Source organism: Prunus persica, chromosome G6, assembly GCF_000346465.2.
Source record: "Prunus persica cultivar Lovell chromosome G6, Prunus_persica_NCBIv2, whole genome shotgun sequence".
Taxonomy (NCBI): domain Eukaryota; kingdom Viridiplantae; phylum Streptophyta; class Magnoliopsida; order Rosales; family Rosaceae; genus Prunus; species Prunus persica.
In genome coordinates this window covers 206,599-275,385 of record NC_034014.1, presented here as the reverse complement: position 1 = coordinate 275,385, position 68,787 = coordinate 206,599, and the positions used below count along the sequence as shown (strand labels likewise).

At 37.4% G+C, this 68,787-nt stretch overlaps 9 protein-coding genes and 2 long non-coding RNA genes across 16 annotated transcripts in view; 5 read left to right on the top strand and 6 right to left on the bottom strand.

Annotated features, from left to right (window-relative positions):
- The window catches only part of LOC18771997 (2-oxoisovalerate dehydrogenase subunit beta 1, mitochondrial), a 4,058-nt gene extending 2,712 nt beyond the window's left edge, over nt 1-1,346 (top strand). The window contains exons 7-13 of the mRNA XM_007205343.2: nt 1-35; nt 139-207; nt 327-413; nt 571-666; nt 752-829; nt 930-1,016; nt 1,110-1,346. The exon at nt 1-35 is cut by the window's left edge and continues 55 nt beyond it. Coding sequence (XP_007205405.1) covers nt 1-35; nt 139-207; nt 327-413; nt 571-666; nt 752-829; nt 930-1,016; nt 1,110-1,145 — 488 coding nt within the window. The 3' untranslated portion in view covers nt 1,146-1,346. The remainder of the gene's footprint in view (nt 36-138; nt 208-326; nt 414-570; nt 667-751; nt 830-929; nt 1,017-1,109) is intronic.
- On the bottom strand, nt 1,796-5,430 carry LOC18772388 (TATA-box-binding protein). Its single transcript, XM_007205872.2, has 10 exons — nt 5,189-5,430; nt 4,621-4,741; nt 3,898-3,985; nt 3,615-3,686; nt 3,383-3,433; nt 3,080-3,124; nt 2,873-2,965; nt 2,466-2,567; nt 2,291-2,364; nt 1,796-2,093 (listed from the first exon to the last, which is right to left on the bottom strand). Coding segments are annotated over exons 2-10 (603 nt in total). The 5' UTR covers nt 4,698-4,741; nt 5,189-5,430; the 3' UTR covers nt 1,796-2,092.
- On the bottom strand, nt 6,450-7,666 carry LOC109949532. Its single transcript, XR_002271985.1, has 2 exons — nt 7,628-7,666; nt 6,450-6,720 (listed from the first exon to the last, which is right to left on the bottom strand). It is a non-coding gene; the product is annotated as an uncharacterized LOC109949532 (long non-coding RNA).
- Nucleotides 10,180-12,317, top strand: LOC109949531. The gene is made up of 3 exons (XR_002271984.1): nt 10,180-10,403; nt 10,551-10,778; nt 11,887-12,317. It is a non-coding gene; the product is annotated as an uncharacterized LOC109949531 (long non-coding RNA).
- On the bottom strand, nt 15,500-18,746 carry LOC18772871. Its single transcript, XM_007205564.2, has 7 exons — nt 18,346-18,746; nt 18,085-18,161; nt 17,814-17,948; nt 17,010-17,064; nt 16,754-16,841; nt 16,110-16,208; nt 15,500-15,972 (listed from the first exon to the last, which is right to left on the bottom strand). Exons 1-7 carry the CDS (start codon nt 18,663-18,665, stop codon nt 15,832-15,834), a joined length of 915 nt encoding a protein of 304 aa, XP_007205626.1. The 5' UTR covers nt 18,666-18,746; the 3' UTR covers nt 15,500-15,831.
- LOC18772582 (glucosidase 2 subunit beta) lies at nt 23,463-30,294 on the top strand. The gene is made up of 16 exons (XM_007204914.2): nt 23,463-23,928; nt 24,082-24,198; nt 24,626-24,721; nt 25,047-25,286; nt 25,683-25,915; nt 26,264-26,356; nt 26,470-26,550; nt 27,209-27,524; nt 27,627-27,725; nt 27,819-27,920; nt 28,031-28,088; nt 28,205-28,273; nt 28,976-29,063; nt 29,383-29,444; nt 29,554-29,605; nt 29,724-30,294. The coding sequence occupies exons 1-16, from the start codon at nt 23,808-23,810 to the stop codon at nt 29,784-29,786; spliced, it is 1,890 nt and encodes a 629-aa protein (XP_007204976.1). The 5' UTR covers nt 23,463-23,807; the 3' UTR covers nt 29,787-30,294.
- LOC18771977 (pyruvate kinase, cytosolic isozyme) lies at nt 31,282-34,168 on the top strand. The gene is made up of 3 exons (XM_007207355.2): nt 31,282-31,935; nt 32,346-32,807; nt 33,107-34,168. Exons 1-3 carry the CDS (start codon nt 31,723-31,725, stop codon nt 33,917-33,919), a joined length of 1,488 nt encoding a protein of 495 aa, XP_007207417.1. The 5' UTR covers nt 31,282-31,722; the 3' UTR covers nt 33,920-34,168.
- LOC18774312 (E3 ubiquitin-protein ligase RDUF2) lies at nt 34,701-37,120 on the bottom strand. 2 transcript variants are annotated; one of them, XM_007205321.2, is made up of 2 exons: nt 36,449-37,120; nt 34,701-36,136 (listed from the first exon to the last, which is right to left on the bottom strand). In XM_007205321.2, the coding sequence occupies exon 2, from the start codon at nt 36,113-36,115 to the stop codon at nt 34,997-34,999; it is 1,119 nt and encodes a 372-aa protein (XP_007205383.1). In that variant the 5' UTR covers nt 36,116-36,136; nt 36,449-37,120; the 3' UTR covers nt 34,701-34,996. The 2 variants fall into 2 exon arrangements, with proteins under 2 accessions (XP_007205383.1, XP_020420942.1); XM_020565353.1 differs by having other exon boundaries at nt 36,880-37,118.
- Nucleotides 39,374-44,671, bottom strand: LOC18772366. 3 transcript variants are annotated; one of them, XM_020567231.1, is made up of 5 exons: nt 44,067-44,671; nt 43,788-43,981; nt 43,311-43,614; nt 40,772-40,822; nt 39,374-40,000 (listed from the first exon to the last, which is right to left on the bottom strand). In XM_020567231.1, the coding sequence occupies exons 1-5, from the start codon at nt 44,157-44,159 to the stop codon at nt 39,965-39,967; spliced, it is 678 nt and encodes a 225-aa protein (XP_020422820.1). In that variant the 5' UTR covers nt 44,160-44,671; the 3' UTR covers nt 39,374-39,964. The 3 variants fall into 3 exon arrangements, with proteins under 3 accessions (XP_020422820.1, XP_007205812.1, XP_020422821.1); XM_007205750.2 differs by having other exon boundaries at nt 40,733-40,822; nt 44,067-44,669; XM_020567232.1 differs by lacking the exon at nt 40,772-40,822.
- Nucleotides 45,186-47,250, top strand: LOC18772759. The gene is made up of 7 exons (XM_007205673.2): nt 45,186-45,603; nt 45,826-45,903; nt 46,083-46,135; nt 46,238-46,374; nt 46,474-46,538; nt 46,741-46,799; nt 46,951-47,250. The coding sequence occupies exons 1-7, from the start codon at nt 45,294-45,296 to the stop codon at nt 47,038-47,040; spliced, it is 792 nt and encodes a 263-aa protein (XP_007205735.1). The 5' UTR covers nt 45,186-45,293; the 3' UTR covers nt 47,041-47,250.
- LOC18772688 (nuclear pore complex protein NUP214) lies at nt 47,469-61,781 on the bottom strand. 3 transcript variants are annotated; one of them, XM_020565535.1, is made up of 17 exons: nt 61,273-61,781; nt 60,965-61,173; nt 60,388-60,556; nt 59,012-59,158; nt 58,638-58,762; nt 57,909-58,021; nt 57,511-57,650; nt 57,067-57,229; nt 55,845-56,907; nt 54,968-55,120; nt 53,104-53,161; nt 52,859-52,992; nt 52,668-52,792; nt 51,032-51,380; nt 49,996-50,194; nt 48,013-49,908; nt 47,469-47,913 (listed from the first exon to the last, which is right to left on the bottom strand). In XM_020565535.1, the coding sequence occupies exons 1-17, from the start codon at nt 61,472-61,474 to the stop codon at nt 47,801-47,803; spliced, it is 5,358 nt and encodes a 1,785-aa protein (XP_020421124.1). In that variant the 5' UTR covers nt 61,475-61,781; the 3' UTR covers nt 47,469-47,800. The 3 variants fall into 3 exon arrangements, with proteins under 3 accessions (XP_020421124.1, XP_020421125.1, XP_020421127.1); XM_020565536.1 differs by having other exon boundaries at nt 48,013-49,905; nt 61,273-61,780; XM_020565538.1 differs by lacking the exon at nt 61,273-61,781 and having other exon boundaries at nt 60,388-60,515; nt 60,965-61,032.

Below are 68,787 nucleotides of genomic sequence, written 5' to 3'. Positions count from 1 at the left end.
GCGATCCAAACCCTGTTGTGTTTTTTGAACCAAAGGTAGTTTTATTTTAGTTTTTGAATAAATTAATTTATCCATTAGCAAAAATTGTATTTGACAAAAAAATTTGATTTGAGATTGTACAAAAACCCTGGTTTTCAGTGGCTATACAGATTATCAGTAGAAGAGGTTCCTGAGCATGATTACATGTTGCCTTTATCAGAGGCTGAGGTACACTAGCTTCATTGTAGTCCAAGTTTCGAATGTTTAATAAAAGAATGATGATTGCAGTCATGGTTTTAATATAATTAAAGGAATTCATACTTGAAAATTGGAACTGCGGTACTCAGATAATTCGAGAGGGCAACGATATAACACTTGTTGGTTGGGGAGCTCAGTTATCTATAATGGAACATGCCTGTAAGGATGCTGAAAAAGTAAGTTTTCCTTCCTACTGGAAAATAGTATTCCACTTCTGCTCTGTAAAATCACCGTATTTGATTTGGTATGGTCCATTTTATGTGGGAATGGTTCATAAAATGGTAAAAGAGTAGACGACAGTGTAAATGCCATTTGACTAGTGAGAATTTACAGGAAGGAATTTCTTGTGAACTGATAGACCTGCAAACTCTTTTACCTTGGGATAAGGACACAGTGGAGGCCTCTGTCAGAAAGACTGGAAGGCTTCTTGTAAGTATGATATATGTATACAGAACACCCTTCCTGAAAATCGGTTGGTGCACTCTTAGTGACGAATCCAATGTCCTTTTTGCAGATTAGTCATGAAGCTCCGGTTACTGGAGGATTCGGTGCTGAAATATCTGCCTCAATTGTCGAACGTTGCTTCCTAAGGGCAAGCACCAGTCTTCGCCGCTACTTTTTTCTATTTAGATATTTCAGTGGTTTTCTCTTAAGCTCTTGGAGGATAACTTGATCTTTGAACTTTTATGTAGTTGGAAGCACCTGTTGCGAGAGTGTGTGGTCTGGATACCCCATTTCCTCTTGTATTTGAGCCCTTCTATATGCCCAACAAGAACAAGGTTAGTTATCTACAATCTTTGCTACCATGATGTTTTCTTTCGATACCGGCCACCTCTGCTTATACTGGTTTTTGTTTTCTTCGTTGAATGCAGATATTGGATGCAATCAAATCAACTGTAAATTACTAGTGTAAAAGCAAGTCTGCTTCTTTCTTCTGTCTCTAGTTTGCTTTCCTACTGTAGGTGCCATCTCCCTCCATTATCACCTTGCACCCGTATGATGGGAGTATGGAAATAATGTAGCACGATGTCTTCACTCCTTCACTCAATCTATTTCGATATTTAAAAGAAACCAGCAATAATATATTTTTCATCGTTAAAAAGCTATAATGATTCCTCAATAACTTTGCTTTCCCAAACCCTTTAATTACCAGTCCTCATGATCAATCAGTAGTGAACACATTATTAATGTGAAAATTATATAGAAAATAAAAAAGTTCCTCTCAGGCTTGGCTCTGCTAATAGAGATGCTGTGACTCTGACAACGTTGATGGCAACAAAAAGCAGCCGGATATTTGAGCCTCCGAAAACAAGCAGCATCATCCTAGCAGAGGAAGCTGATGGTTGTTTTTCACCAAAGATTGTAGACTATTACACGGTCCACCAAAGATTGTATTAATCTCTATCGGCCTGCCTGGATTGTATTAATCTCTATTGGCCTGCCTGTATACAAATCTACAATCATAACTTTCAATCCTCACATTTATTAATGGTCTTGAAATTGTCAATATAGTCATTGGTTCTAATCAAGCTAATCCAATCCCTTGTGAACAATATAGTTTTTTCAAACAAAAACGATATAGACATTGTTTCATTGCTTCCAATTGTGTTAAAACGTACATTTTTACTTTGTATTTTGTTCAGGGCCATGTGTTACTCTGATATTAGTAAACAAAACAAAGAAAACAGAATTACACGTCTCTTATGTAACCCAAAAATAAAAGTCTTAAATATAATCATCCACCAGTCAAGCCATGCACAATCCCCTTATTTACAATTCAATCCAGGCCCAACTGTGTCCTAGTGCCAAGTATTCCGCCCCACGGATACAACTGCTGTGTGCTTCCCACAAATAATCTGAAAAGTCATTTTTAAGATAAATTGACATGAGTTGTAATAATCAGGCCAGAAAAGTTCAACATGAATCGCTAACCGTATAAAATGATGCCTATAAAACATGATTGGTGTTTATACCAGAACTTTAATTGGAAAAAAAATAACTTAACACAAGGCAATGAAATATCTTAACATAATTAAACAGTTAAGTGCCATACCATTGCTGATTTTTCCTGAACTCTGTAAGAACTGGGTAAATGTTCTCAAAGGCTTCATATGTCTCACCTCTTACCTGAAGCATTGAAATGGTAATGCGCTTCAGATAATGTTCCAAGATAATATCATATAACACCGAAAAAATGAAAATTCAAAAGAATCGTCGCTAATTATCACCTTCGCCCCTGTAAGAACTATTTTTCCAGACACAAAAATCAGAAGCACAATCTTCGGTTGTTTCATCCGATAAATCAAGCCGGGGAACAGTTCTGGTTCATACTGACCCCACAACAATTGAAAACAATCAGTATAACTGATTTTGTGGAATTCTTGATAAACAGCACATACACTTTTCCCAGACAAAATATGAATATTTAAGATGCATGTCTCTATACAATGAGAGAAATGCATAGACAGAAGTAAACTCTAAAGATGATGCTTCCGTAAATGGAGTTTTTAGCCTGTTGCCAGCACAAAACACTCCCTGCAACCTTGGACGATAAACAAGGAAAAACTTTGTCCAAAGGCATTCAGTTTTTACATGATTACAAAAACAGACACAGAGGTGCAGCCAGAAAACTCACACTTGAGAAGGCACCATGGGAATACGCCAGGCCTTCAAGTCTTATGGGAAATTTCACGTCACAAGAACCAACTATATTTTGGATTTTGAAATCCTGTTTGCACCACCAAATTGAAACTGGATTTAAGTAAATAAAGTGACAGCATGTAGCAGAGAGCATGCATGTGTGTGAGTGAGTGTAGGAGAGAGAGAGAGTGAGAGAGAGTACCTTGAACTGAGCTGGAAAACCGAGTTTCTGGATGATTCGAGCATACTGAAGAACAAAGAGGTTCATGTAAGATTGTATAAATATTATGTTTCCATGACATCGCCACTAACATGGTCATGATGCCAGCATATTTCAAATATATTAGAGGGCTATTTGCATGTGTTAGAGCTGTATAGCTTAAACAGAAACACCAATATGGCAATGTTCTGGACAAAATTTCAAACAGATGCCAGAAAAATGGATATGGGACAAACTGCCCCTACATAAAACGCACACAATGAATGTGGAAAGTAATAAAAATACCTTTCGTGCTGCCAATTTTGATTGTTGTTCACTCTTAGCTCCCGTACAAACCTATACGACACAGTGCCGGCATTCACATTAGCATGGATTACTGATTAGATAGAAAGAGTGAGACATACCATAACAAGACATTTAAAAAACCCCATCTATCCATCATGTGAAATGAAGCACATGGTGCAGAATCAATGAAAAGGGAAGGGAACAAGGTGTTTGGTTTTAAATTGAGACTTACCATCTTACCAGATGCAAATATCAATGCAGTCGTCTTCGGTTCTCTTATTCTCATAATCACAGCAGCAAAACGCTGCAAGGGTACACTACAATTAATTTGCAATCTAACAGGTAATTTAGAACAAGAAAATTCTCTTTAGTGTATATGGATATTATAGCAACTCTAGCATCTAAACTTATAAAATCCCAACTAGTGAAGCTCCATACTAACAGGCAAAGATGCTCTACCATGGAGCTACAAAAATACCCGAACTTTATTGTACTTGTCAAACAAAGGCACATGCCTTGGGGTTGTATTCAGCGTTACGAGCTTGCAGTGCAATGGCCTTGAGATCCAATTTGCAGTCTAAATTGACTGTGGAGACAATATTCCTGAGAGCACAGACAACACCTTTATTGTTTTACGGGTAATGCATAAAATAATTAAGCAAAAAACACACTCAACTTATTAAATGCATGAAGCAATTTGAGAAAACCGCTCACAGTTACACGAAATATATAATCAGAGAGAGCTTGACCCAAAAATTTGGCATACAGCACACATATTCATGTAATTTAAATTCAATGGTTCCATGGATGAACATTTATATTGGCACATAATCACAGCAAACAATCTAACGCGAGATGAACACACAACAAGTGTAGAGACAGAAAAAGGAGGAAACACAACAGACTGGTTTGTTGAAGAAACAAGGAAAAAGTGTAACCGTAGTAAAGACAACGTTACGAGGGATGCATTCACACGCAGCATAGATGCAAACTAGAGAGCACGTTCATTCCAAGTACAGAATTAGAGAAAATTACAATCACTTTTCGTGGGTAGCACAAAGTCATCAACTTTTCAGGGATAAACTCTATAAATCAAAAAACATTGGTAACTACAAGAAAGGGCAATAAAAGAAATACTAGTTTTGAATGGTTATGAAAATGGAATCATATCTTAACCAGGCATGACAACCCAGAACATGAATTAGAAAGCAGGTTGTGAACAAGGAATTGGGACTCACTGGAGAGTAGGGACAATTCCAGAAGGGTGCTTCTTGAGATCTACTGGTTGGCTTCCTTCTAACCCTTGTTCTGCCATTCCCTTGTTCTACTTTTTGTATTGAGTGAGACCTTGCGCTTCCACTTTATATACACCATAACACAATTACACACAATCACATCAACGAATTTGATATACCCTACATACTCATATCTCATGTCATTTTAAATAAGGGGTAACCTAAACATAATTTCTTTTTTCATATATAAATAATAATAATAATAATAATCTATCCATTTTTCCGTTTCAAGAAGACAAAGGAGAAGATCGAACAAAAATACGCACACAACAAATAAAAACACGCAAAAAAGAGGAGTTATGATTCTTGTGAAAGGGTAAATCTTTCATGTTTGAGAAAATCAGATCAACCTTATTTAGGGATGATTGTTTAATTATCATTAGTAATATAAAATGGGTTTAAATAGTTGCGATCTTCCAGATTTAGTTGAGGAGGAGATCAAGCATGAAAGATCAAATCAGGAACGAGGGTTGTGTTGTTTACAAGTTTCCAGTTTGAAAAGAAATCGGACCTTTTGGGGAGCACAGATCTGCGGTGATTTCAGGGGAAATCGATCGAGCGAGAAAGGGTGGTGTTGGGTTAAGAGGAGCGGGAAGATTTTAAATTGAGGCGTGTTTTTATATAAGAAATTTGTATTCTGAAGCTTAAAAGGATGAGGGGAGAATGAGGAGGAGGGGATTTTTAGAGAGGAAGAGAGATAGCTTGTGTCGGTGTGGGTAGGAAGGATCTGGGAGCTTATGAGGCCAGGTTGCGTTCGGATACCTTCTTACCCTCGTTCCCTATATATACTTCCCCGTAATAACCCTCGGCCCTCCGCTTAATTCCACCAGCCGAAAGGGTCATTATTGGAATCTTAGCTGGCGTTGCTTCGTTGACGCGCTACTTTCATCAAGGCCCTATAGTAGGCTGCCACGTTTCAGATCCCTTTTCAATCAAGCACCTCACTCTAATTCACATTCATTCATTCACATTGCGAATTTCACCAGTGAGGTTACCATGTATAGACTCCACATACAGAACTTTATATTAGTCATTGGATCATTTCATTCAACTTAAGTGAAGTTACTATTCAAAAGAATATGTGGTTAATATGAAAGTCCACATCTATATTCCATATATGACATCCTCACCATAAAATAACCTAAGCTCGATCTGTACCGATCCAGGCCCATGAATTATAACTCATCAATCCGGCCTAAGCACCTAGGCCTGTGATGAGTCTAGGCTTCAACCCATCACATGACCAACTTATGTTAGTCCTCAAACTCACGTCTTTGCTCAATAATGTCATATTTTATCCAATTAGAGTTTTACATTTAGGGTCCATCAATGACAGCACGCACATAGCCTCATTGAGAAAAATATAAAAGCTTTACTTTGTGTCATGAGTGGATATGTTGTAAGTATGAGTTGGTTAGGTGACCAGTTTTGAGAAAGATTTGACAAAATGCGAAGAGATAATTAAATTTAAGACCAATTTAACATTGATGTGCTGTGAAAATAATTACTGTTAGATTTGTTGAGAGAAATCAGTTGTGAAATAAAGCAGTTTGGTGTTTGGTAATAATCATTTTCTTAGTGTTTGGTAACTTTTTGTGTAAAAGTGATGTGAGTTATGTATAATGACTAAAAAATGTATTATGTTCAAATGACTTTTCTATTCAAGTGGTTGGTAAAAAGAAAAGTATTTTCATTTTCATTTTCACTTAAATATGTTTCTTAACCATCGCATTTAATAATTACTTTAATCATAAAATAAATTAAGTATCATGTTTAAATTGTTAAATCATTGCTATCAAGAATAAATAGTACATAAAATTTCATCTCTTATCAATAATGTTAGGCATATAGGGCTTTATAAACTCAATTCATATATAATATCTCATCTATCCTTACAAAATACTAATGCTTGGACCTAACCAAAGTCAACTAATTTGCTAGTTCTCCTCAAAAACCATTAATTAAAATTCATTAGCTGACCAACACAGTCTGAGATTCAAAGTTTGCCCTCTTGGTTTGAGCCTGACCAATTATAACCTTTATCTGCACACATGAACATATTGATTAGAAAGAAGACAACATATTGCAAACATTATTTTTGGTACTACTTTCAATGAAGAGTTGACAAATTTTGTGTATGATCCATCATGACATTGACAATAGTCTAGCCAACTCCTACAAACAAAAGCCTCGGAATTTCTAGTAAAGATGACAAATCCTCCTTTAACATGCCAATCATTCAAATTCAAATACACGGTTATCAGACACTCATGAAGATGCGCATTACAGTACTTGTATGCTTTTAACCGGAATCTTTACGTCACAAAATTAGAACTGAAAGATGTGGACAGAAATCTTGCAAGATCAACTAAATACTATACTTGGTAAAAGAATTTCTAATCAAGATCACAAATCATGCGATGTCATGCCAATCATCCATATTTGAATGCATTGCATTGTATTGAAAATTGAAACTGGACCAAAATCTAGCAAGCTCAACTATTGGAGTCAAAAAGGGAAGGTGAGATGAGAATACTAGCTCATACCTAAACTGTTATTACTATTGTTACAGCTTTGCTAAATAAAGAAGCAACTACTATGGCATATTATCTGACAGGACCCGATCCAAATTCCACTTTGGAATCCAAGCCAGACCCTGTGCGTGTCCGACACCTGGCGAATGTCGGGCACAAATGACCTAATTGCCCTTCTATACAAACATGCTAAAAATAACAAGGTTGACTTCTACCGAAAAACCGGCAGAGTTTCCCTTGTATCTGGCTCAATACCAAAATCTTACACCTGTCAAAACAAGTATATATGTACAACCAACTGCCAGCATACATATATATATATTCCAACAGTTCAAATCTCAGTCTAGGGCAAAACATCAGAGCGACTACTAAAAATTTACAAAAGAGTGAATCTTTGTACAAAATACAAATCCTACATCAAAGAAAGGCGCGGAAGATGGGAAGTGGCCCGGTGGTGGATTCCTGTGCACGTCTACTGCCTGGGGGCGCAAAACAACAAGAAGGGTGAGTGGACCCAAAACAAAGCGTAGAAAATAATATATGAACATACTAACCCCACTGTAAACTAACTTATTTTCTTTATTTCTGAAATCCATGCATGTATATAACTATACATTTGAAAACAGTTGAAAACTATCACCTAGGTGTACCCCTATTTCCGTCAAATCCTTGTATCCGTCAATTCCTTGCATCACCATGGGTGACACATACTCGCAGGTCTCAGTGACACGAAGTCAGTCCGAGCCGCAACTCGCAGGATTCAGGGGACCGTAGTCCACCTTTATCCGCATTACTCGCTCCACACGAGTTCGAGTACCAAGGAACTCGTGGGGCAACTGTCAAGCATGCTGACTAAACCGAAGGTAACAAATATAAACCGAAGGCAACATTTAATAACTGAGTACAAGGTGATTTAAGAAAATATAAAGTTTCTAAAGAAAAGTTGTTGAAGAATTAACTTTCTGTAACCTTTAAAATTCTGCTGCCATTTATCTGATAATTAACGAGAATATCTGTTCATACAAGCTTTAAAGGAAATTGCACTCGGCAGCATGCAACATAAAATAGTTAACAGCATAAAACAGCTTATAACTGAACTGCTTAAATTCATTTAGTAAAACAAAGAGTCCACTCACTGATAGTCTGAGCTCGCTGGACCTCTTGAAGGTCCCTCCTGCGGGTCAACTGGTGCCCGGGTGCCTGATTCAATGACCATAATATTCTATTAATACAATATAGTATTAAATTAAAAACCCTACCTCCGGCTCCTAAAAGTACGTGCGTCAATTTAAAGTGATCCCTATGCCCATAACAGCTCTCCTTCCACGTGGGATAGTTTAGCGATATCTTGGGACTCAAAAAGCGCTAAAGTCCAAAAAGTCAATCCGGAACCCCACGGGTATAATATGATCCGGATGCCGCTAAAAGGTCCAATATATTTAGGACACATGTCCCGAGGGTATTGGTGTCAATCGGACGGTCGGATTGATCACGATCGTGTAATCACATAATTTCTAAACCCTAGCCCTAGGGTTCGCGATTTCGGAGTATCCGGGACTCCGATTCGCAATCCGTCGAATCCTACACAATCCTGAAATCATGTAGACCGACATATCCAAAATTCAGTATGATCCACCGATTTGACGACACTGCACCCAAGGATCGCGCGATATGAAAAATCCGTTCGGGGCTCAAACGAACTCCGAATCGAGATCCGCGAAATCCTACGTGCTCGTGACGACACGAGGGTCACAAAACTGTACAACATGACTTCACCACCCTCGCCCATGCGCCCCAGCACGCGCGGGCAGATTCGGGTGTCTTAAGCGATTTCGGGTGGCCGAAAAATCTCGGAACCAGGACTCCAAACTCTTATCCTAGGTAAAACACCCCATTTGGAGTCACTTTTGTTCTTGGACCTACCCCAAAAAGTGACTGGAAGTGGCCGAAAACAGAGGCCGAAAATCGGCTGAAACTTCAATTTATAAACTGGGCAATCTACGGCTAAAATTGATAAAAACCTATCCAACCATCAGCTAGAGCACGAAAAATAGATGAGAATCCATACCTTACTCGAAAGATTTGGTTGAGAATTGAGGGAGAACGAGCGGTTGGAAGTTGTGACAAAACCGACTCGTTTTTGGACGGAATCCGGCGACTACAGCGGCGGCTGGCAGCAGGGAGCGGTCGGGGCTTGAAGACGGAACCGAGCTGGTTCTATTGGCGCCGACGGCAAGGGCATAGGTGGTCGGTGGCGGAAGTTATGGTGCTTGGAAGGTGACGGCTGAGGAAGGCAACGGGAGAGGGAGAGAGAGAGAGAGAGAGAGAGAAGCTGAGGTTTATAAAAAAAATCTGATTTTTCTAATTACCATTTTGCCCCTCGTGATATTTTAATCGTATTTTCTTCGTTACAACTCCGATTCGAGCTTACTTCGTGTCTATGAACTCGTGTCGTCGTGCTCTACGCAACGATGTATGTGGAATTGTCAAATTCCTTTTCGGTCAAAAAGTCAACATTGAGTTCATAAGTGAGTCAAAGGGCAAAATTGTCTTTCTGCATAATAAATTACTAATTACATGTGAATTTTAGGTTTGGGTCTTTACATTATCAGTAACCAAAAACTTAATTGTTTGCTTTCTCAATAAACAAACACCAAATTAATCGAAATCCAACCCCTTGTATAGGCTAAGTAAGAATAACTAGGGGTGGGCATTAGAACCGCAAAACCGCAAAACCGAACCAAACCAAACCGAAAAAATCCGGAAAAAACCGTGTTGACTAAAAAAGTCAAAAACCGAGTCAAATCCAAACCGAACCGGTTCAGACCGGTTCCGGTTCCGGTTTTCTACTACAAGGAACCGGTCCAATCCGAACCGGTCCAATATAATTAATTAATATATATTTTATATATTTTATATTTTTATATTTTATATTTTATATATAGTTAACATGTGGCTGTTTTGTATTGGGTATCTAAAATACTACCGTACGCACACACACACAGGATCATCACAACTAAAACACACGATTTAGGGGTTTCTTCTTCCTTCTTCGATTTTTTTCCTCTCCCTCTCTCTGATTTCAGAGCCGCCGAACCCGAAGAACCTTTCCTTTCCTCTGCGTGAAGCCATTGTTGCAGCCATCCTTGTTCTTCTTCAGCCGTCGCGCCGTCGTCCTCGTCACGCAAGCAGGTTCAATTCTTCTGGCTTTCTTTTTTCTTTGTTTTTTCGTTTTGTTTCTTTTCCCCCTTCGATTCTCTGTCTGACCATCTCTATGTCCATTATTGAGCTATGAGCTGTATGTGTTAAGTGAGCTTTTATGTAATTTGTGATTTTCAGGCAAGAAGGGCATTGCGGGCTTTGAGGGGGTTGGTGAGGTTGAAATCATTGATAGAGGGCCAATCTGTTAAACGGCAAGCAACTACCACACTAAGATGCATGCAGACTCTTGCTCGTGTGCAGTCTCAGATTCGTGCAAGGAGAATCAGAATGTCCGAGGAGAATCAGGCACTACAGCGACAGCTCCAACACAAACAAGAGAAAGAGCTTGAGAAATTCAAAGCTTCTGTAAGTTTATAAACTTTATATTATGTTTATTTAAGCTGTCTATGTGTGCTCCTGTACAATTGTGATGGTTGTGGTTTGTTCATCTATTTTCATCCTTTCATTCGCTTTGTTTCTCTTGTTGGTCAATTCCACAATTTGCTCGCATTTGCTCTGCCATCTGTGTGCATCTGTGTTGCAATGTTCTGGTGAAATTCGCCGGAAAACTTTTTATTAAAAAAAGAAGAGAAGATTATTAAAGTTTTCATCTGGATCCAATTTCACGTTAACTTTAAAAAAAGATTCTAAAAGAAGCAAAAATTCAACTCTCTTTTCTCCAAAATGTGAAAAAAATTGGTTTGAAGGGCCATAGTTTCACAACGAACTTCACTGGAATTTTTGCAAAGAGCCAAAAAGGTTTAATTAAGAACCCACTCATGCCTTTTGTATCGGTCAGTTGTTTGTTTTTACATTTAGCAGAAATTATATGGAGGAATATTTGGTTTTGCTTCCATGCACTGTTCTCTGAGCTTAATTTCCAATTTATTTTACCCTCTAGTTTTAGATTAGTAGAAATCTCTCTCTCATCACACACAAATGTGAAGACTTAGATATCTCTACATTTTGTAATCACCATACTATCCTAGTCGGGCTTTAATCTTTGTTTTTCAGTTTTTCAGTTTTGCAGTTTTTTAGTTTTGCAGATTTTCAGTTTTGCATATTTTTGTTTTGCTTTATTACTGCTGTTGCTGTTCAGTTTTTCAGTTTTTCATTTTGCAGTTTTTCAGTTTTGCAGATTTTCAGTTTTGCATATTTTTGTTTTGCTTTATTACTGCTGTCATAGGTTTGACAGTGTATAATTGGTTTCAGTTTTTCAGTTAATTGGTTTCTGTTTTTCAGTTGCTTTCTAGTTAAGTGTTGATATTATCATTTAGTTGGAAATGATAATTTGTAATTGGATTGTATATATGAGGGTTGTTTATGTTGTTAAGTTGTGTTTTTGTTAATATATATCATGTTAAGTTTTTTTCTTTGTTTTTTGTTTTTGTAATTTTATATGTGCTTTATTAATGTATTATATAATATGTATGTTGGACTAATGTTTTAATGGGTTTATGTTTTTTTTATGTAGATATTATGAGTTCATCCACACCTAGCACCATAGCTCCAACTACTTTTCAATGTTAGGAGGAATTTAATTTGGGTTGTAATGTATATTTGGATTGAATTTGGGTTGTATTTGGCTAGTAATTTATTTTGGAACTTATTTTGTTGAAGTTTGATTTAATTTGGGTTGTAATTTATATGAAGTTGGATTTAATTTGGATTGTATTTTTGTTGAAGTTGGATTCATTTTGATGATGTTGAAGTTGGATTGAATTTGGATTGAATTTTTGTTGAAGTTGGATTCATTTGAATTTGGATTGTATTTTTGTTGAAGTTGGATTCATTTTAATGTGTTGAAAGCTTGATGGAACCTCAAATTTGGGGTATGTTAGTATATAAAATACATTTTGGGCAGATTTGTTAAAATTTAAAAAAAAAAAAAAAAAAAAAAAAAAACCGGAACCGCAAGAACCGAACCGGAACCGGACAGGTCTGGGTTGGTTCGGATTTCTGTATGGATGTTGAGCAGAACCGGTCCAAACCGAACCGGTCTGCACTATCGGATCAGGTTCCATTTTTCCCCCGAAACCGGTCCAAACCGAACCGTGCCCACCCCTAAGAATAACACAATGTAAAGAAACAAATAGCTACACAGACCTCCACAACGCCAATGTTTGAATTCAAACATAAAAATACACAAATTTCAACACATACTAGTGGCTGTTGATAGCTAGCTAGTTGAAGGTCGTCGTTCCTGCTCAGCATGACTGTTCTTGATGAACCCAACCCCAAAAGTGTAGGCTTATTTTATTAATTATTATTGCTAAAATGCAAGAAAAGGAAAAAAATAAAGTAAAGCAAAACGAATTGAGTTTATAGATTGAGGTAAAAAACTTGGCAAGATTCAGGTTGTGCTTATTGCTATCATATGCAATGACATGTCCTATCACAAGATGCGAAACAAAAGAAGCCAAAACGAAATTTAATCAGTTACAAATAAGTTAGGGATCATTGATGCATGCTCATAGTTTCATTGTTTATCCGTTTCTTTTTTTTTGGACGAAAGTTTACCAGTTTGATTTGTACAATAAACCCATTACATATTGAGAAGCTTCTCTAACCCTAACCGAGGAGGAAAGAAATTGACAAGAAAAATAAACATAATATGTCTCTTACCTAAATCTTGCGGCTTGTAGAGAGTGCTTTAATCGATCAAACAACAAAAATTGAAGAACGAATGGAAGAGAAGAAGAGTGATAGCTCTAGAATGAGAAATCTGGAAGAGAGGGTGTAACGACGAACGATAGGAAGGAAAAGAGAGACGAGAGCGTTAAAAAAAAAAAAAAAAAGATGAGGTTATTTTTGAAATTTTGAAAGTCTCTTCAAAATTGATCCCGTATAATAAAAAAATGAAAACAACTTATTACTAGCTTCTCTTAATTGCTTTCTCTCATAGCAATTATTCACAATAATAGATTTTATTATCTCTTATGGCTAAAAATAAGCAATACCAAACAAGTACTTGTGAAAATTTCAAGGATCATTAGTGATAAAATCCTACGTGAAAGTAGGGGTTGAGCTTGAGACGTTGATCTTAAGAGTTTCTTTATAATTTTATTTTTCGGTTTAGTATGAATATATAACCCTCTCTTAATTCACCACACCGCTAACAAACACCAGAGCGCACATAATTATGGAGTTCAACGACCGACAGTCCATAGTACTAGTAATACACCAATGCTTCATTATCTTTCAGATTTACACAAACTTAATATTGGAGAAATTTGTAAAAGATTATTTTATGAAGGATATCTTTATTAGTTTCTGTTCTGCTAGGGACATTATTTTTCATGCTGAGCTTTTCATCATGCCCTCAGCATCCAGTCCATTTTTTCATCTTTCCGCTACCCTATATCAGTCACAGATACATGACCTGACGAGAGAATGAAAGTGAAAATGGAATTGAGAGGGAAAATAAGAGGATGGGGTCCTTCCTCCCATCATCTCTCATCTCTCTCAATCGTATCCTAACTCCCATTGTCACAAAAAAATAAAAACTAAAAATCAAAATTGACCATTGTCACAAAAAATAAAAATTAAAAACTAAAATTAAAATGGTTATCAAATGGGACTAAAAATTTATGAAAAGAGACGTTTGAGAATATTGAAAGTAAAAGAGAAGTAGGCCTCAGAGATCTTGGTGGATAAGAATCATCAGATGGGATCATTGAGGATCCCATCAAGAGTAGCAAATATTGATCTACATCAACGGCCCAAAACTATTCAATCTCCAAGATTTAGTCTTGAAGATATTCGGAACAAGTAATAATAATGACACGTTCTTAAAAGTTAAAACAAGAAAATTTTGGAGGACAAGAGAGGGAGGGAAGGATGTAGTCAGAAGTAGCTGGTTTAATATCATACAATAATGTTATCATTGGGAATCCGTCCGATTTTTTTCATCACCCAACATCACACCTCACTCGCTGCACCCAGAAAATAAATCTAAATTTGAAGAAAAACATAAAAATAAATGTATCAACCTTGTCACCGATAATATCCTATATGGAAGAAAGGAAAATCGGAGCTAAAGGTTGAATACATACATATAAATATATGATAAAATACGAATGTAGGGTATTCACTATAGCCTAAGGATAGATTCCTTGATCCACAAAGATCAAACAATTGCAATTTTAGGCCTCAGATCCATACATAGATGATAGATAGACAGAATCACTAGGGTTTGGGGAAGAAGAAGACTCTACCACCGAAACAACAAGAGCTTGATGAGGTTTGGTGAAGGAGACGAATCCGGCACCGAAGCAACAAAAAGCCTAATGTACGGTTTGCGAGTTGATTTGTATGAGGGAAAGAGCTTTCGTGCTCCTTTTATAGGGTCAATTACAACTGAAACCCTAGACGCCAGAGGCACTGGCTCGAACTCAAGTGAGAAGCCCAAGCCCATCCTAGCCCATATATGCAAATCTTTGGGCCTCCAATTGCTCCGAATTTTTTTCCTTATTCTTCAAGATTTAGTAATATAGCCGCTCGACTCGAGTTCTCTCAACATCCCTCGAGTAATGCTCCAATTCTTTGGAGGGTTTCTCACACACATTATCAAGATATCATATAGGTTCGAACCTGAGAACACTAATATACAAACTAAGGCTATTTTTCAAATGAGAGTGCCAAATGTTATTAACATTTCTATAATTTCGGCTGTTTTCAAAATTTCCGAATGCCACAGTCTTCAGGCCTGGATGAGACCATTTAAATTTCATTCGTCACTCGTATTGTTCTTCGTGCAATGTATGGAATATGAATTGTGAGCCTACCGCCTATCAGGAAGACTGGAAGATACATCAACTTCTTTCAAGAGCGTGAGTGAGCTTCAAATACTGATTTACTGGTTACCTTCATCAATTTCCTTCCTCCGTTAATAATTAATTTATTGCAAAGCCAACCTTTTATATAAAAGTTTCCAATCTGTAAGACTGACTAAATGATAATTTCAGTTCTCTTCTTCCGGAATACTGTAACTAAGTTGAAACAATAAACATAGCTACTTAACCATTACTTGAAGGTGTGCAAGATCGATTCAGCAACAAAGAAAAGGGAAAGAACACAAGATCAAAAGCTTTAAAAACATAGATACTGTTACTTGAGTAAACAATTTAACTTTAACTACTCATGACATTATCTGAATATCAACATTTATCATGTACATAATAATTCTTAAATTTTCAGCTATTACAACACTGGTTGGCTGCCTCCATGGCCTCCATTTCTCATTGTAGATTAGATTCCACTTCAATGGAAACAGAAAAGTAATTTCCTCCATTGTTTTCCAAAACCTACACAGTTACTAAAGAATTACTCCCAAATTGAGACTCTTCAGCCTACCAAACAACCATCAGAATTTCCAATTACAAAACAACAAAACTTCCAAACAAGATCACTTCATACATCATGTGACCACTTTCTGTTTATACCCCAAGGCCGTTGTTAAACCACCAGTTTCTTCAATACCTTTCACGAATGTTCTAAGACAACCATTGATAACACGGGGTGCAGATCCATCACAGAACCGTTTAGCAAGATCTACAGCCTTCACAATCAACCATGTTTAATTAAAATGAAGCACATTTGGCAAGGGAATAATACAGTTAGACTTTCCTTTTTTTTTTTTTTTTTAAAGAATAAAACAAATATACTTACAAGTTATGAAAGTATAGAAGATTGTACCTCGTTAATGACAATCGGGTGTCGTGTTTCTAGCACTGTTATTTCTGACATTGCCAAGTGAAGGATGCAAAGTTCCAAGATTCTGCCAGCTGGCTCATCCTGAACGTTAGGGATAGATGTGGTGTAAAAAATTTGTAAGCAGTGGTACAATGGGAAGTAAATATCATGAAATCTGTAACATTATATTTTTTGAATTAAACTGAACTAAATTTGTCCCAGGAAAAAAAAAATTGAACTCGATTTGATGCCTCATTTAGGAAATGAGCAATTTATGAACCAGCTGCAATTTTTCCAATGTTGTATTGTTATGCTAGCAACTTCTAAAGCAGCATATATGATAAGTAAATCCTAATGGAAGCTTTGAGCCAAACAGCCCTAACATGAGCGGAGAATACAACTCACTTGATTGAAACAAAATAGCTTCATAGAGCTATGCAAGGACAATGCAGAATGGTTAATATAGTAAATAAGCCAGCTATGCTGATATTTACCTTTAAGTTCAGAGTTAGTATGTTTTTCATACACACTTTGAGCCGATTAAGAACAAGTGTAAAGACCCATCAAGGTTAAAGCAAATAAAAAATTGGACAGTCAATGCACAACCATACCCAATGTACCACAACAAGCACAAATGTGTATCTGACCTTCCAATTTGGAGGGGCAACCTTGTCAATGACAAGCACATGACTGTCCCATTTATCCATGACTGCAACCAGAAGTTTCCTAGTAAATCTGTAACAAAAAGAAAGACATAGTTAGTTGCTCTCTAACCCGTCACCCTCAACACACACGTATATGCAATAATGGAAAAGAAAACTGAAAATGACATGCTCCACCACTTGCTACATATCAGTTACAGTTACACACTGAAATTTAGATCAAAACACTTAGAAGGTTTACCGCAAAATCAGTTTGCTGTATACCAATTTTGGAGGAGCTGCAAGAACTTCTGCTTCTGAGAAGAAAAAAGTAAACAGACTTTATTCCCATGGAAGTAATAGTGGCAAATAAAATGGAAAACTAAGCAGCAAAAAAAAAACCCATCAACTAAATTTTGGTAAAGCTACAAGCACAGGAGAAGTTCCTTAGAGCATGTAAGGAGCACAAGTCTAGGGAAGTTGGAGCTCATGAGACCTAACAACTTTGTGAAGTAAGTTATGGAACTATTCATCACAAGTTCTTGAAAATGCATATAGATTTCAGGTAAGTAACCCCCTCTATGCAAAAGGAAAGAAAGAGAAAAACTATTTGAACGAAAAAATTAGCATTATCACATATTGCCCCCCCATTATAAATCATCCCAAGTCCAGTTGTATAACATATAAGCTATTGTTCAAATTTTAGCCTGAGTTGCAAATTGCTGTTTTGATCAGATGAAAGGAAAAAGGTATATTTCATTGTACGAAAATGATGTGAGTGAACTGATCATCAAATCACATAAAGATTTTTTACAAGCTACCATGAGAAAAGAAACTCCAAAATGTATACTTTTGATAGGGTCTCTAAGTTTTTTGTAACAAGCTATATGGTTGAGAGTAAAGCATTTGCAATTAACTTCTCCCAAGTCGCCATCAACTTATTTCAAAATAGTTTCTAGCACAGAGATGAAGTATTAGCAAAGGACCATGTGATATTTGAAAAAATGAAAAAAGAGATAAAAATGTAATTAGAGAGCATGTGAAGTCTAAATTGTCAGATGTCTACCAATTGCAGATTCCTTTTCATCATTCCGCAGAAGCTCATCTGCTTCTTCGACAGTTTCAACTGTGACCGGGGGTCCTCCGAAGCTCATGGGATTATATTCAAGCAACGAAGCCCTGTCGAATTCATACCCGGGTTCTGGAAATATAAATTGTGTGATAAGTAATTCACAACATAAGCATATTCGAGTGATGGAAGGATTCATCCAGAATAGATTACAAGCAACAACAAGAGAGATGGACAAAGCAAAATTCCATAAGGCAGGGAGAGGTACCTCGACGGACATTCATTCGCTTTTCGAATAACCGTACTGGGTCAGAACCTTCTAAACAAGCAGCATAAACAATCGACCTGCGTTGAAGTAAACTGGGTTAATCATGGTTAAGGCTGGAAATGAAACAATAATTCTCATAATTACTATTTCTGTAAGCATTTTCCTCACCTTCGCCTTCACCATGTCTCCAAGAAACAAACACGGTCCCAGTTTACAGTAAATGATGAATATGAATAAGTAATAAAATAGGATAAGACTTACAGAGCGAGCTCTCTGGCGGCTCTGGGGCTGCAAAATCTGCCACTCTTATCAATCTTGGGCAACATCTCTCTTGAATCACTGTTGGGCTTTTCCAGAGCTTCGTCGAGAGTGAAGGTCGAAGTGCGGAGAGAGGTTCGAGGGGAGGATAGCGATACGGTGGCCAACAATGGTCTTTGGATTAAACCCAGAAGGTGGGATTTTCCGAAGAGCAAAGAAGAAGACGAAGAAGAGGAGAGAGTGAAACTTAATGAGAAAGATAGATGGGGTTTTAAAGTGGGAGAAGAGCAGCAGCTGTGACTGAGAAGCGAGCTTCCCTCCATTGTTCAGCCCTGGAGATTCAGATAATGCGTCTGTCTGTCACTGGCTATGTATGTAATTATGTATATTTCCAGTCAGCGATTTTTGTGGGGTTTTAGGGATATATGTGGCGCATGCCCCGGCCAAAAAAAAAAAGAAAAAGAAAAAGGGAAGAGGCCATGTGTAATATACTTCTTCTGTGGCCGTTTTAAAAATAATAAAATATTGTGTTTTAGATCAATATTGTGAATTTTTTTATATAGAATACTGCCGTGTTATAACAGGTACTATAATGTAAGTGGATATTTATTGATGCTACTCATTTAAAAGAGAAAAATAAAGAATGCTGCTAAACGAACTCTAAAATTAATTTAGTACACCCTACTACCAAATTATTTATTAAATTACTAATTTATCATAATATAAAATGATTAAAAATGATATATTGAATTGTGAAACAAATAAAATTTTAATAAGTACACTTTACTCACTATATTCAACCCTTATCAGATATAGAAAAGTCTTCTTATTGCTTGGTGCTCACGAATAACGCAGCGAGTACTAGTTTAGGATTGGTACTACAAAATTAAAGATTTTGATGAAACTCAAAATCTAAAAAGAGGGCATAGATTCATGTAAAAAGAGAAACTTAGTTTATGATTGGTATTAGAGTGTTGTACTAATGCTATTTTTGCTAGTTAAATAGGGTGTACTTGGTTAATTTTACATTTTGATTAAAATATTAGGGTTAACTTAGATTATAGGGTGTATTCCGTTAATTTTTGGGTTCGTTTAGCAGCACTTAAAATAAACAATGTTGTCCATCCATATTATAACACGTATATAAAATATACTACGTGACTATATTACCGTAGTATTTTATAATTTGTAACTTAAGCAGAGAAGAATTCTTGCAAAGTAGAGATGATAAATTTTCCCAACAAGTCATTCATTGGACTTCGTCAATAATGAGTCGGCCGGGTTTATAAGAGTTAGTGTATGCATTTATAAAAAATTGATAGTTCATGTATGAATTTGACTCTATATATTATTAAATTAATAATTAATTTATAAATTTAATCGCCACACGTATGACTTTGATTGGGCACAAAACATGTTGCCTAAGATAATTGCATTACTGTTGTAAATGCATGAGTTGGTGGATGACCACCATACCTCTTAATATTCCACCATTGGATTTTATGTAACCTATGCACTAAGTATTTGTAATTAGTACTTGTAACCTATAGGTATATTGTAAATGATGGTATTCAATCTTCTATCTTGTAAGCCTATAAATAGGTGGTTCTACCAAAGATTAAGGAAGGAATAAACATGGTGAAGCTTTATCTTTAGCATATCACTTCTCTCTACATTTTCTCCCTCTAGTTTTATAACACGTTATCAGCACGACATTGCTCTTGGTATGTTTTCTTTCTCTGAATTTTCTTTCTTCTTATATGAGCTAAAGTCATCACATGGTATAGAGTTTCTTTGTACTCACCATCAGACTTCATCATGCTTGTTTAAGAAAAAAATTCTTATTCTTATTACACATGAATATAATGCCATGTTTTTGTTTTTATTTGTTTGTTTATTTAATTTTAAGTATAATCTTAATTATTATGATGAGTTTGAATTATACAAAAGATCAGGGGCCCGAAGTTCTGTGATCCTCATCATATAACTAGATTAGGATATAGAGTCCTTTTGATTGAATCAGAACCTGAAGTTCTTTGATTCCAAATAATTGAGGGCGTGAAGTTCCGCGAATTTAAAGAGCACATAAGGACATAAAACTCCTCGATTTTGTATTAATCAAAATCAGAATTCCATGAGGCCTACATATGTCAAGAACTTGAACCAGAAGTTTCGAGTGCATATACATCGATTTGAGTATAAAGTTCAAAGCACAACTATTAATTCAATTTATTTAGATCTACGTATTTGTACCTGAAGTTTCGAATATATATTGATATGAACCTGAAGTTCATAGTTTTTCATGGATCTTAATACTATATATGACCTTGAAGTTCATTACTTATTTGAGCCTATATGAACCTGAATTGGTTGGAAATCCAATTCTTAAACTTGTAGTTTTATCTACATATTGAATCCACATTAATATTGGATTATCTTGGAATTTCATAATCTTTAATTGATTTATTTTATTCCTTGTTTATACCACTTTACTTATTTTATTATATTTTATTTTATTTATGTTAGGTTATTAATTAATTTCGTTTTACAATGGTAATGTTTTGTATTACCGCCCCAATATTGATAGCCAGAGGCGTCTATTGGAGAAACTTCCTACTTTCTTTTGTGGGTAGGAAGTTTATGATGTTATGAACCAAAAGTTCTTGAGGCCCCAATATTACACAACTATTATAGTTGAAGATTATGATGTCATGAACTAGAAGTTCATCGACCGAATAACTTTTATGTTGTGACATGACTATCTTGGCAATCCATGTCCCACAATGATGCATAAGATTTTTATAAATTTGTAAGGACATCGTTTAAAGACTCAAATTATTGTCTTGTCCAACAATATCATTACAAAGAACGCTCACAAATAAAAGCTGTCATAAGATCATCTCAGTCAAAAATTGACTTTGAGCCACCTTTCCTGAAATAATTCAAGGGGATATTTGTGAGCCTATACAACATCTAATTATGGATCACTTCACCAGTTTTACTGAATGTGCCTACTAAAATGGTCACATATTTGATAACGACTGTGAGTTTATTTTCCTACATTTTGAGACAATTTTTCCGCCGTTAGGGGGAGAAATGACAATTCCTAAAGAACGTCGTGAAATAGTGTTGAATCAATCCGCTTTTGTCTCATCAAGATAATGCATATATAAGTTGTACATATGCTAACATGGATTGATATTCTCGTATCACAATCCATTAACATGGTGACTATATATATAATGCATGCCTGAAGCATGTCAGGAATATAGGTTCTAAAGACTTAACTCCTCAGAAATGGAGATTATTTGAAAAATTCAAGCCCTATAAAAAATAACGCTCTATAGGAGGTTATGATCCACATATTCTAAATAATTCATTGTAAAAGAGATGTTTGTCCCATAAGTGACAACATAAGCCCCTGAAGAGGCATTGGTACCCCAAAGCAATGAGATGATTATAAATTATGCATGTGCATGCACATAAGAATTGTGGGATCACAAATTGATGATACATTTGGTTTATTAGTAGCTACTACAATCATCAAGGGCTATGATTATATTAAATCACGTTTCATGAATGTCGACAAGTTAAGTGATTGGCCAAAAATGGAAATAGGCAATTCCATTTATCACTAAATAAGAAGAGTTGGATATTGAACCTATAACTCAAACACCAAATTACAAATGTTCAGTATGAAGGTTACGAATTGGTGTTTGTGAAGTGAAATAAGATCACTAATATGACATAAGGTTTCCTGGGAGAGACATGTGGTTTTAGTCTCCAATCTCATCGTAAATGCATCCACATTTCTATAAGTGCGGTTGTTACTTTAACGCAAAACTTATAGTATGTGTTAAATGCATATTTATTAAGACTATATGGTACATGGAAATCCTCAAAGCTCATAAAATATTTGAGATATATCAGATGAAGCAACCTGTTGAAGGATATAAAGTACCACAATATTCTTAATTAAGAGTTAACACTAAGAGTTTGAGTATTTTGAATTCAAATTTGATATTGTTGTAACATATTCTAACTACTAAATTAGTTGTTGATACTCCTAAAGATTTCAATAATTTGAAAAGTGAAAAGCAGGTTGAATAGTGTGATAGATGATCATGTATGAAGACAATGTTGCTTGTATTCCTCAAATCAGAGAAGGAGAGATATTAATCAGGGGGAGCATCCCAATTCTACTACATTCAAGGCAGATGCTCGTTGTACTCTTTTTCCCTTCGACTAGGTTTTTGTCCCACTGGGTTTTTCCTAGCAAGGTTTTAACGAGGCAATATAAGCTCATCCAACACCATATCAATGATTCAGAAGAAAGTTTCACTCTTTTTCCCTTCGCTTTGGTTTTGTCCCACTGGGTTTTCCAAGCAAGGTTTTTAATGAGGAAACAATGTTATTGTATGGTGGACATCCAAGGGGGAGTGTTGTAAATGCATGAGTTGGTGGATGACCACCATACCTCTTAATATTCCACCGTTGGATTTTATGTAACCTATGCACTAAGTATTTGTAATTAGTACTTGTAACCTATAGGTATATTGTAAATGATGGTATTCAATCTTCTATCTTGTAAGCCTATAAATAGGTGGTTTTACCAAAGATTAAGGAAGGAATAAACATGGTGAAGCTTTATCTTTAGCATATCACTTCTCTCTACATTTTCTCCCTCTAGTTTTATAACAATTACGATGTTCCTATAGTTTTTGTTTTTATGGAAGATGTTCCTATGGTTTGCAAGTAAGAAACAATAGCATGCTAGTAGGAAACAATAGCAACCATTGGAGAAACTTCATGACCTTAGGTCCTGTTTGGTAGGGTTAGGTCGAATTGGACTAGTTAAGTAATTACAAGAGTATCTCATTCAACTATTAGGCATACATAAATGGGTTATATTGACCTAACATTTTTTTTCTTTCTAAATTATTTATTACAAAAAACTTATAATTCAAGTAATTAAGAATAGTTACGCACATACTTGCAGTTGTGTATTCGAATTTTTCTCTTCCAATATTATTAAAACCAACTAACTCTTATAATAATGGTACTTCTCTTGGCAACATCAAAATCGCCCTACCATACGAACCCCATTGATAAGATAAAGCATAGTCGCAGTTAAATTTTCGTGTTGTCACAGTAGCAGTTCATATAAACTCATGGTAAAACTCCCGTTAACTTCTGGTAAAAGAAAAGTAAAAGAAAGGGGAAAAAAACAAAAAAACAAAAAAGGTAACTCCCGTTAACTTGGTGCTGGCTTGATCTCATATTCGTGAAGCCGGCGTCGTTTTACAGCTCGAAACGCCATACTACGAGTACTCGTCGAAGTCCTCAGCCTGAGCCCATTTATTTCTCTCCCCTCTCTCTCTCTGGTCTTGTTTGTCTGAGGACTGAGAAAGAAACGCAATTACAGCTAATAGTCCGAATCATCGATTAATAACAACAAAGTGAAGATGAAGGTAAAGATGCGCTTCATTGCCGTGGTGCTGTGCGTTTTGTGTCTACTCTCAGAATCAATTGTTAGATCAGCATCTTCTTCTCCCAAGAACCAATTTCTCGGAATTTCTCCCGAAGGTCCACCAAGTCCTGCAATCTCTTTCTCATTATTATGATTTCACTTTTAAAAAAATACATATATACAGATATTTTAAGTCTCTAAAAATATAAAAAATAGTAGTAATCTGAGTGCGGTTGTTACTGACTATTGGGATTTGTTTGAATGCCCAGATGAGAAATACTACAAATCATCGGAGGTGATAAAATGCAAAGATGGATCCAAGAAATTCAGCAGAGCTCAGCTCAACGATGACTTCTGCGATTGCCCTGATGGCACCGACGAGCCTGGTCCTCATTCCTTCTTTCTCAATTTATTTATATTATTTTCTCTAATATCACATTTTTCTTGAGCTGCTTGCCCCTGTGTATTTGTAATAAATTAGTAACCACACCATAATTTCTACCGGTTGCCATTTGCAATTGCATATTGTAATAGCTATTGGTCTTTCGTTCACTTGTTTGCTTTTAGATTTGGTTGTTCCTTCATTACATTCTTTTAGCAAAATGGGCCTCTCTAATTGTATATATCATTTCATAGTAATGGATTTGCCTTTAGCTCTTGCTATATTTTGGCGTGATTTTTACGTGTCTGGTTCATTTGATATTTCCTGATATATGGTTTCGTTGATGGCTAAACTTGGATTTGATTTCCTTGTTGATATATAAAACATTTTCTTGTTGACGAAAATGCATATTGTCTTTTTATGGATTGTAGGTACATCTGCATGCCCAGGTGGAAAATTCTATTGTCGGAATGTGGGACACACACCTCTCCTGGTATTTTCATCTAGAGTGAATGATGGAATTTGTGGTAAGTGTTCTGACAGTACAAATAGCATTAGAAGTTATATGTTATGTGTACCATCACAGACTTGCTGCACTTTTGTGTTTTATTTCGATTTTTGTTTTTGCAAGGCGAATAGGCAACATTAAAAATATTTAATGGGAGGCTGTTAATTCTTGCAATGCTGTTTCCAAATTAATGGGAAAGAGATGTGTATAGAAAAAGCATCATTATCACGATTGAAACTTAAGAAAACCAGTTCTCAATTCCTTAATAACTGAACCATATAACTGTTTTTACCTGGCTGATTGATTTCATCTCTTACACATCTTTACCTATCTGCAATCTGGAGACTGCTGTGATGGGAGTGATGAGTATGACGGTAAAGTAAAGTGCCCAAATACATGTTGGGAGGCTGGGAAAGTGGCCAGAGATAAGCTGAAAAAGAAGATTGCTACTTACCACGAGGGGGTTTCTGTACGGAAGCATGAAGTTGAACAAGCCAGAGTAGCTATGGCCAAAGACGAGGCAGAACTATCAAAGTTGCAAAATGAAGAGAAAATACTGAAAAGGCTTGTTGAACAGCTGAAAGGTATAGTTCTGTCATGTCATGTCTTATTTTTACGACATCATCATCATCATCCCCAGGTTTTTAGGCTTGCAGGTTATTTATTTGTGGTTTTATTTAGTCAAAACTCGCTGTGTTGTACTTATAAAATCAATAGGTATATTTTGTATATTTTAAAGACTATATTTTCTATTAAGGGAATTTAAGAATTTGATAATTTACCAGAACAAAAGCGACACCACATCTTATGTAACAGTTTGTTTTTGTTTCACCCCTCTCACCCTCTCTATGCATTTTTTAGGTAGTTGACCGTCTGTCCATGCCGAATTGCTAAACATAGATAATTTAACATCTCTATGATTATCTGGTAATATAATGGTTAAATGTCATAACAGTTCTTTTGTCTCACCTATTGTGTAGAGCGTAAAGAACAAATAGAGAAGGCAGAAGAGAAGGAACGGTTACAGAAGGAAAAAGAAGAGCAGGAGAGAAAAGAAGCCGAAGAGAAAGCTAACCCAGAGAAAACCAAAGTTGAAGAGGAAATTAAGCACGGCAGAAGTGAGGTTGTGGAGAACTCTGACGGTGAACATAAACCTACAGAAAGTACATATGAAGATAAAATTGGGATTTTGGAGGATTCTCATTCATATCAGGTTAGGTTAATTACCCACATGGGCTGCTTTGTTCTATACTTTAAGTGCTATTTGGAGAACTTTGAAAATATATATGTAGACTGTAGGTATCTCACACTTAAGGTATATATTCTTCCTTCAGCCACATTGAAAATGTCTTTCTGCTGATTGAAGTTGCGACTTATCTGTCACGTACATGATATTTTTCACATAGGAGACTCTTCCTGCATGCAACTGAAATCAAGACTGATTATGACATTATAAAATAAGTTCTGTCACTTGAAATTAGTCTTTGACCATAATCACTATTTACTGGTAGTGTAGATAGTTTATTTTCTTCTAGTTCTCACATTGACAGTGTTATCATAGGATACAGCAGAGAAACATGATGACTTAGCTGCCAAAGATGATCATATTGATACTCCTGAACATAAAGGATCTTTGGTTGAGGGTGTAGAACAGGTAAACCAAGTCTTTGAACTAGTATCCTTTAACAAAAATCTGTTGAATTGGAGCCTTCAGTTCTTACATTACATGTTAGATTAAGGGTTTATTTCAAAATTATCTCAATGCAGCATGCAGTAAAGCAGAAGGAAGAGTCTGTTGCTATATCTGAAACTGACTCTGGTTCTGGGAGCAAGGTGCCTCCTGATGAGGTATTGAATTATGGTTGCACAATATTTGGTCGATTTATTAATTGATTGGCGGCTGAAAGGTATGCTTCGCCAAAATATTTTAATATGAACATCATTTCATATATTAAATTCAAAACTGAAAAAAAAAGGATCTACCATGGGGACATGTACGGTACTCCATCAAGGTTTAGATTGCTGATGGTATGGCACACATTGTTGAAATTCCATGGTGTGAAGAGTGTAGTATCAATGCCGAAATAAGTAGAATTTTCCTTCTTGCATCTGCCACCAAATAGCCTTCTCCTATTGCATTTTTCTATATGTAGGAGAAATGAAGTCAACTAGAAATAGTCGTATGACAGATTTCAGTTGTTGATAACTTTATATTCATGAAAAGAATAGAATAATGAACTTCAAGGCTTATATGTTTTGCTTATGAAGAGCTGTTGATAATATATACACTTTGTTAGGTGAGACCATGATTGAACTTTGATTATAGGCATCGAATACAGTAGTGTGTTAACATAAAAAGCATTAAATTTGTCTGATATTATTTTTTAGGGTTTTCACTTGGAATATTAAATCATGACTAGCCAAAATTTTCCAAGTGTTCTGACAGTTTCTAGCTGGTATCTTTTACTAGGAGCTAATGGGTTTTTGCTTTATCATGTATCTGCAGGGCAAGGATGCATCAGAAAAGACTGAGTCATTGTCAAGGGAAGAGTTAGGCCGCCTAGTTGCTTCTCGTTGGACTGGGGAAGATGCCTCAAAGGAAGGAGGGGACGTTGATAATGCAAAAGATAATGATCATGAAGATCATGAAGAGGCGCCAAAGGACACCCATGAGGGGGAGTATGATGGCTATGCTTCAGAAACTGATGATGACAACCAACGTTATGATGATGAAGATGTAGATGATGATTTTGGAGAGGTGGATCAGGGTGATTCTGATTCTTCATACAAATATGAGTCAGACACTGATTCAGACTTCTCAGGTATGCAGCGGCTCAGATGACTTGTGTGCATTAATTTGCAACTCAAGCTTTTTAGATGGACTATTATGCTCCTTATAATTTTATTGAATGACCGTACTTTAGATGTAACAACCTCAACATCTTTGTTGGAGAAGATACAAAAAACTGTGCTGAACCTCCTACAGGCTGTTAATGTATTTCAGACTCCAGTGAACCGATCAGGTAGTCGGTCAAAATTTTGGACGTTACTTAGGTGCTTGATCATGTATAAGAACATATGAATGTCTCATCCCATTGTACTTATCTGTTCTTCAGAAGCTGCTAGTGTACGGAAGGAGTATGATGAATCCAGTGCCAAGTTGTCTAAGATACATTCAAGAATATCAAGTTTGACACAAAAGCTAAAACATGATTTTGGTTAGTGTGTCTTGAGCTGCATCTATATATATGCTGGGTCAATAATTTTTAATGGCATAGTTGGTCAGTTTCTGGGCCTCCATAAGCTGAACTCAAATTTGATATTACAGGGCCAAATAAGGAGTTCTATTCATTCTATGATCGTTGTTTTGAAAGCAAGCAGAATAAGTTACGGACTTTTGTCTTATTTTAATAGCTTTAAAATGTCATAATAATACAGTTTTGATTTTTAAGGAAATTTCATGTTTGATCTGACCTTTGGGCACCCAAAATTCTTTGTTCAGGTATGTTTACAAAGTATGCCCATATAAACAAGCTTCCCAGGTGGAGGGCCACTCTACAACTCGTTTAGGGTACGTGTCTACTTCCCCCCTATATATTGATAGCTTCCCATATATCTTTTACAAGAAAAAGGAGAAAATATGGGAACAAATAGGTGTCATTTTGGGTGGACAAAAATGAAGATCAAGTTATGCATCTATCATGTTCTTAGCCTTAGGCATTTGCTCAAGTTGTCAAAAGTTTGGTTTGGGTTCAGAATTAGACTATGTCTTGTATTCATGTTTCACTAATCATAGAATTATGAAACAACCGGAGACCGTATATTTACTCTTTCTAGGTGTGGAGCAGCTATTTTATTCTTCCTCCACCTAAGAGATCCTTGTCAGAGGTCAAGCACTACATCTTAGCTGTTGTAAGCCAATTTGAAATTCGTTTCTAGTTTGTCGTCCTTGCATTCAATTCAAAAGAAGGCAAGTCATTTTGGAAGTGGTTGGATCATTAGATTTTGAATCCAATTACTTGAGCATGTCTGGCTGCGTGCATATGTACCCCCATATGTAGCTGCAGCAGCTTGCTGTCGATACTGGTGCAAACATTATAGATTCAGTTGTGTTCTGGCAATCTGTTAGGAAATATCAAGCATATGACATGAATGATGTCGCTATCTGAGTTACCTCTGTGTGCTTTTGTGTGTGTGCTGTTGCATATGTTTCTTTCATTTCGATTAGCTTACGTACTACATTTTTGTTTTTATGTAATCTTGGGGAAAATAGGAGCTGGGAAAAATTTGAGGACTCATATAAAGTCATGGTCTTTGCAAATGGTGATAAGTGCTGGAATGGGCCCGATAGAAGTTTGAAGGTAGTTATCATCATGCTTTTACATATTATTCTCCGATTGTTGTTATTTAATGAAACTCGTATCTCCTGAATTGTTTGTTTTCAGTCGAAGTTATTTTTTGGAGTGGGTTTTAACATTTAAATCTCAATGGAGAACTTAAAATGTGATTATTGAATGGGTATATTGTAAGACAATGGTGGGTCATGGGTTTGCTAGACACCACAAATGACTAGTATAAATATCCATTAAAATTGGGATTGAAGATTAGAAAAGCATAACAGAAGTTTTGGTTTGATTTTCATTTTGACATGCGTTCTTACACATCTTGTTTTATATGCAGGTCAGACTTAAGTGTGGATTGAAAAATGAGGTTGCTGATGTTGATGAACCAAGCCGTTGCGAGTAAGAATTGCTCTCTCTCTCTCTCTCTCTCGCAAAGGGGTTTTTGTTTATCATGGTAGATATGTAGTAGTGGTATTACCTGGATCTAACTTTCAGTTTCCTATGACAGGTATGTAGCATTGTTATCTACTCCAGCCCTTTGCTTGGAGGAAAAACTTCAGGTATTATTCCTTCAAGAATTATCTTTTTTTTTTTTTCAGTTGGGGGGGAGAGGGGGGGAGGAGAAGGTTTGCTGCTGTTCTCTTGCGTTGAATTATCTAATGGGATAAAATGTGACAGGAACTGCAACACAAATTAGAGTTGTTGAACAAAGAACAACCGCAAGGCCACGATGAACTTTAAATTGTGGTGATGGGTTTACACAGCAAGGTGCAGCTGGCTGGAGTGATCTTATGTTATGTTTATCTTAAATGATAAATGGATGCTACACGTTGCCTTTCAGAGAGGTGGTTTGAAGGATATCAAGCAAGTTTTCGAGTGGTGGCGTCATCCCATCCCCTGAAATTGAAGAGTCGTTTGTTTTCTGGATGGAGGCTGTGATGGGAGAGCCCTTAAAATGCAAAATGTGACTTGGCAAAAACTGATATTGAAATGAATGATATGATCCTCTCTCCCCTTCCGTCAGATACATTTTTTGAAATGAGCTTAGAGTAGTAATTCGAAATATGATAATATAAGATACAAAGTAGTTGTCTCTGAATTTCCCGCACTATCTGAATATTTTTACTGAGTCCCTCCCAGTGATTTTATTTACAGCTGGATATGATAAAACTGTGGATGATAATGTTGTAGTTGTTGTTGTTGACGATAAAAAAGGTATTGGGGTGGGGGGATTGTGTTGGTAATCTCTAACACATAGGGTCCCTGTTGTTTTGTGGTGTTTCCTCTTTCCTGAGCAAACAAGTGTTTAACTCTTTGTTTTACTATGTGCTGGTTAACTTAGGGGGGAGGGAGAGAGAGAGAGGCAATTGGTTTTGGTTGGTATTTGGTATTGAAAAGTGAGGTACCACGGCGCATCCAAAACAGAAAACTTTCTTGCCTTTCAGGTTTCTGCCCATCGAATGGACAGAAATGAGACGAACCAAACCAATGGACGATGAGAAATTGAGATAAAGGAAAAGGGTTGCAGGCAGTGACCCACCCACCGGTCAGTCAAAGTCAGAGATAGTTCAAAGGACGCGTGAGTAAACCGTTCCCCCTTGTATTGTATGTGCAGTGCAGGTACATACAGGCAGCACAAACAAATGGTCTTTCTCTCTCTCTCTCTTCTCAGCTTTGAACAAGACAAGGCCCCACCACGGAGCCCGCTGCTGTTGCTGCATGCCTGCCTACATACCTACCTACCTTTTGCCATGCCAAATTGCCAATGAACATGAAATTAAAAGAGTATAAAAACGTGGAGTTTTTTTGTTGTCTGAAAAAGAAGAGAACATGGAGTTGGTTGAGTTGCGTCCAATTATAAACCCTAAAAATAATATCAATGGCTGTGACGCCATTGTTGACTTGGCATGAGTAGGACTCGCTTTGGCGCCTAGTTTTCTCGTTTTACCTTAGTCGTCTCTCTCAGTCGGTCTTCATCCTTCCTCATTTTTTTTTTTTTTTTTCCAAAGGTCCTCTTCCTTCTTTAGAGGGAGGAATTGTTGCGTAATTTGAGCCCGCCTATTTGGAAAGAAGGAATTGTCTTGTTTTACCTAAGTATTTTTTTCACTCAATGCATAATTTGAGCCCGCCTACTTAGAAAGAAGGAAGGAAAGAAAGAACAAAAAAAAAGAAAAGAAGTTAATGAAATAGAATTTGATTCCAAATAAAAAAAACTTATTATTTTAATTTGTGAGGGGCTTGGCTGATAAAATAAGCTACCTTGTTGCCCAAGAAGCAAGGGAATATGCTTATGCTGCTCGCTTGCTTCTATTGTTTTGTTTTGTTTTGTTTATAAAAAGGAAACAAAATATTAAAAGAGAAGAAAGAAAAACAGAGTGGCATCAGCGAACACGCTTCTCGCTCTTCTATTTTACCATTCTCTCTCATACAATCTCACAGACCATAGATCACACACACAGACCACAGATCGCAAAACCTATTAGCCTATAGCCCACCTTTTTTATTTTATATTTCTTTCTTTTTTCATTGAGATTGAGATTGAGTTGGCTCTTTCATTGACAAAACACACAACTCTCAAACTCTCCCCCAACTCTCCTCCAACTCGTCAACTCTCAAACTCTCAAAAAAGAAGAGGAAGAAGAAGATTCCAAGGCGGAAATACAAGGAGAATAGGAAAATGGATCAGAGGCCCAAGACGAAGATCGTGTGCACGCTAGGACCTGCATCGCGTTCGGTGCCCATGGTCGAGAAGCTGCTCAGGGCCGGAATGAACGTTGCGCGCTTCAACTTCTCCCATGGCTCCCACGAATACCATCAGGAGACCCTCGACAATCTCAGGGCCGCCATGGAATCCACCGGTATTCTATGCGCCGTCATGCTCGACACCAAGGTCTATTCTCTCTCCACCCCTCCCCATTCATTTCTTCCTCCCGATCCCATCTGATCCGAATTTATCGGATTCACTCACAAATCATGCATTGCCTTCTTTAATTCTCTGTTTCTTTCTTTGTTTTCTTTTCTTGTGTTTGCTTGCTTGTTTGTTTCCTCATGTTTGGCTTTAGGGTTCCCACACAAGAGCGCTATTAAATTTGTGTTTGATTTTGTTTTTTCCATTTCTTTTTTTTGTTGTTGTAAATTTCCTAGTGGGTGGGCGATTTTGATTCGCTAAATGCTAATGACCTAATATTAATCCTACCCATTTCTAAATTGATGGAAAACATTGTGGACCAAACCTGATTGGTAGATTGATTGATTGTTTGTTTGTTTGTTTGTTTGTTTCCCACATTTACTGCCACACAGGGTCCAGAGATTCGAACTGGATTTCTCAAGGATGCCAAACCTGTCCAGCTCAAACAGGGCCAAGAAATCACCATATCCACTGACTATAGCATCAAGGGTGATGAAACTACCATTTGCATGAGCTACAAGAAGTTGGCTGAGGATGTCAAGCCAGGGAGCATGATACTCTGCGCTGATGGCACTATCTCATTTTTGGTTTTATCTTGTGACAAGCAAAAGGGTTTGGTTCAATGCCGCTGTGAGAACTCTGCTGTTCTCGGTGAGAGAAAGAACGTTAATCTTCCAGGGGTCGTAGTGGATCTCCCAACCTTAACAGACAAGGACAAAGAAGATATTCTTAAGTGGGGAGTTCCAAATAAGATTGACATGATTGCTCTGTCTTTTGTTCGGAAAGGTTCCGACCTTGTGGAGGTTAGGAAGCTCCTTGGAAAGCATTCTAAGAATATCCTTCTCATGTCAAAGGTATGCTCATTTTCATAAACCATAAATTGACTCATTTCGGATTCTGCTTCTTTTTTTCTGCTTTCGACTTCAGAGAGAATTGTTGGTGCCATTGGTTAGCAAAATATTATGCATCGATTCATTTGAGAGTAAAAGCATGAAAGAGGGTTACTGATCATGTGGCATTATTCGGATAGTTTTTGAGACATTCACTAAAACTATGTGACTCTTTGCAATGTATCTACTTTCTTATATAGATACCATTAACAGGTGAGTTTCGATTACTTCTTTGGTTCTTACTTCAAAATTTGATTTGGTAGGTTGAGAATCAGGAAGGGGTGGCGAACTTTGATGACATCCTTGCAAATTCAGATGCATTCATGGTGGCACGAGGTGATCTTGGAATGGAAATTCCAATTGAAAAGATCTTCCTTGCCCAGAAAGTGATGATCTATAAGTGCAACATCCAAGGAAAACCCGTCGTCACGGCAACACAGATGTTGGAGTCAATGATCAAATCTCCACGTCCAACTAGGGCTGAAGCTACTGATGTTGCCAATGCGGTTCTAGATGGCACAGATTGTGTGATGTTAAGTGGTGAGACTGCTGCAGGAGCTTATCCTGAACTTGCAGTTCGGACCATGGCAAAAATATGCGTAGAAGCAGAAAGTACCCTTCATTATGGAGATGTCTTCAAAAGGATTATGGATCATTCTCCTGTGCCCATGAGCCCATTAGAGAGCCTGGCTTCTTCTGCCGTTAAAACAGCCAACTCGTCCAAAGCAGCTCTTATTTTGGTCCTAACCAGAGGAGGAAGTACCGCAAAACTGGTGGCTAAGTACAGACCAGGCATGCCTATACTGTCTGTTGTTGTCCCTGAGATCAAGACCGATTGCTTTGACTGGTCATGCAGTGATGAAGCTCCAGCAAGGCATAGTCTAATTTTCCGTGGCTTGGTTCCAGTTTTAAGTGCAGGATCTTCCAGGGCCTCTCATGCAGAGACGACTGACGAAGCACTGGACTTTGCCATTCAACATGCTAAGACGAAGGGGCTCTGCAAGAATGGAGATGCTGTTGTGGCTCTGCACCGTGATGGAACAGCATCTGTGATCAAGATCTTGACTGTGAAGTGATGATCATCCCGATAACTTTTTTGCTGCCCTTTTTGGCGTTCTCAGAATTAGCCAATGACAATGCTTATGATTTTGCCTCATTTAATATGTTTTTGGATGCAAAAACATCTACCTACTGCCATCTATCTTTGTGATGAGCTGGCTTTGATAGCTACATAATTGCTGAATGCGATATGGAACTTTATGCAATACTAATAGGATTATTTGCAATATTATCTTTAAGGGAATACATTTTCCTACTTTGCTGAATTTCGTGTTCATTATTCTTGATTGATATGCTTTTTTATCGTAATATAATCCTGTATGGAATTGCAGCATATGCCAGAGCTTGATTCTGTTTCTGTAAACTGTAGGGAACCAAATGCGTGGAACTGGTAAATTCATTACCACATGAAAGTTGGAAAGTTCTTTAATTCACAGCATTCATGCCACTTGAACTTGTGCAACAAAATGGAGAGTTTGAATATGCTCCATCCCATGACCAACATAAAACAATTCAATCAAACAAAATATATTCATGAGCGCATACAATTCAGTTCACTCGGCGGGCTTTTTTTTTTGGCGCATAATTGTCGGGGATATAATAATAATCAAGGGTTATCTTCCTGAATCACTTCCCAAGTATGAAAGAGGATCCCAAGATAATTTTTTTCAAAATTTCAAAATTCGTCAAATTTCAAAATTGGCATGTTGCAGTTTGTTAGTAATTCATGCAATGAAAAATGAGTAATATGAGGACTAGCAGCTACACCTTCAATTGTCAATTCAAACAAGCCAAAAGTCCAAGGATGCTGAAACTTTCAAATTAAGCAGCTAGCGTGCTAGAGGAAAGCAATACATCATCTCAAGCAAGAGCAAGTAATATAGCAACAGTAGAAGTTCTTATAGGTGTGTGTAGGAGGCGCCAAAACATCTACAAAACAAAAGACCACCCCTCTTTTTAAACACATAAACGCACAATTTGAACTTCCAAGATTCACATTCAAGTAAGATACTATGTACACAAGCAGACCATTGAAGCAACATAATGGACAAGAACTTGATATAGCCACTCAACTCAACTAATGGAAAATATACTCAATTCTCATCTGTTCGAGAAGCGCTTCCACTTCCAGTTGCATTTGCTGCTGAGGAAGAATTACCCCCACTGCCACTAGATTGAGATCCTGAGTTAGAAAACAGACCATTGAAAGGCCATGGAATTGAAAACCTTCTTCCGCTTCCGTTTCTCCCATCCCCATCTCCCTCCACCCCACCACCATCACCACCTATGTTTTCACTCTCCCTTTGGTCACTGCTGTTCCTAGAATTATCAGAATCGCGTTTGGATTCATCAGCAGGCAACTGAAACCTGCATACTGGACAGGAACTATGAAGCTCCAGCCATGGCAGAATACACCCGCTATGGAATTTATGCTTACATGGCATCTCTTTTGCTTCTACACCAGCCTCAAAATCATCCAAGCACACTGAACACTGCAAATTCTCCTTGATTGTCACAGTGGGCAGAGCTTCCACTGCCTCCTTTTGCGCTGGCGGAGTCCCATATCTGTTAGGATCATTCTCTGCCAAATGTTGCAGCAATAAATCTAAACCAGGCCCAATAAAATAATCGCCTAATGAACCCATAGGAGTGTGATTGTTGTTTTGGCCCTGATTCGAATCATAAGAACCCTGAACAATGATGGTTTGACTGAAAGGATTGATCAGAATTACTCGTTCCCTTTCCCTTTCCCTTTCTCTCTCCCTATCCCTATCCCTATCCCTATCCCTATCACTCTCAGAATTCTCAGACTCAGATGCCGAGCCAGCTCGAATGCCTTGAAGCAGCTGTAGAATAGTAGCCGAGTTTCTCCTCCTCCTTCGGATGATTGATTCAAGTTCCCTGTCCAATTCAGTGTCTCCGCCATGGCGGGCCTCGCCATCATCATTATCATCATCCTCATCCTCATCAAAGTCTAGTCGTCTTAATCTTCGGCGTCGATGGGGATTGTTCATCATTCCCAGCAAGATTGGTGCCCAGAGGGAGAGGGCTCGATCTGATCCAAAATCAGAGTCAGCTTCATGACTGTCCCTCGTGTTGCTATTCATTTCCTCAATAAATCCGCTTTGGCAAAATGGGCATTTCATTTCTACTTCCATGATGGGATCCACCATTTGAGAACACACGTGACACCAATACCTTGCTTCCTCCATTTCTCTTTTTCTCTTCGGTCACTGTCACAAGACCATAGCAAAAAGATCAAGATTTTAGCATGACTTCCCAGATCTAAGCCATCCAACAATTTAAATATTGTTCTTCAAAACCCAAAGAAATTCCATGAGACCATTTAAAATATAAATACTCCAAACCAGAAAAGAAAAAAAAAAAAAAATCAAATTTTGACAAGAACTTGAAGAGCACCTCCGATCAACCAAAGAAACAAATAATTTTAAAAATAAAGATGGTGAAACTTCTTCTAATCCAGAACATGCAAAACAAGAACAACAAAAGAAAAGGGGAAGACCATGAATTATTTTGATTCTTACCACAACCCAACAAAATCGGAGAGAAGACGACCAGAGAGACACAAGAGCACCAGCAACTCAGAGCTTGGGATATCAAATCGCGTCAGGAAATGAGGATTTTTATGAAGAAAGAAGAGGTGTAGGTGAAAAGATTTAAAGCCAAATGTAAAATTGGTAAGTAAAGAAGAGAAGGATCTGGAAGCATCGCTCTCATTCTTATTCAAGTCTTGGTGTTATTTCGGGACCAGGCTCTAATAATTAATATTAGAGGTTCAGAATTCAGAATTCAAGAAGAAGAAGAAGTACATATTTGACACGCAAACCATACAAACCTAATTAATTAGTTATTTAACCCCATGATCTATGCATACATACAGATACAGCAAGTCAAAAGAAGAAGAGGAAGAAGAATATGAATTCAGAAAGAAATAGCGGAATTGTAAACTGTGTACCCAAGCAACAGCAAGCAGTCAGTTTTTTGTGAATTTCTTTCTTTTCTGGGTTCTGCTCCGACGCTGCAAAAGAGAAAACTGAGGGAAACAAGAAGATTCCACCCACCCTTCCCCCCCCCCCCCCTCTCTCTCTCTCTATCCCATTCCCTTTGCAAGTTGCTACTTTCTTTCCTTTTCTTTTATTTTCTTGTAATTACAATTACTGGTCCACCGTTTATTTTCTTCTTCTTTGGTGTTTTTGTTTGTTTTGTGCCTTTGAGTTGGATGTGTGTAATTTACTTACTTTTTTTCCTTACTAAACGCGTTATGTATTATGCGCTGCTGGCAGTCTCTCATTCATTCTTTTTCAAAACCAAAAGGTTGCTCTCAGGCCAATCATTCTATTCGGTTCTTATTTTCTTTTTCTTTTTCTATATTAAGAACCCTTCATATCCAATTTTAGTCGATTTCTAATTTCTTTTCTACAAAAGTTAAATACTAGTGATTTTTTGTTGGACAAAAACATTGTGATTATTTAACAACTTCCCCATTGTTTTTGGTTAAAATTGTCATTTTCACAACTATTGATACCCATCCCAAAAAAAAAGAAAAAGAAAAAAAAAAAAGACTACAGTAAATAAGAAGGAGGGTTCTCACACGAACTACAAAGATATCATGAAGGTTTAAACATGAGCTCACTAATAGACAAATCAATACCCTTTTTCACTTCATCTATATTACATTTAATAGGAGAGATAGATAAGTAAATATATGCATTAATTATAAAAAGTAATTTTGTTAATACGAGTATACTTTTTTTTTTTGGTAATACGGGTATACTTAGAAAACAAGTTGTGTTGTATGAAGTTTCTTTGACCAAAAAAACAAGTTGTATGAAGTTTCTAAGGTTTCACATGTAATTACATAATACCTAATTTTTAGGAGCAATAGCAACGACATTAATCTTTGAACACCAAGTGATGTGATAATATTCTATTTATGAACTTTTTTTTTTCCTTTTGAGTACAAGCAATAGTTTAAATTGGAATTTCTCACACACACACAACTATGATGCCTTACTCTTTGTTTGGATGAGAGAAAATAACTCGAAATTTAGTTAAAAGTCGTGAATTTAAAAGGAGAAATTGACAATTCTCTTGTTTGGCAACTTAAGCGCGGAATTTATTAAATGACGCATGAAAAAAGTTGTGAAAATTGAGGCATCAAATTCCTGAGTTTAATTTCCACCGAAATAGGCATCATTTTGCAATTTCCACACTTTCATTTACAAAATTCTACATATATAAATCCAAATACTAAAATCTTCAATTACTAAAAATTAAAATGATAGAAATTTAAATTCCGTTATTTTAAAATTCTATGTAATTTTCAATTCTTTCATCAAAATAGATGATTAGGAATTCAAACTTCCAACCTTTTAGTATGCAAATCAAATCCCTTTTCCACTTAATTGAGACCCATTAGCTATATTCATGAACTATGCATAACAAATATTGGTATCCAAAGATTAATGCTTTAAAAAATAGTGGGAAGGTTGACATTGACAATCATTCATATGGCCGACACGTCATTTCATAAACAATTAAAGCTTACGGCTCATGGCCCCATTGACGTTTCAATTGAACGCTTAGTTACACTTAACCAATTTTATTAACCCAAGGGTGTACTATTTTATTCTAATATTTCTGTACCACATGTTTATGTATTTCTGTTTACAATGTTAAAATACATAACAAATTTGAATCCGCATTCTCATCTCCTATGGTTCAGAAAAAAAAAACCCTCAAGTTGTTGATGGGTTTAATTAATATCAAAGATGATTTAATGTAGCATAGCAAATAGCGACGGGAATCTAAAGTGAAGGTCTCTTTCTCCGTTGATCAATATCCTGCTGGCTGCTGTCTGTGCTGCTGCACCTCGATTAATCCCTTGATGATTTGTTTTTTCCTTTTCATTCAGTCGCATCTCTTTCCTTACGTCGTTTTTGTACATATTCTCCTTTTCTTCCCAAAAAAAAAAGGGGACCAATCCTCTTCTTTGGTAGATCCCTCTTGTTCATGTTTAGTCTCTTTCGTTTTGGAAGCTGTTTCCATTTACATCTATATGTTGCTTCCTTACTTTCCTCTAGTCCAGTGAAAAATAGCTTTGACTTGCAGATCAGTGGCCTCAAATTCAAATCTACATGGAACCTTGGTAATGTGTGTGAGACATTGAACACCAGCTTTTTTCTTAGCAACAACTAACAAGTCCACCAAAAACTCATCCTATCATTCAATCCTATTCCTCTCCCTAGACTCACAACACACACTCAAATTACATGGCCGTTTAAAAAAAATTAAATAAAAAAACTGATCAGACGGCCTTTACCTACTCTTCAGTCTGCATGTTTCTTATTTACGCTGTCCATGGTTCTCATGGTGAACGTGAGAAGAATTATACGTTTAGGCATACGATTATCCAAAAATAAAGAGTCGTATATCTACCATACACCTGCTTAAGAAAACAAAATTTTGCAATTAAATAGTTAACAATGACATAGTAAGGGAGTGTCTTCATCTGCAAGGTATATTTGATCAGAAGATATCATAGTAAGGAGTGTCTAATCCCATAAAAAACAAAGCTCCATCGAAAGGGTCAAGCAATGCTATGCTATTAAGGGGGAACAAACGTGAGGCAATTGCCTCAGTTCCTTAACGACGATGCTACTGTCGACTTAACTAACACCCAGCCCGCACAATTCGAGTACAAGAGGCAATTGCATGTCTGACTGTGTGCTGCGCAGTGTAGCCAGCATGCTAATGCGAGTAGTTCATCCACAGGGACCACTGGTCTTGGATCTTGATCCAAGCTTTGGCTTACCAAGCTTTTGGCATACCAAACTACAGGGACCATCCATGTGGTTCTCCTTTTAATACTTTGATAGGCAGCTTCCATCCGGGCAAAAAAAATCCAATAATATGTGATCCGACTGTACAAGGCTCACTCCAAAAACACAATCTGCCCGCAGTGACTACATCATATGAAATATCCTCTAAACAACTAGGGGAGTGGTTCCCAAAAGAAAAGAGAGAGGGCACACCCAAAATTAAACGGAATTAGGCTGGTCTGCTGCCTTCTCCTCCTGCAAGGACTCATCTAGTTAGAAGCGGCAAAAATGACAATTCAAATGGATGAAATAATACTTATCAGAGATCTATATAAGAAAAACTCGTATAAAACTCTAGCAGGAAAAAGTCCCAATCTCTAAATGAACAGTCTAATATATTGTTCCGAAATGCATAGATCTATCTGATGACAATCTTCCCTGTCAATGACTAATACTTAAACGGCATAGGTAGCAAACTGTAGTGGCTGAAAAAAATGCACGAGTCAATAACATTTTGGATGTAATAAGAAAGCAGCACAAGAGAAAAACTACTGATAAGGGGGCCATTCCAAGATGGATGGCTAAAATCATTTTACACAACAATTCTAATGCTTGCACATAATCAGAATACAAATACGGTTAGATAACAACCGCAAATCATCATCCCATCAAATTATGGGAAGAGAAGTGCACAAATGTATTATCGAAAGTCCAACTGAGAACTCCATGTCAGTTCAAATCCAAGAAAATGGCCTCAAAGTGCCACCCAACCAAAAACTCGATGTAGATAAGCATGTGAATGAAATATTCGGTCAGTTGGCGTTGCTGGGAGATAACACAGAAGGGTGAGGAAGAAACAATGCTATCTACTGAATCCAATATATTAACCCCATGAAAGAATAGTGGGGATCACAACCCGCATCATCAGACACATTATGTTTCTAAATTTCATAAAAATGATCGAAAACATATTTCATGGATACTCACATCTACAAACTCAAAAGATCTGACTACAGATGGTTTCACCTTAGAAGCTTCAGCAGCAGAAGTAGATCCATTGCCACTGTAACATTTTCCCTAAAAACAAATAACAGTGGTTTCAATTTGGTAACAGTTGAGAAACAGCCAATGCTACCTTCTAATACACGAGCAATATTACGAAAATCTGAAGAAACAAAAGATATCAGATGTTTCCAAACTTCAAACACCAACGCATATCTCAGTGGTTCAAATCATAGCAAAATGTAAATCTGCAAATTAGATGTTGCACATAGTACACCATATATTCCAGTTCAATTTTTTCCCCTGGTGGAATACTGTTAAAACCATCATGCAGGGAACCAGAACACGATGCAATACGAACACATCACTTTTAATTTTTCTTTTTATTTGTTTTTATTATCACATGACTTCATAAACACTTCAACCTAAGGCCCTTAGCATACTCATCCCCTCGAGTGTTGACCCTCAATGAACTTTTTAGAAAATGAAATTCTTTACACTTTTCTAATGACCTTTCTATGTATCATTTTCCCAAAAGGAAAAAGCACAAGTAGAAACTGTGACAATGGGTGAAAAACAATTCTCACATCCCAAACAAGGGTCCCAATGAAAATTCCTTACATGTACTAACCAATATATCTCTACAACAAACACTTTTGTTGATCACACGGTTCATTCATTGGCCAGAAAAGGAAGGAAAAGTATTTGCAGAGCTCGTGCCTTTGATTCCTTAGAGACTTCAATATTCTCAAGTCTGCATCTAGGTGATTGCTCAACATCATCGATGAAGTCAGATCAAAGTGGATGAGTGTAACAAACTGCATAGATACCCTCTCCTTCAATCGCCACAAAACATATCCACAAAAGGCCCCATCTAATTGATGCCATAATGACTCAATGATCAAAACCAATTTTAGCAAGAACTTCGGGGCTAGAATGGCAAGAACATCAACGTTCTCTACTGTTGCCTGGCCTACTATCCAACGATGATCCAAGTCCAAGTAAATCCTACAGGATTCCTCTGATGTAAAGGGCCTTTTCAAGTCCAAAGAACAAGGTTGACCACACCCACTTAGAACAGTTGAAGTCAAACCTTTCAGCTCCCACTCCTAGAATGCAAATGTTACCAGAGCAGCAAACTTGCCCAGAGTGGACATCTGTCCAGAACAGACATATCACGTCCTTTTTCAAGGAAGCCTAATTAGAATTACTTTCCTTAACCAAGTTGGATACAAAGAATTGAGAATAGCGTCATTGTTCATGGTATCCAACCCTCCTGTCCTTTATAAAGATTCTTGCCTCAAAGTCAAAGAGGACTTTGATGGTCTCATAGGGAATGGTACATGCTGATGCAGGATGCATAGGACCTAAATTGTTTAGTTTCCTAATTTATTTGTTAGTTTCCTATATTCTTTAGTTTTCCAAATCCTAGTAGGATTTCTTAGTTTCCTATTTCATTAGGAATAGGATTTCTGTTTTAGCTGGAGATTTTAATCCTATTGTCTCTAGGTTTTAGTTTGCTATAAATACCCCTATGTAGTTCTTTAAAATGCAGATTTGAATATTGATTAAACCTTCTCTTAACTCTCTGATTTCTGCCTGCCTTCTATCTTTCTTTCCTTCAGCTTCTCTTATTCTTTTCTGTCCTATTGCTCTGAGTGTTAAAACTAACACACCCAGGGCTGTGCTACATCACATACATTGCATCACTAGAATTCTACGTGTTCCTGTTACCTTTCTCCTCAAACATTTTCGAATCTATATATTTTCTTGTTGTCTGTGGAAGGCATCATGCTGGTGAGACCCCTAATCTTCAATAGATACTTTCTTGTTGTCTTGTAGGGATATATTCACAGAATCTTGTCTGCGGTGAATTTTGACAACCACAAGTGGGGCACTGTCTACATTCCTTCATTATGCTCTTTCTCCCTCATGTCTCTCCTTTACTGATATTATGATAACCAAAATTTAGGGTTTTAAAATTGCAGACTCTATCTTCTTGTTTCTTGTATAAAAGACTAAAAGAATTGTGGACTCTTAACTTTTTCTATCTATAGACAGTTGCGTTTAGAATAGATTAAAAAAACCAATAAATATTGGTAGTGGAAAACTTCAGTTAGATTTGCAGCGGCATTGACTTCTAACCCAAGTTTCCAAGAATCCAAAGTAAATTAAAATGAAGTTTTAGAGCAACATGTAAACGGAAAGAGGTGATGACATATTTCATTGATGTCTTTCTTTGAACGAGTAAACTTTAAGGAATCATGGATTGTATGAGATTCTAAACAAATATACAGGGCGAAGGTATACAACTTTGTTGCTTTACGAAAAAAAAAAATTACAAAAGTCGAAAAACAAGATGCGGTGAGTTTGTTAACATATTATTGGATAAACTTGAGGGTAATAGGCGAACAAAGAAAATGAGGCGATGACATAGTCTAAGTGTATATACAAGAGAAATGCAAAGAGAAATGAAAGGTTGAGTAGGTATGTAATGTAAGAGGATGCAATGTGAGTGACAGATAAATGGGTAGAAAGATAGATAGAGAGAGAGAGGACAAACCTGACCATCTTCAAAGAGTGATGAGTAATAAGCTGGATCATAAATAGAGCCCCCTAAAGCATCACTAGAATCTGAAGTTTGTCGAGGTACAACAGGAGTAGTTGGACTCAAGAAACTATTTCTCAAATCAAAATCGGCTTCTCTAGGAAGTGCAATAGTGTCTACATAGGAAAGGCCCAACCTGTAAATCTGAATCCACAAGAAGGAGGAGGATAACCTCACAGAAAAGCCAACAATTTGCATGACGAGAGTGAGTTTCACTGAGAAGATGTACCAAATTGTATTACTCCCAGGAGAAAGGTTCCTGCACAACAAGTGCACAGACAAGAAGAATCAAACATACACATTACATACTGCACCAAAAAGGAAACATACTTGCTATGATATTACAGATAAAGACTCATATAGAGATGGGAAATGAATGTGATATATACATGGTTTGGTTTGAAAGATAAATTGGAAGGAAACAAGATTTACCATATTTCGTGGGAAAAGAGAATGAACCAAAAGACATCGAGGAAGACGGTGCAGACGAGAAGGACGGCATATGTACGGCCGAGGCTCTGACTGCTGCTCTCGATTGCTACCAGAGCGAACAATGCAATCGCCAGATTTATCAGCAACACCCCGTTGTACAGTGCTCCCAGCGATCCCACCAATGCACACCCAACCTATGCATATTGAACAATCAGTGATTGATATTGATTGAAACCCTTGTTTTTCTGGTTTCGATGAATTTGAAAGACAGAAACGTACCTGAATGTAGAGGAGGATGACGGCCAATGATTGAAGCCTGTCGTAATCACGAAGCCATGGCTGTATTCGATCACGCAATGATTCACAAAGCATTATAGACTCCTACCCCCTACCCCCTCCCCTGCCCCACCCTCCGACTCTCTCGCTAATCTTCTTCTTGTTATTTCACTGCTTCTTGTTGTTGCCTTTTCTCCAAACCCACCTATTATATGGCAATGAAAAATTCAAATGAGCATTACGTGAATTTAAGGTCTATTTTCCCTAATGCCTCTTGAGGCCAACTCATTCTTCCAAAGGTTCTTGATTCTTCCTCCTTTCTTTCTTCTTCTTCTTGTTAAACCAACTCTTCCTTTTCTCAGTTTCTTTTCCGTTTCTCCCCCTTTCTCTTTTTTCTTTTTCTCTTCCTTTTTTTCCCTCTTGGCAAATTGGCTGCTAGTACAACTCATGGTAATTACCAATTGACAAGTAATGTTGAGTCATTTGACCATTAGGTAGGTGCATCATCATCATCATGTGCATGACCAAATTAGCAGTGATGGGGGATGAGCTGAACCCTGGCTACTATGCAACTTAGCAACTAGGCTACTATTATATGCCATTTCAAAATTTGGAAAACTCTCGTTCTTTTTCCCTAGCACATTAAAGACTTTTTTATCGTTCTTTTAAGATCTATAAATGTAGTTACTTAGAAGACTCAGGTTAGATTAGTTGGAGAGGGCAGTGAGTCCGACTTTCGGTCTTCTTGTACCTATGTTTGAATCACAATTTCTGTAGATTATATTAATTTAGAGTAATTTAAATTATCACTTATATTAATATATATAGTTAATTTTATTAAATATGTTAAATTATTATCCAATTTAATAAGTTTAATTCCAAACACCAAACAAGGATCCAAATTCTCATTCATTTTAATTGAAATAATTAAAGCTCTCCGCTGAAACCCCTCATAAAATATTGGTGGAAGAATAAATTAAGGCTCCTAAGCTGAGAAGACAAAATTCATTATGCTAAAAAAAAACAGTTGGGCCTAAAAGTCCTTAGCATGTGCACAATTTTGCTACTTTTCGAAATGGGCTCCTTGATGAGTGAGAATGAAAGCCCAAACTGATACATATATTGTTGGCGAAAGGCCTTTCACTTACTAGAACTAAAAGGCCAAGAGGCGCAAAGCAAGCAAATAATTGATCTGAGAAAAAAAAATTAGAAAAGAAAGAAGGAAGGAAAATGGCGGAGACGACGCCGTCGCCGTCATCATCAACGTGGGAGCAAGGGGAACAGGTGAATGTGAATAGTAGTAATATGAGTTTAGGAAAGGGTGATGATGATGAAAAGAATGGGCAAGAGGCAGCAGCATCAGCTTCTTCAGTGGCAATGGCAGCATCGATGGCGGAGGATCTGCAGCGTACGGTCATGCAATCCACGGACTCTGCCATTCGTTCAGCTCGCTCTCTCCAACACCACTTGCCCCAATATGTCGAAAAAGCTGTCTCCGACTACAGGACCTACGAAAATGCTTTCTTCACCAAGATCAAAGGTAGGCTCAAAATTCTTTCATTCCTTCTTTCATTTCTTAATTAGTTAATGGTTCAGATTTATTTTTATATCATAGCGAAAATGGCTGGCTAATCACTAATTAGTAATCAGTAAACAATCATTAATTGAATTGAAAATACACAAATTGATCAATCATGAGCTTGTGTGTGTGAATTTTCTATTTTGTAATTGAACTGAATTGAACTGCATGCTGTGAATACAGAAGGGTTGATGAGTGCAAGAGAGCACCCGACCTCAACTCTTGGAATTGGTCTTACTGCTGCCTTCCTTCTTTTGCCAGGTCTTCCTTTTACTTTGCTTCAATACTCACTCTTTTATTTATTTGTTTGTTTGCTTCTTACACATGATTTCACCAACCTATGCATAGCCCATAACACAGAACACATGCATCGTTCACACTTTCATTTTTATGCCTGTACACACATATATATTCTAAAAATATTAGGCTCTTGGTTGCAGGACCAAGAAGGTTCTTCATCCGCCAGACATTTAGTCGACTTCAGAGTGAGGAGGTATGTATATGTACCCTCCCTCACACCTGAAACTCAAAACCTTTACCTCTAGTTTCTTTTTCTTCTGATATTAATTACAATTTACAACTAATGTATGTAAAGGCACAATTTGTTAGAGCTGAGAAGAATGTAAAGGAGCTAAATCTTTCAGTTGATTTGATGAAGAAGGAGAGCAAGAAACTTCTTGAAAGGGCACTTCTTGCTGAAAAGGATATGAAATATGGCCAGACTGATCTCATGTACCCACCCTCTCATCCAACTGCTCTTGTATTGATTACCTATATTTTCATTACCTGTCTGTCTGTCTGTGTCTTGATTCCGCCAAATAATTTATGCAGGGATGTGGGAAGTCAAATTCAATCTCTATCTAAATCTGTTCACAAGGTTGAATCCCAAGCTGCAGGTTTGAGCTCTTGAATGCTCTCCCCTTTTCTTTTTATTATAAAGTTAATTGGAGAGGCTTTAACTTGGTCTTTGGAGTTTTTATGTTTGACTTGGGTCTTGGTTCTCGATGTCATGCACTTTTGATGAACTTGGATTGAGAAAACGTTTATTGAATATCAGACTGGAATTATGTCCCCATTTGGTATTACATTTTTGTGTAGATTTAATGGATGGGCTGCGAGAAATTCCTAATAGGGAGGCCTTGAAGCTTAGAGCAGAGGCAAGTTCAAACAAAACACCACCTTCATTCACACTTTTTGTTTTAATTCCTTGTGCATTTGTTTGAATATGTTGTTTACATCATGGTAAAACTGTCTCTTTCTTTCTCTCTCTCTCTCTCTCTCTCACTCTGCCCCTCATGTTTATATTAGGTTGCTTCAATGGCATCAGTTTTGAAAAGGCAGAGGTCTGTGCTGGACAAACGGATAATGAAGATCTCGGAACTAGGACTTCCAGTGTAACAGCTAGGAGAGATTGAAGGGCGATTGAGCCAGGAATTTTGCTATCTGATATAGGGTGGTGCTTTACACACCCCCTTTTTCTTTTTGTTGATTCTCAATTGGCATGCAACCATTAGTTCTGCTTTGTAAGCATGCAACCAGTAGTTCTGTTTTGTAATAAAATAACTCCAGGAGTGGCAATCAATTTTCACTTCTATTCATTTGTGAATATCTTATCTGACTTCCCTTTGTTATCGTTAATGATTTTGTTTTAATTGCAGAGAAAGACAGAAGTTGGAGATGTAAGAGAAAAAAAATCGATATGGTAGAAATAAGAACTTGTTTTGCAATATAAAAGCTATGAAAGGTTTTAAGTGATTATTCAGTTTAACTAATCATCGTATGACAGTTGGAAATAATTAAAGATTTTACTCTATGTAGCGTAGATATGGAAGGCTATAATTCAATTGACGAACAGTATCAATCTCACAAAGGAAAATAATGTTGAGCATCGTACGGCCATGTAATGTTGAACATTAGAAATAACAGCAGTGGATGCATTCCACCCACTTAAATTGCCCAAGCATCCACTTATAATTGGTATCGTCGCAAGTATGACAAGGAAATACGAACTATACAACGGAAGTTGGCGTAACCCATAACCCAAAACAAGTTTCTCAATTAAAGTTCATATGATTTTCAACATGTAGCCCTTCATCAAGTTCAATTTTTATCAACAAAATACATCAGTCTCAGATTTTGTCCAGAAACTTTCTAATGGTTACTTCCTCATCTGTGTGAACAACTCCGGAGGCTTTCCAGTTCCTCCTGCATTACCAAAACCAGAGAAACCACCAGATCCTTGTTGACCGCCGAATGCAGCAAATCCACCACCTGAGCATATTTATCCATGACACAAGTCAGCTCAACAGCTTTCTAAAAGATAAGGATTTTACATCAGCATCAATGAAAAAAGAAAAGAAAAAAGATTACCAGCCGCAGGAAGTCCACCACTAGAAACAGCACCTGTAAAACCACTACCAGCTGAAGCTGCACCAACAAAACCCACTCCACCTGAACCTGCACCAGCAAACCCACCACCACCTGAACCTGCACCGGCAAACCCACCACCACCTGAACCAGCACCGCCAAACCCACCACCACCTGAAGCCAAACTGGCAAACCCGCCACCCGCAGAAGCAGCACCAGCAAACCCTCCAGTAGCAGCACTTGAGAAGCCACCAGTGGGATTAGTTCCAGCAATGCCACCACCAAAACCACCGGGTGATCCAAAACTGGTTCCTGGTAGACTAGTACCAAGCTGTCTCGACTGTCCAAAAGTACCAAGAACTGACCCTAATGCTTGCTGCCCTGGTCCAACCTGTACTGGCTGGCCAAACTTACTCGGACTGGGAGCTTGGGCAGTAGTACCAGTGCCAAAGCCACCAGCAAACCCACCGGAATTTGCTGGCTGAGATGATTGAGAAGGCTGTAGAGATTGGATGTTAAAAGATGCAGGCCGAAACAGCTCTCCACTAGGGACAGTCATGGAGAAAGGAGAAGTCACATTTGTTCCTGCATTGCCAAATGATCCACCAAATGGATTAGGTTTAGGAGCTGTTGGGTTAGGGGCAGAGCCAAGCCCAAACCCACCAAGGCTTCCCAAACTAAGTTCAGTTGTGCTGCTTGTGTCCGGAGCCTCCTCATCCATGTCATCCTCCTGTGCATTTTGTACATCCAACCCATCAGTCCTTCCACCAGTAACACTCCCTAAAGTTGGGAGTGTTGGGAATGGAGAATGTCCGGCAGACGGCTGTTCTTGCTGAGCATTCATTCTCACATTATTTGTAGGACCTGCAGTATTGTTCGAACTGGCCTGGCTCCCAGATGCCAGTCCTGTTGAAGTTTCAATTGTGTGGGGAGATGATACTGAAGGTTTAAGCTTCAAATTAGTTTCAACTGTGGAAGGTCCACATTCCTGAGGTGGCAATATAGTATTAGCATTCGTGTCTGTTTTAAAAGAATGTTGGATCTCTGTTTTAGAAGATTCTGATGTTGAATTTGTCACAGGTGATGGGGCAGATGAGGACACCAGTGGGTTTGAAGCATCAAAAGAGAAAAAACTACGAGGAGAAACAATTGGAGAGGGAAAAGACAATGACGATGTTGATACAGGCTTACTCACATCTGCAGTAGTGTTAGAACTATCCACAGATCTGTTTGAAGGCATCACGACTGATGGTGAAATTGATAACGGAGATAGAGGTGCTGATGATGAACTAATTACTGGAGATGAGGGTGTCAAAACTGACATTGAGAATGTGGGCGAAGGTAAAATTTTACCAGGCTGGCTTTTGCTTGTTGCAGCATCACGCTGGTCAACCTTTCCAGGCTGGCTAGTGGCCACAGGAACAGCAAACAAGGAAGACAATGGAAAATTCAGTTTTTTCCCAGCTTCAATAGATGGAACTGTTGCGGTCAAAGGCCTATCCTTCACACTCTCTTGTTTTGGAAGCTTACCTTTGGCAAATGAATTTAGCGTATCATTTGGTTTCTTCAGCAATGATGGTGTCTGTGTAGGAACCAAAGAAATAGATGGTTTCTGACTAGTGTCTGATTGCACGACAGACTTTTCTTTCACTGAATCTGACTCGGACTTCTCAATATATGGAATGCCATTGCCAAATTTTTCTGCTGTCATATTAGGTTCCCTTGCAAAACTTTGCCGACCTGCAGGCAACAATTGGGATGCTGATGACATTTTGTGTTCTTGCATTATAGGAGATGTCAGCCCAGTAGGTTGTAATGGTCCTTGAAGTTCATTAGCCCAAACAAATGGAGTTGCTGAGCTCTGAAAAGGCTGCTTCATATGCATACCCTGAATGCCTGCTAAAAATATGTTTGCATGCAAGAGCAACAATCAGTGGGTGTATTCTAATAACAAAAAAATCAGAGAACTTACTGGTTCTGGTTCACCTTTGTTTTCAGATGGATGCAAGAAGGTTGCAGGGCTTATGTGATCCCTTGGGCCAGTAATGGCTGATCCCTCCAGCAGGCGAGGGCTAAAGTGTTGCTTATCAACGGCAAAGGATGATCTACTTGTGCTTTCCTTGCCACTTTCTTGCAAAAGCAACCTTTTCACAGTTGCTTTTGTAGGCTCATAATCTTCCCAGCTCTTGATCATGACCAAAAAAAGAATGCACACATGAGTCTTGCAAATTTTGTTGATAAGACACAAACATTTATCCAAAAAAGAAAAGTAGGTTACAAGAACAATGGACATCAAGCCCATCCAAATGACCTACGAGCATCAAACAAAAACATCACATTCAAGTCAAATTCTTCCAAATCATTGTATATGCTAAAAATCTAGATCAACATTATTCAGCATCATTTGATCCGAGACAACAAATCTGAAACTCTAAGAGTTCTATGTCCCTCAAATTCCTTTAAAAAAACTTTTAATGAGGAACCCTAAGCCATAAACCACAAATTTCAACTGATTGGAGAAATAAGAATAACCCTGGGATATGTATTTCTAAGGAGATGGAAATGAACATTTCTCTCAAATCTGAGAATCTCACCCATCAAATCGAACCTCTCTATATGACCCTTGCAAAGTTTGTATTATCACCAGTCAGTAAAGCAATTACTTTTAAGAAACATTGAATCAAATAATTCACAAGCATATAACATATTATATTACAGGACCTGGGGGAGGTAGGAGGGGGGAAGAGTGAGAGAGCCTGGCAGGACTCTTACATGTGTGTGTGTGTATATATACATATACATCTATGTAAATATATGTACGTCTGTAAGACGACCCTGATATGTCCAATTACTGACTAAGCTAAGTCCATGGTAGATTCAGCATAAATTTGACAAACATTAGGCTAACCACACAAGGAGTTGGGCCCCTGCATCGAGCATTGATCACAATTGATACAAAATTACAAGCAGAAAGTTGCTTATTTCTATTCAGGAAACACGCAGAAGTCCACGGAATCATTACCCTGTCCAGTGAGTCTCTCCTCCTCCTTGCAGTTTCTGGTTCGTAATTCTTTATGGCATTCACATTTCTCCTGGGCTGATCTTTAGAAGCAGCAGAACCCAAAGAAAATGATAGTTTCTCATTCGGCATACCACCATCTTTTGTAGCTCCTGGGGAAGGGGAATTGAAAGAGGCATCATATGGAATCCCTATTGTTTCAAACAACTCTTTTTTTACGTTCTTTTTTTTTACGGAAGGTGACTCTATCTTCAGTGCTGCCATTTGTTTCGAGAGGCACTCAGAAAGATGATCAGCAGCAGCTAATTGAGACGTCATTGTGCTATATAAACTATGCAAGGATTGAATGTGTCTGCAGAGAGATATCTCAGTAAAGTTATAATTACGGAATAGGAAATTTTTAGAAAGCTAGAACAAAACCACCTTATCTCTATACTCAGGCTATTAGTATCTCAATTGCGAGTTGGGAACAGGTCTGGGTGCTCCATCCCAGTGAGAAATAATTATATAAGCATACAATGTACAAACATATTGTAAATAAAAGTCATTAATGCTGAATTGGCATGGAGATGTTGCATTAGATTAGGTGTGAAAACAAGCTCAGCCGCTTGCTTAAAGCTCAGAGCTTGCAGGGTTGATTGCTTATGTAAAGATATCTATATTTTTCGGTCACAATAATACATCCTTGAATATACGTTTTAAAGTGATGCTTTCATAATTTCCAGCTTGGGCAGAGGTCAAGTTTGGGTAGTTCAAGGTAAAGGAGCTGAGCTTTCAAGGTTAAGCTATGCTAGAGTTTTGGCAAGATTTCAATTAGAAACCAAGCAAGCCAAGCCTGCACACTCCAAAGTGCCCTCAATTTAGCCTGTTTGCACCCTTAGCATTGGTGGTACTTAAAAGCTACAAATGCGATAGACAACAGCTATTATTTGTATGGTCATGATTGGAAGTTAGAAACTGTGGCATCAAAACTACACGTGGCGTGTCTAGTGAAGGTAAGTAGAACAGTGGTGATGAGGTGGTTTCTTCGCAAAGAAGGAACATTGATGTCAATCTTATTAGATCCTCTGTGCGGTGGAAGGATTAGCTGCTTACAGAGTTGGCTGTATGTTTGGGAAGCAGTGTTGGATAGAATTCTTAAGGCATGGAAACATAAACATATATTACAGGTTGGTGCCTCGAATCTGACAATGGAGAGTCTCTAATTCACTGTTCAGTGGCAGGGAACTGTGCAAGCGCGAGTGGTTCTTTGTTTACTCTCTGACAGGACTGAATAAATACACATTGGAATAGCTCATTGTGGATTCTGATGCCTTTGTGAGTCAAGTGGTGTTTATGGGGGAAGAAAATGCTATTGGAGATGTGGAAAATTCCATGACTAAGCTGAAGTCTACCTTTAAACCTTCATGAGTTCTATAAACAGGTGAATGTAAAAGTTATTCAATTAAGGTCCTTCTAGTTTTCTTAGATTTTAGGTTTTTCTTTTGAGGTGTTCAGCTTGTAGCCTTCCTGTGAATTCAGATTGTGCCTTTAATTTAGTCAGTTCATCTTACTTACATTAAAAAGAAGGCATTAGAAAATAGCAGAACTCTTTCAATCTCTTATGTTTACATATGCCAACAAAGTAAATTCAATCTACCTTGAAGGCCCAAATCGACTCTGCAAAGCTCTTCGACCAGCATGACCTCCAGCATTTTCACCAAATTTATTAAGTTCAAGGGCATTAAAATGCCTTTCCAATTGAATTAATTGGTCAGTCAAATCCTGAAAGAGAAAGTAATACGTAAGAGTGAATAAACATTAGGCTGCAAAAATCAAATGATGAATTACCTGATTCATTTTTAAAATATGTCGCCGCTTCAGCTCAAGTTCTGAACTCAACTTCTGACAATTCCAGAAGTCCCAATATCGGCTATCAGAAGCTTGCTTCACAATGCCCTCCATGTATATTTTCCTTGCCAATACTGACCAATAGAACAATCAATTGCTCAATTCAAGAACGATCTATATTTTCCTACATGTATAAATTGGAAGCATTCGGCTCATGACATGAAAAATCCGTATATTAAAAATACCTTGTACAGTTATGTCAAGAAGATGTTCAATTTCTTGAAGTCGTTCATCCATAATGCTCTGCCAAGTACAAATAGAACTGAGATTCAAACAATAATAACATGACATAAGAAACTCGAGAATGGAAAAGTCAAGTGGTACTGCCAAATGACAAGCATCCAATTTAAGATCTCTGGTTGCAATGCAGGATTATATTTTACTACCAAATGCTGCAAAATTTTGGCAATGAACAGTAAATCATAAGCATATTTTTAATTCACTAAAGTTTAGGCCTGGACATATAGGGTAGAAGAAATATGGACGAAAAAACTTCAAACAACAGACAAGGTTTATTTGTTCTGGATGATGGTTTGCAAAGATCTACATTATTTAAAGCCAGGAACAACCTAGACTGAAATAGATGTTATAGAAGTGCTCTATTTTTTAGGGAAAAAATCAGAACAAAGAATTGAGAGATTTTTAATTAGTACAGAAGAAGTCAGCAATGCTAATTTCTCATAATTTGCACAAGTTGGACAGCTTTTTATTTCACAAATACAGAATATATAATAAGTACTTAGAGATCCTTTAATTGGTGAAGGATTGGCACGATTGCACAGTTGGCACTGCTTTATCATCTTTCTGATGTGACCCTAAGCCCTCTAATATGTCTAAGTGTTGTTTGCAGGGCCCGAAAATTGAAAAATCACAGACTAGTCTCTCATCCATTGCCAGTCTACGTTTTCCCTTTTAATTTTTTGTCCCTGAGGTTGTAAGTTTGGATTCTTATCTTCGGGTTCGTGAGCTTTAGTCTCTTGATGTATAAGAGTTCTTCAAAGATCGAACATAATCTAGGATAGTTCACCATTTGCTATGGTTTGGAATTGGTCAAGAAAATTCAAGCTTATAATGGAATTGCATCAGAGGCTTTACTAGTTGATAACAGAGTTAAGTTTTGGTTAAAATGGGCATGGTGAGTTACTACACAAAGTGCAAGTAGAAGAGCCTGTATAATAACTGGAAGGGCAGTTTTTTTAGTTCACTGTCACTTATAGAAGAAGCTTACAGAAGCATCACTTCAGTGATGGTTATTTTCTGGATTATTTGAAAGGAGATGAGCAGAAGATCTTTTGAGGGTGTGTTTTTGGCCACGTATGGGAAGGGGTTTGCTTTTCGGCATCATTATGGCCCTCAGTTTCTTCAGAATTTAAGGATAGTTCTTTTCATGCAATATATGCAGCTGTGATTTAGTTTTATACACGTGTAATTGCTGTATCCCTTGTTGTATCCAATTGGAATAATGCTGTTTCTGATGATATACCTGGTTTTAAGCCCAGAGGATATGTTGTCCACTGTGTTGTACACTTTTTTTCTTTTTTATTTTTTCATTCAATGACATTTTGTTTCCTATCAAAGAAAAAGAAAAAAAGAAGACAGAAACAGGCAGAGTTCTAGGACTTCAATTTGTTTGGGCCAGTATGCTTTGAATCTCATTGTTGCATTTGGATATCATTTCAATTTATTGTCTCTAATGAGGGGGAGCTTAATTTGTGGTCTAGCATGTCTTGAATTCGCTTCACCCTACAGAATTTAACTAGAAGGATTTTGATTGCCAAAATTGCAGCTTCTTTCTTAGACGGACTATAATTTAAATGGACGCAAATGTTCTACTTGGTCATTCTCACCTCTCTTTTAAGCTTTCCTAGCTGATTTCTCTTATGGTATCCTACCACAGAAGACTTGGCTTATATAGAGGTGGGAATGCTACACAATTAAATGCTACAGTCAGCACAGCCTCTCAAAATACTTTCTGAATACGAAATAACAAAGAAAACTTATGAAAGTGATTTGACAAAAATACTCCAGAAATTAAGTACAAAACATCACCTTCCACTTTCTGCATCTGTCAGATAGAGTCCCTATGCCTCTCTCCAATTCTTCAACGGACCTTTTCTGATTAACAGTGCAGGCATCCCTGAAACCACCTGGTTCTTCTATAGATTGTAGAAGCATATCCAACTCCTTGGTCATCTCTTTGATCTAGATGAAAAAAGAGAAAGACTAAGAGCTCTGAAAATGATCAAATTCAGCCTCCAGAACATTCCATAAGCAGCCAATAGAGAAGTAAAACAAACGATTGTGCATGTGTGTGTATAAATATAAAGTCTAATAACCAAAACAAAGATGCAGTAACCTACGCATATTACATTTATACAGGAAATGCATAAGTTAATAGAAAAAAAACAATGATACAAAAGGAAAAGAATTTACAAACACATAACAAGCAGAGTAACAATTAATAGAAAACACCTGCCAAATGATGATGAATACCAGTGAAGGGGCATTATTAGCTTAGACAAGGACGCCCAAAAGAACACATGAAATCTAATCCTGTACCAAGAAAAAGGAAACTCCCTATCATAAAAAAATCTATTTTCCTAACCGACCGCACATTATATGCAACACAAACCAAAGAAAAGGGAGCATTACAAACAATAGGGTAAAAAGTCTGAATGGTGCAAGCAGTTGAATTTGTTATTAAAATATGTTAGCATATAAGCAATAACAATGGATAAGACCACCTAGAGTTTAGCATAAAATTTCTATAGTAAAGTGTGCATAACAGAAAAATTTAAGTTCCAACATTGCTTTGTTTATTCTCCACCTTTAGATAATTTGATAAGTTTCAGAGACGTTAACGAATTGAAATAAATAAGAGAGCTGGGATGTGTTTGAAAAAGAGGGCCATAGACAAGTACATTACATTTCCAAATTGTTTTGATGAATTGGGTTCAGAGTTCAGCCTCCTTGACGGGGGTAGATCACTGTAACTTTCCTTGGATGGATAAATGTTGTAGTTGGGAGACTTTCTGATGGAAAAACTTTCCTGTGATGACATTAGGGAGCTAGAAATGGAAGGCAGTGATACTATATTTCCAGCCGCAGCTGATGGCCTTTGTCCCCAATTCTCCGTCAGCCTATCAGAAAAGTTGACTGAAGTTGATGAACCAGAAATATTCTTGAAATGAAGCGGTTTTCCAGAAGGTTTCCCATAAGCATCTATAGGAGCAACAATTTGACTAGCATTTCCAGATCTGCTACCTTCAATAAAATTTGAAGGCATAAGTAGAGATTTCACATCAGTGTCCTTTGATGATATGATATTTCCACTTGACCAGGACTGAGATGAAACACCCTCCAAACCCGTTGGCTCCATTTTTCCTGGAGATCCCGCCGCTGTCTCAAAACTTTTATGTGTATCCTTTAAAGTGGATTGTACAGCAGTTCCAAGTCCAGCAATTTTTTGAGTTTCTGTCTTGGTTAAGTCCCTGAACGCATGACCAGGCACCCCTTGGAGAGAAACATTAGTAGATGCTGACCCTATATTTCTGTTTTCCAGTCCCGGAAACTGTAATTGGTTCCCATTTTTGTCCGGGTAGCGCTTTGGGACAATAACTTCTTGTTGCCCATCAGCTTCAAATGATTGAGAATTTGTCGGTGGCTCCACTTTCTTGTTACTGTTGGTACTTTCTTTATTAATTGTTTGATTAGTAACAAACTCAGACGTCAAAGTCTCATTTACATCAAGAGACTTTATGTCATCTTTTATACGAAAATCAAGGCCTACATTTCTGTCAAGTTCTTTTCTGTTCTCAATACCCAATGGAGCATCCATAGAAACCTTTTCAAGTTGTTCCTTCCCCAGCCAGGAAGAAGGTCTAGATGACTTACTTTCTACTGGTACCAATGCAGTGGAATCCTCTTCCTCCTCTTCCTCGTCAGAAAGAACAGAAACAATAGTAGGTGAAACTGTAATTCCACTGACACTGCAGAAAAATTCAAATCAATTGTTATATAAATAGCTATATAGTAGGTTCTAGAAACTAAAATCCTTAGGCTGTGCAGCACCACTAAAGGCTAGTGAGCAAATAAAGAACCATGTGACACTTGTACATGATTGTAGAATTAGGAAAACAGGAAACTACCTGGCAACATGGAACATGATTAGTTTTCCCTCAAGCGTGAGACACATAAGAATGCAATATGGTGAGAGTTCTCTCTGTTCCTCTCCAAGTCGGACACTAATTTTCTCACTTCTTGAAATTTTATCTACGCAGAGCCCCAGTATCAAATTTTCATCATCATTTTCTGAAACAAGGGGCACAAGCAAGCACAAATTAACTTAACCATAACCAAAAAACTAAAACATGTGAAATAAAGTAAATGAATGAACTGGTGATGCATGTGACACCATTATAGGGTCAAAAATGGAGTGATATGAGCCATATTTATTTATTACCAGATCTAGATGAAAACTAATTATGATGTCACAAGGGTAATCACTAACATTTCTTCACAATCCATACAAGTTTCAGCTATTTAAACATTACTGTTAGCCTAAACATTAAGTGAATTATAATTTTGAGAACCTTGAAGCTCAATCCTTGGTAGCAAACTATCTCGGAAAATATCAACAACTACAACTTCATTCTTCTCATTTCCAAGCGACCAGCTAAGATACACAATATGTTGATCCACGTTCTTCCTGTTAGCAGTAATTGCAAGTTCACTGTAATAATTACCAAACAAATAAGTTAGCTATCAGCATTCTATGAAATATAAATTTTGTACACACAAGAAAGATGGAAAAGACAACGCATAAGAAGTTAAAGAACCACATTCATTAGAACATATGCAACACGAATATGAAATGCAAAGAAAAAGGGTGATATTAGCAAATTATTAACAGACCCATTAGCTGCAAAGAACTACTCAAAAAAATTAAACACACACACACAAACGGGGAATATCAAATAAAAATGCCTACCATTGCTCCAAATAGCTCAATAACAAATATGGGCCACTAGCAGAAGGCAGAATGTCGTCAATGAGTCCCGAAAACAAATCATAGAAAGGTATCAGAACTGGCTTGCAAGAACCCTACAAGATAGGTCTCACAAAATTAGGACATACTTTTTTATATAGAAGAAATTACAATATACTTTGAGGAAATTAATGTGAAGATCAAATTGCTTCTTATTTATTATGCATTCATATACTCCCCTCATAATTTAAGTTACTTATATGTGAATCTAACCTTCTGATTCTAATACACCCACATTTCAGAGCACTACTAAAATGAAAAGCCACTTATTAAATTTAACACTCAAGATTCAGATCATAATCTGTCAATTCCTACAGCTCATCCATGGACATACGCAACCTTCTGTAAGTCATTACACAAAAAAGTCATATGACGTTTGAAAATTATTAATAATTCTGCAGACCAAATTCAACTTGAAATCCAAACTTCAATAAGCGCATTTTCACTTTGTAAGAGTGAACCAGTAAAAGGGCCACCAGCCTCTCTATTAGACATAATTAAGTTATCATACTGTGATACAAACATACAGAGGTAACACATCTCATTTAGATGTGATGGCACTACTTAGAGTCAACAAAAAGGGAGGGGCAATATCCATTAAAAGTAATAAATAGGAATAGATAGAAAATCCTTTGAGTTAAAAGACAAAATTTTAAAAAAATTATTACTTACATCAGCAAACTTGCCATCTTTTATTTTTATCACTTGGACAAGGTAACTTTCTTCATTTCCATCTGCAGTAAGTTGAAAGCATCCTAGAATGATGCTATCATGACGAACCCACCTGATAGAGTCCACTGATGATTCAGGAAACACTTTAGTTTCAGAGGTTGATAATGGTTAATCTTTTTTGTATAATAATGGCCTTACTTCAATAAAAACGACATCAAAATCATGTCCAGGTATAAAACATTACAAAGAACTAGGACAATGCAGATCGGAACATTACAAAGAACTAGGACATCAAAGTCATTAATTCCTAATACAGATTGGAACATTACAAAGAAAAACAAAATATGGAAATGTAACCATACAACGTAACATACCTTTTATACTGCAGTTCGCATTGGAATCGTCAGTCCAAGACTTGAACGAAATTAACATTGACAACCTCTCCTTGAAGTTAGATGATAGAATGCTAAGAATATCCCTTCTTGCCACAGCAATTAGTTTTCCTTTTAAACTCCATCCAACTACGATAAAACACAAGTCAAAATAAGCATTAGTTGCACATATGTAAAATAATATAATTGATAATTTCTTACTCTTTGGAATTCCATTTTAATACTGTATTCATAACAAACTCTATGTAACTGAAATAAAGAGCAGTAGTACATGGCTTATCCTTCAAGTATATGCAGTCATGCTGAATTCAAATAACTAAAATGAGCAATTTTCAACATGCAACAAATTCACCTCTCTTATGCAAAAATATAAGATCCACCTACTTGATGCGCCCATGGTTACAATTTTGCTCTACCACTTGGGAAGTGCAAGCTTCAAGTTCAAATGAAGAGATTGGACAATTCATTTCAACCAAAGTTGATACTAAAGACAATTCTTTAAGAATGATTTCCTGATAGAGCGTGGACACAACTCCAACTACTGTATTTCTTCCTATATTTTCTTTTTTCCTTACATTTCAAAACTTTTTTCTACTCGATAATACTTCAATGCATGGGGGCATCCCATGTTGCTCAAGGCATGCAATCTCGTTTAGTTTTAGTTTTAAGCAAATCTAATTGATTAGTATGCTTACTTGAAATAACTAAACTATGCCTTCCCTGTGTGAAGACCAAGTCACCTCTTCTTTGGTGTGCACAAGAGTTGAAATTTTGTTTTCCTAATTTATAGGATTTGAATTCCAAAGACAATTGTGATGGTAAAATATCTCAGGTTGTCACAATTGCACAGATTCAATTCTTCGGAACAACCACTTTTTTCTTTCTTGATTTGGTCAAGATAACAGCCACTTAATGCAACAATAATGAAAGATTAGGAGCATTTTTTTATCTGCCTACTAAATTCAACTTTAGTGGTAGGAGATGGCCTTTTTAAATAAGAGAAACTGATAAAGTCTAATGCCTGTGCAGCTGCTTCTATCATTTCCATATGTCACAAATTTTCTGTTCCAGTCATATTGTAAGTTTTTGTGATAACTCAAATGGGAAAGATTATTGTTTGCGTGCACGTGCACATATTTGATAAAGCGCACAATGTGTGTGCAGCTGTGTGTGCAGCTAAACTGTAAAGTACGAGCTCTTGAACACAAATGCTGTAATGCTCCTTAATGCAGTAAATTTACAATGAACTCCGGAGTAAGTAGGCATGATGAACCTGCTCATCACATGCATATGGACACAAGTGCCATAAAAAAGATGTGCCTCAAAGGTTGCCTAAGAGAAGTGGGGAAAAAAATTACCAGCATCAACATTGTCCATCACATCTTTCATAGGGCCACCAACTGTTCCATGATATAGCTTCCCAAGATTCGAAAGAACCACATAAAAGTTTTCAGGTTTCCTCGTCCACTGCATATCCTTGATAGAGCTGGATTCATTGAGCGAAAAAGAGAAAGATGGTTTTAGACCCTGCATAATGACAGAAGAAAACAAACAAGGAATAAACAAAAACTGTGTTTTGCAGTAAAGCAAATGTTCTAGAAATGGTAAAAGTCCTCATGGGTGAGGTGAAACAAACAGAAGATGCAACATTGAGGGGTTCATTAGAAATACACTTGCAGGTGGAAAACTCTAAGGGAGTTCATCTCTATAACAAGGACGATCAGAGGCATGAAGTGTTAAACAGCCATGCACTCTTTGCTACAATTCAAATTACGCATGCCCAAGTTGAAGTAAATGGTGATGCTAAATGATGGAGAAAAGGCAATAGAGTTTATAGAGTTGAGATGAGCGTCAAAATGCCACAATCCACCGAGACAAACCAATAACACAATAGAGGTAAAAAGAGAATGATGAAGTGAAACCAAGCAAACGCACCTTATCGAGAAGGGAATCAACCGAGAAGAAGTGAATGTTCGCATCAGCAGTAGCGGCAAGAGTAGAACTATCGGTAGAGAGTTCGAGAATGTTGAGGTTGGGAAGGGGAACATCCACAACACTTAGCTCCTGTATAGAAGAAGAGCTTCCCCTTTCCTTAATCTCAGCAGCTGAAGCCATAACATCTTTGGTCCTCGCAACGCAAAATCCTAAGAAACAACAACAACAACAACAACATCAAAATTTGTTTGTTTGTTTGGTGCAAATCAGAAAGCAATCAATTCGATGTTAGAAACCGAGAAGCTGACCAGAGGAATGAGCAACAAACACGAGGCCGTGTTTCTCGGAGACGGCGAGGGGCCGGGAGGGACTGCCATGGGGATCGAAACAGGATTCATCACGCTGAATTGGGACGGGTTCGCCGATCCTTTCGAAAATGTAGTCGTTCGACTCCACACGCTCTCCTTCAATTTCTTCTTCTACTTTAATCATTTTCGCATCATCAGACATTTTTTTTCCCTTCTTCTTGGTCGAAACCCTAACACCAACAGTAACTCTGATGAGTTTGGGCGGGAACACCGACTGACCGACCGACTCACGTCTGCCCTAGACGGCTACACCACTCGCCACGGCACCAATATCGCTTTTCTTTTTGTCCTTATGGTAGTGTATAATTAATGAGTAACGCAATAATAACCTTGTACTGATCATCAACCCCTTCTACTTAATTTTTCGCAGGGCTCTTCTATTCATTTAAATTCAAACCCCAAAATGCTGACTACACCCGCTCTCATTTCTTTTCACAAATTTCCCACAGCGTTGCTACAGTTACCAAATTTATCAGTGAAAGCAATGGATTTGTTGCTTAAAAGTGGTTAAAAACAATTACTTATGCAATCGAAATTCTGTATTCAATTCTCTTTTTCTATCATCATCTTGTATTCAAAACATTTACTTAAATATGTGCCCAATTTTGAACATCGTTTATTTTTACAAGCAAGAATTTTACAGGTGTACAAACATTTTTATTTATTTATACCAAACTTATGTTTTTGGTGAATATTTATATCAAACTTAAGATGGGGAAGTGAGATTTTTTCATGGGCAATGAAGTTGTGAAATGAAGTTGTGTTGGTTCTAAAATAATAATTAATGTCAATATATCCATGTGTTAGGATTGTTTTTTAGAAAACTCTTCTCAAATTGTGATTTTTCTCTGAGTCCTTATGCTAGAAGAACCTCAAATCTTTTAATAAAATCGAAGTACTTCGTGCAGAAACATATGTTAGGAGCTTCGCATATAGCTTATTCTGCAATTGTAAGTTTTTCAAACCAAATACTTTTAGAAGAGTTTTTAGTTATCAGAAAGTAACTTTCTAAAAACAATCCTAAACAAACCTTTAATTTGTAAATATTGAATCGCTTTTATTAGATAATATCATTAAATCTAGGAAGAAAGAAAAAACTTACAATATAAATATATAAATGTAACATGTGTTATAAATCTAGAAGAATTGTAGAGAGAATTGAGATGGAGAGAATGAATAGAAGAGAATGTTTGGTCTCCATTCTGATTTCTGTGTGTGTTTACAAAGGAAGGGTTCACACCCTTTTGTAGGCAAAGCCTAAAGAACATGTGGGCTCCACACCTAATTATTTACAACACTCCCCCTTGGAGACCACAAATGGTATGGAATATGTCTCGTTAAAAACCTTGCCAGTAAAAACCCAGTGGGACAAAAACTGGTCAAAGGGAAAAAGAGTACATAATCATGTGTAACATAAAATTCTATGCATATTGACGCGCGTGCGACACTGCCTCGTTAAAATCTTGCCAGGAAAAACCCAGTGGGATAAAAACCTGGACGAAGAAAAAAGAGTACAGTGTTTGAAGATCTTTATTGATAGCACGCTCCCCCTGATGCTCGGCAAAATATCTTTAAGTCATACTGTTGATCACCTTTCTGAATATCGTAGTTGACACTGCTTCTGTGAGTCAATCTTAAGCGACACTGCATCGTTAAAACCTTACTAGGAAAAACCCAGTGGGATAAAACCCTGGATGAAGGAAAAAGAGTACAGTGTATGAAGGTCTTTATTAAAACCACGCTCCCCCTGATGAATATCTCCCCCTGAAAAATTTATGACTAGCCATCCCAAAGTGGTGGTGATGGAGCTGAGCTCTATCTGGTCTAGTATACTTCCGGAAAAACATTTAAGGACCAACGGATAAGACTCTCTTAGTATAAGCAAGAATCTCGTTGGCATAATGCTCGATCGAGACAAATATTTCATGAATTCTGCAGAAGCTTTAATGTGTTGCAATCACATTATAATCAATGTACTCACTGAGGTAATTTATGCATATTAATATTGAGTACAAATTTTGTGCTTCAAGCACATGTCCTTTAAGGACTTGCTTTATGCAATGTCAATCCTCTCAACGGATTTTGTCTAAAAAAGGATTAAACTTTATGACACATTATATAGCTTTTACCCAGCTATTTATACATCTTTAGGAAATCGCTTCTGGCGATATGCTCCGTGCATTTAATAACCCTTAAAGATAATATGTTGGTCTCCGTAATTGTGTAATAAGGGGGGGGGGGCACAATTGAATCTGTAAATATGGAGAAAACCCAACATTCCTTGTTTCTACCAGAAACAGTGTGTCATACAAAGTAAGTATATTCCCTTTTATTCCGAACACCCAAGTATAAATTTCAGTATTAACATCTTTTGGGGTTCGTACTGTGGGTTTGTTCTTTCACGTTCATTCTCATCTATAATGGAATTACCTCATTCCATTTTGGCCAATGATATTGTCGACATTTAATAATTGAACATGGTTCCAATCAACACAACCCATTGATGATTTGAGTAGCTACTCCAAAACCAAAAATTGTCATTCATCAATTCATGATCTCACAATTCTCATGTGCATGCGCATGCATCAATTATAAGCATTTCTTTACTTTTGGGTACCCAAGCCACTTCATGGGGCTTTTATTATGTGAGAATGTGGATTATAACCTTCAATTGAGCGTTATTTTACAGTAGGGCGTGGATAATCTCTATTTAGAGAGTTGAAACATTTAGAACCCATATATCTGTCATGCTGCAGGCATGCCACAGATTAATACATTCATGTCAATTAATTGCTGGGACCTTAACCCATATAATTTGCTACGCATTAGGCGTGCACAATATCAATATTGACATGTCAAAGGATTGTCCTTTCGGGACTTCAATCCACATCAATTGCTACGCAACAGGCGTGCATCATATTGATCACTGCTATACCCATATTCTGTTCTTATGGGACTTTAATCTGTGCAGTGTATTATCAATGTATCCAACTTACAATCTGTAAAATTTGCATTAATAATTCATGGATACATACAAGCCATTCTTTTGGAACTGACTTATCTTCCCATTTGATTACCTTTCAAAATAAAATATCAAATAAGTATATAAGCATAAAATAACACAAGTATTGCTTACATCCTTAGGTGGGAGAAACTTTTCTCAAGTATCATTCAAGCTCGTATCGGTCCAGTAACGCTTGATGATCTAGTTATATCCTGCAAGAGCAAAAAGTCACAATTCTTCTCTCTGTCAAAAATAAATAACCCTCAGAGTTAGAATCACTCCATGGATTCTTTCTTCAGATGTTCATTCTAAAGAAATAAAATCTCTTATGAACAGAGAGTTATAAAAAGAGAAAAAATGCAAAAATAATGTGATATTGATTGCAAGAGAAGGTAAGTAATCAAGGAAGGAAGCTGGTGGGAGCAGACAACAAGCTCAGCAATCAAGGAAGGAAGCTGGTGGGAGCAAACAACAAGCTCTCATTTCTTCTAGTCTAGAAGAACTTCCGGAGATTAGAGTATAAGGTTGCCTTCACAGTTCCCTAATGTGGCGGAAACGTGATCAGGGATAGTCTCGCTTCCTAAATGGATGATCAGAGATAGTCTTGCTTCTCGGGCATATTGAGTGCTCACTGATAAGAAAAATAAGTAGATATCGCATCACTAGGTATGGAGTAAACTGGATGTCTTCTGCAAAGAAAATTTCGTTAGTAACACATTTATACACAAATACAATGAATAGGTAGAACCGATGAATTTCAAATTAAAAATAGGAAAATTGCGAGATTCTCGGGGCACTTTTGAAAAAGTAGCTCCGTGAAATCCGTAAAGCAAGATCAGCTTTGACGAAAAATAATACTTGAAAACGCCGAAAGTGCCGACAAGCATTATCAGAGGCCACGTGAAGTTTTGGACTCTGGGAAAGAAAAAGATAATATGGGGATCCGAAAAGATATTGGGATCCTGAAAAAACTGTAGCCATATTTCCTCTTATAGATATTGCCTTTGCAAAACTTGATTGGAGCAACTGCTTTTCAACTTAACTTCCTTCATTTTCTGAAACTTTAGTTTTCTTAAGGCTTTCTTCGAAACCTTCTTTAAAATGGCTTCCTCTTCTTCCTGCCCAAATTATTTCAATTTAAATGATACTCCCACAACAACCAGTGACGCCCAAGTTTGGCGTCCATCCTTTGTATCCCAAAATCGTCATCTCACAGTTAATGATTCTGTGATGATGAATGATGCTACTGCTGTCATAGTAGCTAGGAATTTCATTACTCCAATGGATGAAATGCTGTTAACAGGGAGATCAGAGGAAGAGGCTATTGATGACTCAATGGCTTTTAGCATTCAGAGTGTTGTTTCTGTTTCTAACATGGCTGATCGTTTGCGTGCCAGAGCAAACGAGGTTGAGAGGTTAACAACTGAAAATTCATCTCTCCAAAGAATGCTTCATGAGTCTCAACAGGAGGTTGAGAAACTTAAAGGAGAGAATAATGCCTTGTTGAAACTGGCGAGTTCGTACTCTGTTGATACACTGAGAAGGCTAGACATGCTGCAGGTCTCCAATGAAAGAATTTTGGGAGACCATGAGAGGCTCATGGCTAAGCTTAAGAGGCGTCGTCCTCTTCCTTCAGAGGCTTCCAGAACATAATGTATTTTTATAGATTTTACAGGGCAAGCACCTTCATTGCAGGAAAAAATCTATCTATTGTATGTTCCTGTAATAATAATTGCGCACATTCTTAAACTTGCACCTGTGGTTTTTACGTCTTTTCAAAATGACGGTTTGGAACCTTGTGCCTTATAGGTTCAAATAACCATATCGACTCTTCCAAATTTCATATTTCAACGTATGGAACTTTTGGCATGTGCTAAACACAAACTCATAATTTATTTGCCCTTTTCAAATGAACATGAAATATGGATTGAGTAAAAGCCACGCTAATATCTCATATATTTGGGTTCATGAGCTTCCGGCCCAGATATAACAAAATATGTGGGGAGCCTCAATTCATCATTCTCTTATCCCAAAGAAATATGTGGCGTACCACAATTTGCAATAATACCTCAAGGGTTGTCCATTTAATTGTTGGAACTTCAGGTTCTCAACACTGTTAGATTTTGAACCTTAAGCCAAAATCACATGTTCTCATGGTATGGACATTTTTACAATTTTCTGTACATATTTCTGGACTTCAAGCCCTTACATAATTGTCCATATCTTGAGGAACTTTTGGCATCTCATTTAATTGCTCATTCATGAGTTTAAGGAATTGCAGGTTCCTTTTTGAATATAGTGACGGTTTACCCAAAATGGTTAATATTTATGTATACATCACTATTCATATATCCGGTACTATTCATCAAGTCATGAATACGTATCTATTCATGTGGACAGTACATTTGCCAGTACAGTTATCATCCATGTGTACGGCATTATGAAACAATACGGTACTGTTACATCATTAAGGACCCCAGGTCCTTATTTACATGTCAGGGATCAATGACCCTCAAGTCCGATCACATGTTTACAAATATAGTACCGGAGAGACTGCCAGCTCTCATATTAACATCATCATCAAGGATCTTCAAGTCCTGATGTAATTGTATGATAAGGATCAAGAAACTTCTGGTCCTGATCTGCATACTGTAAAAACTCATCATACAGCACAATTAATCCATAAAATAAATTGCTGGTAAATAAATTACTGGTATGGACGATAAACTCGCACCATACATTTAAATAAAAGTAAAGGCGTGGACGATAAACCCGCACCACCCTTTTAAATAAATGTAAATGTGCGGTAAATTAATTTCATAAATTAAATTGCTTGTTGTATGGACGTTAATCCCGCATCATACCTTAAATAAAATTAAATGTGCGGTAACGTAAATTCATAAATTAAATTGCTTGCTGTATGGACGTTAATCCCGCACCATACCTTAAATAAAATTAAATGTGCGGTAAATTAAACGTGCTTGTATGGGCACTAATTCTGCTCCATACATTTAAATAAAAGTAAAGGTGTGGACGATAAACCTGCGCCACCCTTTTAAATAAATACTGTCGTATGGGTAATAATCCTACACCATACAGTAAATAAATGTGGGGTTAAAACCACCACCGAATAAAATAAGAAAAATGTTAGTATTAATAACGGTCTCCCACTGATAATATGTTTAGTATTACCAAGGGTCCATTTTTGTTAATGGTTAGTAATAGAAAAGCAGATAAATATAATAGGAAATAATAGGGAAGATCAGGGAGCAGAGATCTTATCGCTACTTTAGGGTCAGTGCCCTTGCTGAGTGATCCTTTTATTTATTTATTTATTTATTTATTTTTCTTTCTTTCGGTGGGTTTGCTGTTGGATCTTCTTTATCGGTGGGTGCTGCTCATCATTTCGGTCTGTCAAAGTTGCCTCTGCATTTACACTGTTTTATTCTCTGTCCTTGCCGACTGGAGAAAACTTCATCATCATCCGCGCAAACACAGAACTTAACTCCATTTTGAACCGGCGTCTTTGGGTCAACAAATGCCCAATTCAGTCCAAAATGCCTCCAGTCCTGAAGAGCTCTCTTGCCCTTTTCATAAGTGTCAACACCAGAACCAACCAAAACGCGCATATGGTTGAACAAGAAACCATTGTTTGAGAGCCCCTTGTCTTCTTGGAGGGAAGACAGGGACTTAGTAGTAGCTCCCCTGAATTTAGCCTCATAGTTAAAGCTACCTGACCTGTCAATGCAAGCCTTTTGTTCTTCAGGACTTGGCCTAATCCAGCTCAAGAAAACCATGCCTTTCAGTCTGAAGATGTTGCGCTGGGTTCGGATTTGCAGAGATGAAACCGTGTTGAGGTGGTGCCACTGAGGGCTCGTCAGCCATGGTTGGATTGGATCTTGCAGAGAACTGGAAGGTGATGCCCACTAACTGTTCGACAAAATTCGTGTGAAACAAATTGAAATACACACCTGTCTTTCGCAAGTTGACTTTGCGTTTGTGGGGCTGGGGTTGAGCAGGAGCCTCCTTGGCCTCACGAGCAGCTCGCTTTGCCAAGTTAGTCTGATGGCGCTTCCCCTGTGTATAGGTAACCTTGTTGCGGTGGATAGCCCTGTGGCGGGTATCCCTGCTGCGGCGGGTAGCCTTGCTGCGGTGGGTAGCCCTGCTGAGGTGGGTAGCCGTGTTGACCCCCATGTCCAGGTATAAGGTGACTAAAAAGCCCTCTGTCAGCTTCATCGTCCTGATGCTTATCCTTGCCACCACCCATGTTTTGTTTGTTGTTGTTTCAGTTGAAAACTTGAGAGCTAGCAGCCATTGGTTCCGGTGGTGAGGTCCACGTGGCGCAGGGATCCGCTGTGGATGGACTCGGAGATCCAATCGGCGGTGGTGGTTGTGGACTCGTCGGATCTGGAGCATTTTTCGACGTTTTTGCTTGGTTGTTGGACATATGG

Excerpts from the sequence above, each read along its gene's own strand:
- LOC18772388 (XM_007205872.2), bottom strand. The coding sequence starts at position 4,697 with ATGGCAGAACAAGGGTTAGAAGGAAGCCAACCAGTAGATCTCAAGAAG. Across the intron at positions 3,125-3,382 it reads CAAAATTGGCAGCACGAAAG|TATGCTCGAATCATCCAGAA; the intron begins GTATTTTTATTA and ends TTTGTTCTTCAG. Across the intron at positions 2,568-2,872 it reads CCCATGGTGCCTTCTCAAGT|TATGAACCAGAACTGTTCCC; the intron begins GTGAGTTTTCTG and ends TTGTGGGGTCAG.
- LOC18772871 (XM_007205564.2), bottom strand. The coding sequence starts at position 18,665 with ATGGAGGGAAGCTCGCTTCTCAGTCACAGCTGCTGCTCTTCTCCCACT. Across the intron at positions 18,162-18,345 it reads GCCGCCAGAGAGCTCGCTCT|GTCGATTGTTTATGCTGCTT; the intron begins GTAAGTCTTATC and ends ACTTCAACGCAG. Across the intron at positions 16,209-16,753 it reads TTGCCCCTCCAAATTGGAAG|GATGAGCCAGCTGGCAGAAT; the intron begins GTCAGATACACA and ends CCTAACGTTCAG.
- LOC18772582 (XM_007204914.2), top strand. The coding sequence starts at position 23,808 with ATGAAGGTAAAGATGCGCTTCATTGCCGTGGTGCTGTGCGTTTTGTGT. Across the intron at positions 24,199-24,625 it reads TGATGGCACCGACGAGCCTG|GTACATCTGCATGCCCAGGT; the intron begins GTCCTCATTCCT and ends TATGGATTGTAG. Across the intron at positions 26,357-26,469 it reads TGGTTGAGGGTGTAGAACAG|CATGCAGTAAAGCAGAAGGA; the intron begins GTAAACCAAGTC and ends ATCTCAATGCAG.
- LOC18771977 (XM_007207355.2), top strand. The coding sequence starts at position 31,723 with ATGGATCAGAGGCCCAAGACGAAGATCGTGTGCACGCTAGGACCTGCA. Across the intron at positions 31,936-32,345 it reads CCGTCATGCTCGACACCAAG|GGTCCAGAGATTCGAACTGG; the intron begins GTCTATTCTCTC and ends ACTGCCACACAG. Across the intron at positions 32,808-33,106 it reads ATATCCTTCTCATGTCAAAG|GTTGAGAATCAGGAAGGGGT; the intron begins GTATGCTCATTT and ends TTGATTTGGTAG.
- LOC18774312 (XM_007205321.2), bottom strand. The coding sequence starts at position 36,115 with ATGGAGGAAGCAAGGTATTGGTGTCACGTGTGTTCTCAAATGGTGGAT.
- LOC18772366 (XM_007205750.2), bottom strand. The coding sequence starts at position 44,159 with ATGCTTTGTGAATCATTGCGTGATCGAATACAGCCATGGCTTCGTGAT. Across the intron at positions 43,982-44,066 it reads TCATCCTCCTCTACATTCAG|GTTGGGTGTGCATTGGTGGG; the intron begins GTACGTTTCTGT and ends CAATATGCATAG. Across the intron at positions 40,823-43,310 it reads CACTCTTTGAAGATGGTCAG|GGAAAATGTTACAGTGGCAA; the intron begins GTTTGTCCTCTC and ends ATTTGTTTTTAG.
- LOC18772759 (XM_007205673.2), top strand. The coding sequence starts at position 45,294 with ATGGCGGAGACGACGCCGTCGCCGTCATCATCAACGTGGGAGCAAGGG. Across the intron at positions 45,904-46,082 it reads TGCCTTCCTTCTTTTGCCAG|GACCAAGAAGGTTCTTCATC; the intron begins GTCTTCCTTTTA and ends TCTTGGTTGCAG. Across the intron at positions 46,539-46,740 it reads GGTTGAATCCCAAGCTGCAG|ATTTAATGGATGGGCTGCGA; the intron begins GTTTGAGCTCTT and ends ATTTTTGTGTAG.
- LOC18772688 (XM_020565535.1), bottom strand. The coding sequence starts at position 61,474 with ATGTCTGATGATGCGAAAATGATTAAAGTAGAAGAAGAAATTGAAGGA. Across the intron at positions 59,159-60,387 it reads GATGGACAATGTTGATGCTG|TTGGATGGAGTTTAAAAGGA; the intron begins GTAATTTTTTTC and ends GTTTTATCGTAG. Across the intron at positions 52,793-52,858 it reads ATATTTTAAAAATGAATCAG|GATTTGACTGACCAATTAAT; the intron begins GTAATTCATCAT and ends TTTCTCTTTCAG.